The sequence below is a fragment of the Bacillus rossius genome, chromosome 1 (assembly GCF_032445375.1).
Source record: "Bacillus rossius redtenbacheri isolate Brsri chromosome 1, Brsri_v3, whole genome shotgun sequence".
In the NCBI taxonomy this organism is placed as follows: domain Eukaryota; kingdom Metazoa; phylum Arthropoda; class Insecta; order Phasmatodea; family Bacillidae; genus Bacillus; species Bacillus rossius.
The window spans coordinates 81,330,663-81,402,751 of record NC_086330.1 but is presented as its reverse complement, the minus strand read 5'-3'; the positions used below and the strand labels follow the sequence as shown (position 1 = coordinate 81,402,751).

Genomic DNA, 72,089 nt, shown 5'->3' with positions numbered 1-72,089 from the left:
AGTATAATGTTGACAATTTTTTTAATTATAATAATTTTTACAATTTTTTTTCTGAAAACACAAGCTAACGCATCAATTTTTGGTGACAGAATTTTTTGTAATGTATGTAAATTTCTTAATTATGTAGAACGTAATTAAAAAATTAAAATATATGTTTTAAACCGAATTGACGATTGTTTGCATTTCATGGATATGGACTGGTCGCAACACTAATTTAATGTTTCAAGTTAATAAACACTGTCAGGAAGCAAGCAAGGCAATACGAGAACATTATCTTTTGGTTGAATGTAGCGAAAGGGAAAAACAGTCACCTCTCTTGCCACGATCTTGTTCGCAGATAACGCAGGTATAAGTCCACACAATGACAACCCTCCCATTATTCCGCCCCCCTCGCTGAAACGCCCTCTCCCCCCTCCATCGCGGCGCTGGCGACAGGCTCAGGTATATCGCCCCGCCCAACCACTGGCTGTAGCACGTGGCCAGTGGCCCAACGCGCTAAACATTTTTACTAGGGAGGCCCCTTAAGTGTGCCCGGGTAGCCGTCAGTAGGGAGGGGAAGAGAAGCGTGTAACCTAGACGTGACCGCCCGCTCAACACGTGAGCGACCCTGTGACCGACAAAACAACCAGCTTTTGTCCCGACCACGTTCTAGCGCATCGCGGGCGCCCGATTGTCACGCGCCTTCTGATGGAATAACTGTTGCAGTTTCAACTATACCTAGGATAGACTCTTACTCGGGTAAACGCCACTTACTGCTCAGCTGATCATCAGCCAAAATGTTTTTTTTCTTCAATATAAGCCTAAAAGAATGTCTCAGTTATAAATTTTGATAGCATCAAGTGTAAACGTTGTAGAGTTTTGTCTCAAGATCAGAATTAAAGAGTAACTCAAACAGTTTTAGATAAGCGCATGCGCGAGTACTACTTTGTTGTTTTCCCGCTTGCAGCGCCACCTTCACAAAATGGTAACTCCTGTGCGTAAAGCGCTTTGTGTTCTGCAAATTTGTTAAGAGTGAATCAGTGATTTCAGGATGGAGCCACTCCACATTTGAATCTCTTTGTACGAGAGTGTTTGAACGTCGGAGCCTGGCCGTTGGATCGGTCGTAATGGTCGATACGACAGAGTTATATTTTCGCTAGCCTCCACGATCACCTGACATATTACCATGCATTTTTTTTTCTTTGGGGCTTTATAAAAAAAATCGTATCTACGTTCCTTCGTTTCTAAATGTCTTGCCAGATTTGAGATACCTACATAATTGAAGAGGCTATTGCTTCCATTACTTCGGACGTGTTAACCAAAGTATGAAGAACTGGACTTTAGATTGGATGGGTGCCGAACTAGGTTAATTTACCTTCAATTAGATGCACGATTTGTTGTAAATAGTCTAAATTAAATTGTTATAATGTACTATCGAATCTGGGACATTCTTTTATGGACATTCTGTAATATATACAAGTATAATATATAATGCGTAGGGAAACAGATCCGGAAATTATACCTTTAATTATTTGTGGTTTTATTTACTAACTAATGATTACACTATTTCTTAAATCACAAACTTTCTTAATGCCTGACCACAGATTGATCACATCTTCCGTACGTCCACTGTTCGCTCTCCCCGGTGGAGCTCGGCTTGACACTGTCTCTCCCTACTGCTCGTCTCTTACCGCGCACCTCTGTGCCGACACACTGCCTCGCACTGCTTGCACCGCTGCGCCGCGACACTGTCTCCTTGGTGAAGCCCGTCGCTCGTCTCCCGCTATCGCTCGCCAAGGGGTCGCTCACCCTCCTCCCCCACATTGTCCTCGCAGGTCATTTATATGATGGCCAGGTTCCGCCCTGGGAAGGCCTCGTAGACCTTCGAATCCCCGACTCGACACTCGAAGCTGCCGGACCATCAAAGAAGCAGGGAACATCCGGACTTAAGAGTCAGTAATACCCCTGGAGAAGAAGTTATGCGAGAGGTGATGTAACTTCCATAATAACAGGAAAACGAAGCTACCTGAAATTGTATAATTTTTTGTGTGTGTGCATGCATGCCCAATAAACGCTTCCATTTTGAAAAAAAAATATATTTTTTTAAATTGTGCTTTAAAAAAATTAATAAAGTTCCCTTAAATCGACAATTTTGAGTACAATAATTTTGCACTTCTGCAACTGGTAGATAAATTTTGCCAAACAAAGAGCAAAGTCAGTGAATTTTAAATAATGAATTACTTAACAGGAACTCTTAATTTTTTTTTGTTAAGTCGTAATGATGGAAGGAGAAAAGTTCAACACCACCACTAGTGTCATGCTGATGTTCGTGGGCTACTCTCCGTCCGCATTCCTGAGCGTTGGTCCGACAGGATGGTTGGGAGGGTGGGGGAAAGAGGAAGAGAGGGCACAGAGACAGGACAATAATAGCTGTCAGCTTTGCAGCAGAGGGAGGCTAGAGGTCTTTCCAGGTAGCAGCTTTGAATATTGAAAGGTAGCAGTAAAGGGCGGAATCATTGGTGTTAGATGTGCCAGTGTCTTGGTACACTTACAAGTTTTCAAGGTGTCGAACTAGCGTAAAGATACTTTCATCATAGTACGCAAAAATACCACTTGTAATAAAAAGCATCACCCCTTTAGTTTCAGATCAGCGTGCTGACCACTTGACTCCATGATGCGAAAGATTTTGTAAATTCTAATTACTAGGTGGAGTTATAAAGGAAATTTGGGAAAGGGGTGAATTTGGGGAGATGAGAATTATTAGATCATTAACAAATAATAATTAGCGGAGAAATGTACCACTTTTTATAATACAGTATCTGTACGCTTCATAATAAAAAATAATAAAAAACTAATTCCAATTTCATTTGCAATATTTTCCTCTTAAATGACTATTGGTACTTTTTTTTTACATGACTAAGTATTCTGAATTATTTATAAAATCATTAACAAATAATAATTAGCGGAGAAATGTACCACTTTTTCTAACAATAAAAATAATAAAAGATAAAAACTAATTCCAATTTCATTTGCAATATTTTCCTCTTAAATGACTATTAGTACTTTGGTTGGGAAAAGACTGCGCATCACGAGATGACAGAAGCTGCCAAGCTAGAAATACAAGAAGCCATCAAAAGAGGACATGTTGATGAAAATGGAATTTCACTGTTGACGGTGGTTGTTGACGGTAGTTGGCCCAAACGTTCATATCGCACTACCTACAACTCTCTTTCAGGAATGGTAAGATATATCAAATTACGTCTTTACATTCTCATTTCAGTATTTTAGTCTCGACTTCAGTGTATTTCAGACGACGCCGCTGATTGGCGTGTTTTCTGGGAGATTTTCGCATACATTTTTCCCCCTTCATTTTGGAGCTGCTTTATTAACACCTCATTTCACCTATATGGGTTTTCAAGCCTTAGATATCAAAACATACCCAAACATCTTCACTCTAGAGTATTATGACAAAACTATGAAGTTCTTATTGAACCTATGTATTAAAGTTATGATAAAACTATATGTAGTATGGTTGTTGCGGTACCAACTGTAGACATATTTTTCTGCAAAGTTCATTGTTGAAACTTTACATCTAATAAAAACATAATGTAAGTAATTGGATACCGGTGTGAAATGCACACTGAGAGAAAGGTTTCATTAAGCGTACTAAATATGCGTTTGTATATGATGAAATGAATACATACATTGTTGCTCTAATAAAATATTTAATTGAGCACTACAATTACCAAATCAATGCTGAGCACTGATATGCTCTTGCCTCAGACTACATGTTAAAATGTTTATTGTCTCGTATCAATGAAATATAATATGCAAATAATATGTTTTGTTTCAGTATTCTTATGCATTTGATATTTTTTATTTTAAAAATATATTCGTATTAAAGTTTCCGGCAATTCTTTCACATATATCTATAAATATTCACATAAGAGTTATATCATGCGTTTTATGATTTTCTTATGTACTTAACAGTCTACAAGTATACTTATGGTTTCATTTTTGAAGATACTTTGATTACCATTTGAGATAACATTATGTTTCATAAATCCTAATTATTATTAAGTACAGGGCATTCTGCTAAAAATAAACCTAACTATTTTTCTTCGTTTGATTATTCAGGCAGCTTTCGTGGGTTTTTACATCAAAAAAGTAATACTTATAGGTGTCAAAAATAATTATTGCTCATTCTGTCACCGTGCAGAGGTGCGCAGTGAAACACCAAAGGAACATACCTATTTCAAAAACTGGAATTCTGACCAGATCTCTAGTAGCATGGAGGCAGCAATTATCGCCGAGGGGTTCCTTTATAGTATGAACATGTACGGATGCATATATGCTAAAGTAATTGCAGATGGAGACTGTAGTATATACAAGTTGTCACACAAGTTGTGAGCGTCTAGTGAAACAAATGTATGGCTGTTCGCCCAATACACCTCCTATACAGCATGGGAAGGTTAACGAAGAACGTGCACTCAGGGAGGTAGAAAATGAAACCGGGCTGAAAATAAGTCAGAGTGGACTTTTTGTACATGCTGATATTCCGTTCCTAGGAGCCACACCCGACGGATAACTGGACAACAGTTCAGGAATAGTAGAAGTGAAGTGTCCGTATAGTATAATGTCTGCGCACCCTACCGATGCCATAATGGCGGGAAAATTTAAAGCTGTGAAATTTTTGGAAGGAAATTACAGTATGAACCAATAACATAACTATTACTATCAAGTTCAAAGACAACTTCAGATCACAAAAAAATATTATTGCATTTTTTTTCCATTTGGACTCCTCTCGGGTTGCAAACCATTCCCGTAGAACGTGATGACAATTTCTGGGAGAACGAAATGAAAGAAAAACTTTGTACATTTTACATGGAATGCCTTCTCCCCGAGATTGTTGATCCCCGCTTTCCACGCTCAATGCGAATTAGGAATCCCAAGAGTATCGAGGAAGCACAGAGAAATCGTTTGGCCAAAACTGCAAGAAAAAAATAATGAAATCAAATATCTTTGTAGAAGCCACGTGATTTTGTTTCATTGTATTTTAAATATGAAATTAGCTTACTTTTATTAAAATTAATAATAAATAAAATGTGCTCATCAAACACTACTGTATTCTGCATATCTTTTTAATGCATTAACTTATATGAACAACCACTTGTGTGTATAGCCACACAAACGCATTTCAGTTTTTTTTATGTCAGTTATTGTTAATATGCACTAGGAATAAATAATTATTATTCGTAGTTGTAGTATTGTTGCGGTTAACTGATGTAGAATAGCATTTATTTTCTCATTGTGTGTTATATGCTTGTAAAATTGTCATAGTTTAATACTTTTAATTTAAACTTTTGCCAAGTGCTGGAAGCAAAGCGACCAATTTATTTGTCTAATAAGATATTAATTACTAGCTGCAGTACCCGGCGTTGCCCGGGCTGAACACAGGGTGAAGGGGACATTTTTCGAAATCAGATGTAGTTAGTAATTGTCTTCTTAATTTGAATGTCAAGTGTGCAACATAATTTATATCACTTTCAGATCTCGACAGACGTTCTGCCAGTGTATAATTATTTACCTGTATATAATCTGTATGTAATCTAGACTCTATAAAGCACTATAGAAAAAAGCTGAAAAATAAGAGATTACTAATATTGAAAAGATTCCATTATCTAGCTAATGCTTGGCATGCATTGCAATGCCTCAATCAGTTTTGTTTCGTAATATGTTTGAAGTAGTTACACATATTCAAATCATCTATCCATCTCTCTAAACATATATTTATCTCTATCTACATCTTTATATATCTATGTATCTCTCTGTCGCTATTTATCTCTTTATATCTACATATATACATATATACCTCACACTATCTCTATCTCTTATATATATAAATCTCTATATAGCTCTATACATCTATATATCTCTTTATCTAACCCATTTCATTCTCTATACCTCACTCTATCTCAACTTATCTCTGTATCTCTCTATATAACTATATACATATATATATCACTCTATCTCTGTCTATCTTTTATATTTAAATAAATTGTGTCATGCGTGCGCACTTATACAACAAAAACAGACGAAGTGTTGTACAGGAATTAGCCTGTATATGAAGTGGTAATTGAAAAATCATAAAAAATTCAAAATATTTTCAAGGAAAAATATACGAAATCGCACACAACCGTTGCGTAGGGAGCCGACCGCGCGAGGGAGCCGCGCTGTGACATGGACTCCCCTCCCGCACCACAGTGACGCCTAGCTAGCCGAGCGGGGTGTGGGCTTGGCGCGGGAGCAGAGGCAGGCGGTGGAGGGAACGCGAGCGTCAAGAGAGACACGATGATGACGGACAGTTGCTAGTTACTGAATTATAAAGAGAGAAAAATTAAAATATGTTGCTTAAATAATGTGGTTAATAAATAACGTGGTAAAAAGTAGCCTATGTTCATCAGGGATAGAAAAATTAAAATATGTTGCTTAAATAATGTGGTTAATAAATAACGCGGTAAAAATTAACCTATGTTCATCAGGGATAATGTCGGCTTCTAATGGAAAAAGAATTTTTCAAATTGGTCCAGTAGTTCGGAGCCTATTCAATACAAACAAACAAACAAATCTTTCCTCTTTATAATATTAGTATAGATGTGGTTATGGTACTCAAAATTACCTCTTTTATATAAAATTTGCTATTTTCGTCTACGAGAACGTTCATTATGCTGAAAACTAACAGTACTCGTATTGGACATATTTTATTTGTGGTTTGTTTGTGACATTGCTTTTTATGACTCCTACATTTATAAGAATTTTTCCCGTTTATTTTGGTTGTGCCATACACATTTATTACTCCTAGTATCTAACTATTACAAAGGATATACGAATTTGCCAACTTTATTACAAGATGTGGTTATTCTAACCATGATATGTCTTTGTTTTACTGTGTACAGTTTAAATATTTGATCTATGAATCAACTATATTATGACTTCAAGATTTGTTTACTGTCAAAATAGGGTACCTATGTAATGTTTGGCAGATTTTTTTGGTAATTTATATGAAAATGGATGTGCTGATTTGTTTTTTTATTGTTAGGCTAAATTAATTTAAAGTGGTTATTACATTATTTAAAGTACTTTATATCAATACAGAAAATAAAAATTTTGCGAATGTGTTAACATGTTTTTATGTATAGGCTAATTAGATAGCCAATTCCTACCCTCTTTTTTTAATACGGTATTCTTATTCCGTACTCTTTATCCAAATAATTCTTTATAAAATAATTAATGATACAATTAAATGACGAAGGTGAACGTAAGAAAAGGCAGTCAATGATGTAAAGTTTATTGGCGTAAAGCTGGAAATAAATAAAATTTAACAAATGTTTTAAAGTAAGCTAATGAGGGCTAGAAGTTTTTAGAATTCTCCCAGAGATCCTTTAGGTTAGATAAGGTGCATAAGCTCATGGCATGAACTGGGTTAAAAGCTGGTTTTCAAAATCTCAAAGACCACTAACTATAATAAAGCATTGCTACTCTAAAAATCAATATAGTCTTACAATCTATCAAGGTTTTCTTTTATACACACTGCTTTATTATTGAAAAACACATACCTCAACGACGAAGTTATTCAGACGTTTATTAATAACAACACATACCACACTTAACTCAAAGAACGCTGATTAACATAGCGCCATGTAAGCTACAATGAAAATTAATAAAAATAAAATCAATATCATAAGAAAATAGCATTGCTTATAGAAAAAAAATTGTGTAGGTACATCACTAATTTTTAGAGTCACATATTATGGAATTTTTAAATAAATAAGCATAACATTCCATCATAAAATAAAAAAAGGACTAGCAATTTATGAAAATTTTGAGTTCTGTCAGTTTAGATTTGACGTTTAGCAAATCATAAAATAAGAGCAATTTTTATGAGTAGGCTTTACGTCGTCTCGTTGACGGTGAGGTGATTATAGATGGTTACGCACAACTCTAAACAAGAACAGGGTTTGGAGAAATAATCGGCCACGGCTTGTGCTAAGGAATCAACCCAACATTTGTCTAGAGTAATTTATGGAAACCATGGAAAACCTAAAGCAGGATGGCTAGACTGAGAATCGAACCCGAGTCTCCCTAAATGTGAGTCAAATGTGTTACCGTTGCGACATCTCTCTCGGTATATAAATCCCTTCATCAATGTCTCACGCTGTGTCCAGCCCCTGCCCCGAGCGCCCGGCAGGACGACAACTGTCATTCATAATGGCCACTCAAGTTTGTAGGGGCAGACAACCGGTTTGAGGATGGCTGGTCAAGGAAGAAGTGGAGAGAAAGAAACAGAAGAAGCAAGTCTGCAAACTAGGTCCCCACCACCCCCTACCCCCCCCCCCCCCCCCCCCCCCCCCCCCCGTCTAATTCCAGTCCCGCCACCCAGCCAGCCATACAGCCACGCTTCGGAGTTTACCTGGGTAGTGTTACTGACTCTTAATGGGAAATCGCTGGGGTAACGGGAAAAGGGGCAGCGGCCGCACTAATGGATAGTCACGCTCCCGGAGATGCAGAATAAAGGGAAGTATCGCCCCTAAGGATCACGCGGGTCAGCGCGCCTAACCGGCCTCGTCTCCAGCAGCCTCGCAAACATTCCCAAGCATTCTTGTGAAATATTTTAACAGTCTCTGAATTATAATATCTGTGTTTATCGTGAATATGGGAAATAATATGTTAAAATAAGATGTTGGTTTTATACATTCCACAGACTTGTTTTGTAATATTTTACACTGCTACACTTGTGTAGTAAGTAATTATTACAAAGTAAAGTGACCTCTCGCTTCATTGACTGGAAGAAACATGTGCAGTTATAACAATACAACAGCATTATTATTGACTGTGCTAACAACAGAAATAGCTCTCTTCATCTTTCACTGAACTGTAAATATTTCCTAGTAGTTTTATAAGGAATGCCACTGCAACCTAATGAGGCAATAATTTTTAAACAGCAATGAGATATAATGGTATGAAATGTATTTTTTTTTTTATGATTTAATTAATTATAATGAAGAAACTACAGTTGGAATAGCGAGTTATAGATGAACCTCGTGTTTGTAATAACACTGAAATAAGTGTTGTCAGGGTAACCCGAGCGCTAGCAGGACCGCCTGGTGGCCGCTTCTTCTGCAGGTGGATGTGCGCGGCCCCTGGAGGCAGACCGCCCCCGGGGGCGTTCCTGGGGGCGGCGGAGGGGCGGTGGCAGGGAAGCTGACATGCTGGCGGGCCCACCAGGAGTCTCAGGCCCCGCTGACCTGCTCCTCGGGTGAAACAAACTGATCCATCGTCTTGTGGCCGAAACTTCGAGTTGTGTGCGCCAAGATCAGTTCTCGGACCATTGGTCAGCAAAGTACACTTGAGGCACATGCCCTTTCCGTCCGTGGGCCAGTTATAAACAAGGAGAAGTGGTTACCAAATCACTTATAACTTTCCAGTGAGCACTCTTAAAAAAATGCTCGATTAAATAAAGGCAAGTTGAGACTAGCTTGGAGTGAAATGAAGCCACGAATTAACCTTGGCTTTAGCAATTAATTTGCAAGTTTTGTGTCATTTTATAGAGGAGGGAAAAGTTAAAGCCTCTTCTAAAACTGGCCGATTTTCACATATTAAACGGCCATTATATTTATATTGTCCTCGGTTCGTGCTGTGTTGTGAATAGGAAGTCACATTTTTTTTAGCACCTTTCAATTATAATTGAAGTATAAATTATTATTGGTTCAAAATTTTTTTTTCATTAACCTTTCCCCGAAAATTACAGTTTAGTATCAATATACGTTACAGTAAGTGCTTTTTTGTACGTAATTATTTTAAAAGAAAGCGTAACTTAATAATGACAGGCTAAGTAGATGTAAAACAATTTCACTTCTACGCTTATTTTTTGATATCAGTAACGAACTAGTTTCGTACTGCTAAGCGAGCCAAGTCACAAGTTTAGTGCGAGATTATGTTATAAAAATCATTGATGTTTAATGAGTGGTTAAGTAGAACGTTTACGCAAATCAAACATACACTTTGTGGACATTTCGACGTTCCTAACGCCCTACTAACCTGCTTCCGCCTTACTTAGCAACACGCTTTAAGGCCTCCGCCAGCCTTGGCACCCATACGGTGAGCTCGGTTTTGAAGAAATCCCTATTTCGTTTTTAAACTGTATTTTTTTGTGAGTAAAAATTGCTAACAAAACCTGTTCAGAATAATTTTTAGGCATCAAATAACCGGTAAAGATTCTTGAACGCTCTTAAAGAACTCACATTACACCTTTATCTTAATTTATCCGCCATATAATGTTACGGTCACCGCTTAGATCTCATAGTTGTCTATGCACGACAAGTCTGCCCACTAGTTCAGATCCTTGCTCTTACGTGCGATACCGCGCTAGAAGCACCAGCGAGCGTCGTACTTATCATCCCTCCTCGCTAACACACACACAAAAAAATTAATAATAACCTTTTACGAAACTTAAAATATTTTTATTTTTTGTTAGTGAGAAACGAATGTAAGCTAAATTAGGGATTAGTTTTCAAACCGCCAGCGAAGATCACGCAATAAAAAAAGGAGCTTATTATACCTAGTTGTATTTGCTAACGTCATTGAATCACTGTTGGAAACGCGAGTAGCGAGGTGAACAAATCTACAGATGCGGCCTTTCCCCCGTCACGGTCACTAGCAGTGCTGCTATGGCAGCTTCTTCGACGAGAAATGCCACTTACCCCCCCCCCCCCCCCCCCTTTCTCCTTATATCCTTATATTGCCAGTCATCGTTACGGCGTCGTTGAGACACATCCTGTGCGAGCCGCGAGCTGAGCTGACCGAAGCGAAACATCAGGTCTACCACTTCCTGTCCACAAGGGGAAGGGGGGGGGGGGAACTGCCATTTTATGCAGCTGACTAGTCTGGGAGGATTTGTTTATTTTTTTCGCGCAAAACAACGTTGAGGATTTCAGAAACCATTAAAAAAAAAAAAAACTTTTTTTACACTATCGGTAAGTTGACTAATTTATTTTCTCCCCTACATCGTTTCTTTCAGAAATAGAAATCTATTAATTTTTGGATTAATTTTCGTCGCCGGATGGAATTCAAAATTTTTTAGGTAGATATGCTTACTGCTCTTCACTGTTACTCTGTTAAAAAAAAGACGGTGTCGCCATTATGATACGTACTGCAGCAAACACACACTGACATTGGCAGATGTAACATTTTATGCAAAAATAAACACTGATTCATGTAGAACCAGACTAAATATTCGTGTATTAATAATTATGTAGTTGATTTTATAAGAATATTACGCTGCAGTAGTATGAATAAAAAAATACATCTGATATCGAACAGAGTGTATTTTCCTGTAAGTACAGATAGGCTACTATAGCTGATCTTGGAATTTTTCAAACACTGGTGTTTAGTGGGGGCTAGACAGATTGGCGGGTTCAATGACCACATGATCTAACTAGGCTTCTCATTAGCGCGTTATCCTCCCGGCAATCATCGTGCTAATCATAGATAAGCAGTCCAAAGAAAAGTGCGTCGAAATTTTAACTTTTCTCGAAACGAAACATCGGATTTTCGCGTACTTTAATTATGAGTTTCCCAACTTTGTTAACGGACAGACTAACAATATATATTTTTTAAAAAATACAGTTTTAATATTTGAATGCTAATCTGAAATAACTGATTATAGTGTGTTATTAAAGAAGAATTTAAAAAAAAAAAACATTTGAGCGATTCATTCAGTATTCGTCAGTGATGTGGAATATATAACCTCGGTAAAGAGCAATTTCTGGTGTTCTCCTGCTGCTGATAAACTTATAATAAGAAACTCTGACAAAAATTTAACGTACAATTCTTTAAAATACTGCCGAGCGTGATAAATATGTACGAAAATTGTGTTTTTTTTTTTTCACCTTTCTTGAGCGAATCACACGTAGTTTTCGCACCCGCTGCAAGAATTAGCTTGCCGAAGCAGCTGAGTTGACTATGGAATCATTTTATTAGCAGACAGAATTTTTAAAATATATATTGAAATGGCTCCGATTGAAAAGCGAAAAAGACTTGAAAAATTACTTAACCCCGTCTTTTGGACATAATTTTCGAAAGGAAATTTATAAAAATAATATCCATCTTGTTAAAAAAAACCATTAAACCGTTAATTTTATAAAGTTTCTATTTAACTTTGTAAACTTCAGTTCGCGCCATCCGCCACAGATGGCAGCACCGTGGTTACACATTCTCGTTCCATGCGACATCCGTTCCATTTTCACGAAATAACTCATACCAAATTTCGTATGACGAGATCTAAGATGTTACACATGAAAAACATTCAAATACTGAAGGGGGAAAAAAGCACCCGTTATAGCATGGCTATTGTATGCATAAACTCATTTTGTTTCCGTGACCTTATAAAAATGGGAACAGTTAAGGCGAGTCATGCTCTGTGCGCACCGAGGCATGCGATCCAGCAGTTTCGTCTCGGGTATTGATGGAGGGGGGGGGGGAGGGGGTCGTAGTCCCTGGACAAAGCTCCTGCAGCTCAGAGTTCCGGGGGACTTCTTGCGCCCGCTGGACCAGAGCCCCCCTTCCCACAACCGCCCTCGCCCTGCCCTGTTGGCGCGCTGTGTGACGAGGGGGAAAAAAATCTATTCGTGTACGGTCCTGCACATCCAGGCGAAGGAGAAACTTCACACTTCAATAGCGTCTTTACCAAAGCGTTCAGCTGGAGTTCCTGCGTAGTACAAAGTAACCTCTTTCTTTTTTGCAGAACACGTATTGAATGATTATCCACACTTCGTGGTAGCAGCTGAGCGAGGTGACGTGGTGAAATATTGCCGACACGCACGTAGCGTTTACATTGACCTCCAGAATAGATTCCGGGGTCTTCTCCACATTCGTTGGTTAGTCTCTGATTCGACACTTCTCTCCGTGAGTATGTCTCATTGGTCCACAGTACTCCTCATAAATTATGAGACAGTAGCAGAAGCAGCACGATGGTACCAGTATTTCAATCCCAGCCTGTCGTAAAATTAATCCGCGAGTTTTTCCGGTCCCTCCTAACGATTATTATTTTTATTTCGTTTTACTAAAAAAAAAAACGGGACGTTTTTACCGAAAATGATGCGATGCGAAAGGTATGGCGGATGAATGAAATTCGTGGAACAAACTAAGTATATGTACAGGATGAGTCTGAATTAAACCGACAAACTTCGACTCCAAGGTCATCGTGACAAATAAGTTGAAAACATTTTGGTCCGACTTATGGTCGAATTCAGACGCTGCAGCCAATTTATTTCATTGAAATCGATATGTAGGGGCATGCAGATTTCGTGAAAAGATTTCGAGACTAGCTGAAAGTTAAAACACTGTAGCATCATCTGTGTTTCGTGATTGGGTGAGTTTCTTTCAGGTACACGTATTTCGTAACAACACCAATCACGATAATCCAGCGCGGAAGCAAACGCGTCCTGAGTGGCTCGGTCAAATAAGGCAACGACTTCTCTCACAGACGGCCGCCAATCACAAGGCAGAAACCACAGCTGTGGGTATACCTTGTTGCAGTCTAATAAGTGTTCAGATCTTTTCGCGAAAAATGCATGCCCCTATCGATATGGGAAAGTTTTTCGTCACAAAAATAAATATGGAAAATAAAGGTTTTTCCTCCAATTATTTCAGTGAAATAATTTTGCCCCAGCAGCATTATTTGCTGTGCTGGGCGTAGAACTTCGCTCAATTATACAGGATTCAGACGCTCAGTGTTCTATCATAGATATTTTCTGTATTGTTTACAATGAATATTTTGTACAATTCCAACTTCAAAGACGTATACTAGCCTTGGGGAAGCATGTTAGACCGTAAGTCGTAGGCTACACAGGTTTCAAACTTATTTTGTCGGTCGAATTCAGGCACATTCTATATAACCTAAGTATTTTTTGTAGAAATAGCTGGTGTTTCTGCCGTTTTAATATTCGCATCCCGACCTTATTAGAAAAACGAACACCTCAGGAGACACGAAGGCTGGAAACGTGACTGGGCATCGAGGCTTGAAGACCGTGACGTAAGGCGTGTGTTGCTGACGCAGCGGGGATCAGCGGAAGTCCTATGTTCACCGGCCACAGAGCGGAACACTAACAGGTATTCCTCTTCCGCTCTTCCCTGGCGCTTGAAAAACATTCGAGACGAAAAAAATCCGAAAACTCATCAGTAGAGACCTGTAAAATTCGCGGATTCATTTCGCGATAGGATAGAGTCCAAATACTTTTGACATTATTTTGCTTCAGTGATTGGGCCACAGTTTATCTGAAGGGCTCTGGGCCAATGAAAAATCTTTAACAGAAGAATTAGCGAATCACGATTATTCCAGTCAACAGGTGTTACGAGTCGGTAACCAATCAGCAGATGTAATTTGCACGAGTGCATAGAGGATCATGGAGTCTGTCCTTTAGGGATTTGAAATCGCGAATTTTACAGGTCTCTACTCATCAGACTACAATAAAGTATGCTAGCACTAGTGGTTTCTTCCTCGTGATTGGCGGCCGTCTAAAGGGAAGCCATTGCCTTATTGGCGGCCATTCAGGACGCGTTTACGTCCGCACAAAATTGCTGTGATGCGTGTGCCGACAGCAGACACGATACCTGAGAGAAACCCAACCAATCACGAAATACAGGCGAAGCTGTACCGTGTTTTACCACACAGCTGGCCTCAAAATTTTTCGCAAAAAAAAAATTTACATCCCTTTACAAATTAGTTAAAGAACTGATTATTTTGTGAATGTAAAATGCAGTCCAATTGAGTCAAAACCGCTATACTTCCTTCGAATATAAGTTATAAATACAATAAATGCATAAATCGCGTTATTTTGTGGCACTATGCTACATTCCATCAAGCACTTGCACAAAATCAAACCATAGAGGTTGGAAAAATTCGCGGTGTCAATGACCTCTAGGATAGACTCAATTATTCTCTGCCCATGTATTCGGAAAAGTTACGCCTGCTCATTGGTTAATGACTCGTGAAACCTGTTAACTGGGATGCTTGTAATACGATACATGTTTCGTTGAGTGTTATTTATTGGTTCAGAGTCCTTCAGACAAACTGTGGTTCAATCAATGGATCAGCAAAAAGTTCAACATATTTGGATTCTAGCCTATCGCAAAATGAAACCGCGAATTTTTCTGGTCGCTATCAAACTAATGGCTTTATGTTTATAGGCTGCTGCTACATTCACCTTCATGTCCAAGTTGTATACCCTCCGAAGTTCCGAAAAAGTTGCAAAATACCAGTGAAGGCCTTATGTTATTTTTGGCGACGCAATTTGAGCTGTCACAACACCTGCAATTTAACTGAGTATGTCCCGTTCCAGGTTCCGTTATAGGTATAGAAGTTTTGAGTGGCCGAACTTCAACAAATTGAAAAAATATATATATTGTGCATACTGCTTTGCATAATTAGCTAGAAAAGTTTGATTTTGAATATTTTGTACAGTTTTAATAAAGAGACCCAAACGGAATAAATAAATGAAGATTTTCTTTTTAATGGCAATGCTGATGGCTACTGTGTGATATGGTTTTAATTATTTCAGAAAAACTAATTTTATTTTATTCAGCCTTTAAAAATCATAAAAATTGTGACAATTTTAAAAGTCTAGGTAAAATTATATAATTTTTTTTGAAACAACTAAAACCATGTCGTATAGTAGCAAGTGAAATTGATTTTAAAGCTAAAAAGTTTCAAATTTATAATCCACTGCACAAAAACATTTAAAATGCAAATTTGTCAGCTAATTACGAAAAAAGGTATGCTATATATATATATATATATATATATATATATATATAAATTTTCTGAAAGTTCAGACACTCAAAAAGTCGGCAAGTTAAACCGTGTAGAATGTAAATATAAAATAAAGACCTGGAATGGAACATACTCAAACTGTGCAAGAAGCCACGGCGCCTACGGTTACTACACTGCTAGAAATTACAGGAAATTTAATGGATCTTCAACGAAGTAGGCTATTTAACTCAAATAAATGAAGAGTTTTTCGTAATTTCAAATGACTGAATCTTCGTAGAAACTACGCCGTATTTCGATTTCCGAGTCGTACTCGTAAGTTCCGCTCTAAACAAAGTTGGATAAAAGAAGAGTGTTCTTTTTGTAGACTTAACCAGTTTTTTAATGCTGTTAGTATATCAAGAATATTATTTTGGATTCATGTTCAAAGTAAGTGAACTCAGCATCCGTAAATTTACGAAGATCTCCTAAATTTACGAAGATCCCTGGATAATTTGTTACCAGCATTATTCGAAAATCAAAGGTGAAAATTTTTAACAGTGCTTTGCAGCTACGAACTGTTCGCTTGGACCCGTAAAATGTTCTTGTAGAGCAAAGAGTCTTTCCTCGGTAGCTTGTCTGTGGGACTTTCACCGCTCGAGGAGAAAGTTGTGTCTACTGCAGTTGGAACAAGGCCATTGCAACTCTGCCGATGCTGCTTAAGCGCCCGCAGCACAGCCAACTTCCGAACAATATTTTTTTTCACCGGAATTTTCAAAACACTATATTGCCATATACTTAAATTAATTTTGTTACTATGAACATAACAAGTGATTTTGTGCAAAGCAATTTTGGGACTCGCTACATGTAGACCTGGAATACGCAAGAAATGTTCTGGAGCCAGTTCGGAATTGTCAAACGCGTGTACATCGTCATAGTTAGGTGTTCATTGGCTGGTACCACGGTTCCCTTTCTTTCGTGATCGCACATGAATTATGGACACGATTTTTATGGGTTTTAGTCCTTCAAGGCGTGTCAAACAACTAGTGTCACGGAAATTTCGCGGATTATTTTGTACGTAAGGTAGACTGCAAACATGCACGCCTCTGAATTTATTTGATGATTGGATGATAATTTCATATCGACACTCCCCTGTACGATGTAGGCCAGTCAACAACCAGCTAGCAGTAGAGTGGTCGAATAACGTAAACGCACGCCAAAGAAGGGCAATTTCTGGACCTCTGCAAATTGCAACGACCCGGGTAATTTAGTGTACAAATATAAGTGCATTCATAAGTGTGCTCAGTGCGTGTTTGCTTTCCCATTGGTTGATTTCTTAGCGAGAACAGTTTAATCCTTGTTAACTGACACTACCTGATTCTCTTACTTCTCTCCTAAGCTAGGCATGGTTGGCTCACGGTAGTAGAGGGGCGTTTCCCAATAACTGCTGTCCAATCATGAACACAGTGTGAGAGTGTGAAGGTTTGCCTTCTAATTTGTGATTAAATGACTGCACGAAATTTTCATATCCATTCATAGTCATAATTATGCATAGCCCCACCCTAGACTTAATTGTTCTATACATGATCAAGTCAAATTTGTGAGCTCATTGAGCGATATCGAGGTTAGCAGCAGGCATTTCACCATCTGGACTGTGTTGAACATGATTTGATCAACACCTTTTTTCCTGGTTTATTACTGGCTCGTGGTCGCGTAAGAGGGGAGGGGGAGGGTGGCAAAAAAAACGGTCAATCATCGAAGAGAATCACATACGAATATTTTTCAAGTACACTTTGCTGCCGAATGCATCTACTCACTCTTACCGCCTCTATAGTATATATTACTATTACTTTTCAGTTTAACTAATATGGTGCAAAAATTGATTGAGCAAAAAAAACGGCTTCACTTACCTACCATTAGGGGCAGGCATTTTACGCGGAAAAAAATATTGACGCCCACGCCCCGGTTTCTTCCTTGTGATTGGCAGCCGTCTGCAAGAGAAGCCAATGACTTATTCGACCAGGCCATTTCGGACACGTTTTGCTTCCGCACTGAAGTGGCTGTAATTCGTGTAACAACAGTAAACATGCACCTTAAATACACTCAAACAATCAATAAACACAGAAAATGCTACAGTGTTTCAACTTTCAGCTAGTATCGAAATCTTTTCGCGAAAATAAAATGCCCCTACTTATCGCGTAATCATGCAGACATGTCCCCCCCCCCCCCCCCCCCCCCCGGTGTCAAACATTTAGATTGCAGTACAGAGAAAATGGCGTCTACTGTTGCCAGATTGATACTACCCGGGTTGTTAACATTAAAATCTTAGTTTGTATATCATCATTAAATATATAATAAACTTTATTATTTTTAAATGTAATTTTTGTTGAATTTTTTTAGACAGTAAATTAGTGTTTATTGACAGTATTGTCAAAGTTGTCATTATGAAAGAACAAATAATAACTTAATACTAACCACCAATTATTATTTAAAATAACATTCAGTTACTATTAATAACAAGACATTCCTTTAAATGTTTTGGGCTATGCTGAAATCGAGCCCAATTTTTAATTTAAAAAAATATATTGTTGACAAACGATTGAAACCGAGGTGTCGTTCAGTTACGTTTCCTCATAGGAAAAAAAAATTAAAATTATAGAAAATGCTTTTGATGAATTAAAACAAGAAAATATAATTTTAAAATGTTATTCTCAAATTATCTTTTTTAAAGAAATAGAAATTTTCAGATACAATTACATTACAATGTATGTATGTGTTATACTTCTGTGCTCTATGGCGTATATCTATATACTAAAAAAATTCGCAAGTTCAATGACTTTCAGGATAGACTCCCCAGTCTTTCACCACATTCGAGATGGTGACTGTCAGACAGCTTCACTGGTTAGTCTCTGATTCGACGCTTCTGTGGGCGAGGATTTCTCATTGGTCCACAGTACTCCGCATAAACTGTTAGCCAACAGCAACAGCAGATGCAGCAACGATGATATCATTATTTCAATTACAGCATATCGCGAAAAGCATCAGCGAATATTTCCGGTCACTACGTATATCTGTAACAAAGCACAGCGCTGATGTTGGAAATTGTGCATTGAAAAGAGAGAGTGCGCGCATGCAAACTAAGGATGAGATACGCTGTAGTCATGATCATAAACGATGCCACAGTGTTTGCAGATCTTTTTGGCAAGAATGTACTCCTGTTAACGGTTCTTGCAGGAGGAGCGCAGTTGCGCGGGAAGACGGGCTCCAGAGGGCATGCGCTGTTCGCTGTCCCGGCGTCCAACCACGTGCCACCTGCGGTTAGCGTGGCTTCACACAATCAACCCGCCTGCCTTGCGCGGGGCTCCGAGAGGAACTCGCCAATTTCCCTCACGCCTTTTTTAATGAACTAAGCCCCTCTGTCTCTCTCCTTTATTTTTTTATGTGCCCTGGTCTTCTCGTCGAACGTATGTATAGTCCCATCCTGAGTGTAGTGTACACTATTGTCTTCTTCATACAATCACAGTATATTATAAATAGTGGTGATAGTGATGATTAGTGAACGGAAAAATTTGCGGTTTCATTTCGCGATGGGCTAGCATGTCCCCAAAATTGTAATAGCTTCAACTGTAAGCGTTTGTACAGCTTTGGACTGATACCATCGTGCCGCGTCTGCCTTTGGTTCACAGTTTATGCGGAGTACGGTGGACCAATGAGAAATCCTCGCCCGCAGAAGCGGTCAGAACCCACGTCAGATATGGCTGTGGCATCTGCTTTAGACGGCTGCCATTCACCAGATAAACTATCACCATCGCAGTCTAACGAGCGATCAGATTTGTTTGCGATGAAGACCTGGCCCTAACTATCAACATAGTAATGTTCTAATAGCGGGAAACCAGTTACGGCTTCTTTTAAGGCCCTTTTACACAGTCATATATTTTTCTCCAACTATATTTGACAATATAGAATAGAGTCAGAGGGAAAGTACTGGACAGAAAATGACTTTCAACTTTCTCGTTTCTCCGTCAAAACTATTTGGACAGATAATCTCAAATACGTTTTAAATCAAGTCACGCTAACAAAGTTTATTTTTGGTCTGAGCTATCTTAAACTTTTCAGTTATAACCTTATTTTGAATTTTAATAGCGCATCACAGTGCTGCTGGATGGAATTTTTGAACTTTTTATGCTATTTGTGCATTTTTAAATTTAACTCACTCTAATATTAGCAACACAAAAAAAAATAACATTCAGTTTTTTCTTAAAGTTATAAGAAAAATAATATCTTTCTTACATAAAATAGTTTTCGCAAACGACATTCATATTATCATTATTTTAGTTTTTTCACTTTTAACCTCTTTAATCGCCCACATGTTCGCCATTTTAAAGATTCGTTGTGACGGAAACATGTCATTTCCGTTTTCCATGGGCACGATTTTGATTGAGTAATAGCATCCAACATGTCCTATATATAAAATATTTTACGGAAACTCAAGTCATCCATCTTGTTAAACAAACATGGCTGCCCTCCAAATTTATTTGACACAACCATATTGGAAGGTGTTGGAAGCAAAAGTTGACAGTGTGTCATCTCATGATCTTTCGGTAGGGACCTGAAAAAAAATTAGCGGTTTTAATGACCTTCAGGATAGACTACACAGTCCTCCGTACATTCGGGCAAATAACGCCAGTTCAGGGGCTGCTGACTTGTGAGTCGCCTTAACTTTTTTGTTTTGAGGGTTAAAATTGGTTTAGAGTCGTCCAGATGCACAGTGGGCCAATAGCAAAATAAGCTTACAGGTATGTGTATTTGAATTTTAGCCTATCACCGAATGAATCTGCGAATTTTCCCGGTATCTTCCTTCAGGTAAGCAGCCAGTGAACAGGTGGCGTCTGCCCGGGTATAAAGAGGAATGTGTAGTCTATCCTGAAGGTCACTGAACCTGCAGTACAGAACGTACAGAAATGTCACAGTGGTCGATAGGCCAGGCTCTAGCCAGGGCGATTCTGGTTAGATTCCCTGCGGAGTCAAACCTGGGTTTTTCGCGAGTGGGAAAGCGTGGCGGACGTCGCCGTGGCCTGTGCGTTTTGCTCGGGGCATTCCCGTTCTGTGCCAAAACACCAAGTCGCTCCGGCGACGCTCCATTCTCATCGCGTCACGCCTCATCGTCTGAAATGCCCCGATGTTGACGCGTTCAATGAATGAATAATAAAAATGAAGATAAAATATGAAATATGTACAAATAAATATATGTAACATTTATAAAACATATAAATGTATATAAATTTATATACTAATCAATAATTAGAGACCGGAAAAATTCGCGAGTTCATTTCGCGATAGGCTAAAATACAAATAGTTATACCTAGAGACCCGGAAAATTCGCGGGTTCATTTCGTGTTATGCTAAAATTCAAATAATTATACCTTAGTGCTGCTTCTGTCATTGGTTCTCTGTTAATCTGGAGGACTGAGGGCCAATTAGAGACCCTCACTCATAGAAGTGTCGAATCACAGGCCACCCAGTCGAGACGACTCACAAGTCAGCAGCCAATGAACAGTTGGCATTTGCCCGAGTGTGTAGAGGATAGTGGAGTCTATCCTGGAGGTCAATGAACCCGCAAATTTTCCGGGTCTCTAGTTATACCTCCATGCAGCCTCTGTTATTGGCTCACAACTCACCTAGATGACTCTGGGCCAATGAGAAACACTCAACCAAAGCTATATCGAATCACATGCTGCTACGTTGGGACGTCTCACAAGACAGCAGCCAATGAGTGGGTCACATTTGACCGAGTGTAAGTAGAACTATGGAGTTCATCCTACAGGCCATTGACCTGCAAATTTTTCCGGTCCCTATCAATAATAAATAAATAATAAAAAATAATAAATATAAATAAAATATATATAAATTAATAAATATGAAGACAACTTAACAATATTTCTTCCAGCCAAAGGCGGAGGAAAAATATTATAACTTTCTGCAAAAAGTTTTGGCGCCAAAATCATCTCTAGATAAATCACCTTCACTTCTGACCCCAACTCACACTGAATTAAATGAAGTTTTGTCTAACTTTTTTTTGGGTTGGGGGGGGGGGGGGGGGTGAACACAAGCTAAGACATTGTGTCTCCGCCGCTGTGCGCGTTGATGACATAACGGAACGCGAACCAGTGCCCTGTGGGGTCAGCCTCCTTTGGCCACAGAGTAAGTAAATTACTAGTACAGGGTGGACACTCAGTGCTATTAAATCTTCGCTATTTTTCTTCGTAATTGTGCTACAAGATCAAAAATTTGACAACAAAATTAATGTGGTTTCTTTACGCTCTTAATTTATAATAAACGGGTCGCAATCAATAAATTATATGTATTTTTCGTGAACTATATATTTAATGATATATGTACTTCTATATATGGGTACACTTACTAGTCAAAATGTGTATAAACTCTGTACGAGGAAACTAGTGATGTTTTTCGTTACATGTTGGAGTAACAGCCGTGAAATTTTTTTATAGATCTTGGTTTGATTTTATTTTGCTGATATCACGATGGCAAGTGAGGAAGAACACATCATTGTTTTTAAGTCTTCTGATCTTGTAGCATAACACATAGCATATACTTAATAAATTCACGCATATTTCACAAAAATTCCTAACACTGAATGAGAATCTTTGTAGCTAGCACGCCTATCGCTTAACCACGCCAAGTTGTCTTCTTCGTTTTGCCAAGATTTAACATCTTAAACACATGTAAAAAAAATAATGTTGCTCTTTTTTTAATATATTGACGATTTCAAGGATTCATTATTTGAAAATAAATAAAATACTTAATGCATTTACCCTTTCAGTCACACTTTTTCAGTTCCTAATACTTACCTAATTTAAATTTTTTATTACAATTTCCCTATTTTTTATTTTTTTATTTTTTTTGTGTGGTTATAATCTTTTTTTACGCTCAAGTTATAATATTAATGTTTAAATATTTTATAATATTTAATAAAAATAACATAAAATTTATTTCATAGTCATAACTTTACATGTCTGCTATAATGTAGGTACACCTTAACCCACACCATTCTAGGTTTGATAAGCTCCATGTATCATTGAGATATAAAATGTCCACTTCAATGGACGAACAAACTGAAAATGGTTAAATATCAGTAAATTACTAAAGCTTGAAAAGAGGTTTTGTTCGCCTTTCCAAAGTTATATTCGGCACCGAGCCACGTAGAAGTAGCGCATGGTTCGACAACTCGCCGCTCCACGCGCTGCTGCGACATCCTGTTACTCGACGCGGCGCGGCGCGGTGCCCTGGAATGCGCATTACCCAATAACCCGCGAAGCCTTGTTGTGGCCAGGGCGCTTCCCCCTCCAGCCAGAAGCCTCGTTCTCCCGACTGTCAACTGTCTGCGAATACGTCCGTCGTGAGACGCTGCCTCGTAGGTGCTCCGCACGGCTGAATGAACCACCTCCTCCACCATCGCTTACACTGTGAATGGAACAGAAGTACTCATGTGAAGTTCACAGCTATTCGTACAGTTACATCAAAACAACTGTAGCACTACAAAATAGTGTCCGCAGTAAAACTGGGTTCGGATTCTTGCCCGGACATTTATGCTTCGTTTTGTCCCACTAAACTTCACTACTTTCTAGTGTTAACTGCGCACATTATTGAGCATGATATAACAAAAATTATGTCAATTCATTATTCATCATCTTTTCCATGGTTTAAAATTAATTATGCTTGAATGAAACATCAATTAAAATATAACATTATGCACCAATTTTCGTTAGAAATACTCAGTATTATTACACAAAACGTATTTTATATATACAAAAAATAACTATAGTTGTAAGTGTAAAAATTTACAATATCTTTATTGTAGTATTGCAAATTTATTTCTCGGCAACTGGTTTCCAAAGGAATCTTTTGTAAAAGTTTACAAAAAGAAGTTTTTCTGTAAATAAAAAAAATATGTAATAATGTTTTTTAGCACCTAAAACACACGTGTCAATTTTGTATGGAAGACTAACACGTGTGCGAACCGGCGTTAAATATAGACTTCTTGCAAACACATTTCCTGCCCCTTCTGTGTAATGAAAGAGGCAAGTCGTGCTGGATGTGGGAGGAAATGCATTTACTGTAGCCCACTGCAAGGATTACAACAATCCTTCAGAATAAAGCTCCCTGTAACCTCATGTAGCTATGTTGCTGTTATTTCCTTATTCTGTCTTCATTGGTGTGTTTTTTTTTTCATTTAAGTCCTTGAAGGGGCCTCCACCCCGGGCGCGAGCCTGAAGCGCAAAGCGCAGCTTGTCTTGCAGCAGCTCTTGCCTTCTCCGGCTCTCCTGGCCAGATCGCTTCCGCCGCGGCAGGTGTGATGCACAGCCCGGAGGAGGCTGCTCGCCCTAGCAACCACTCATCTCCGGAGCTATCCCGCGGCAGTGTTGCCAGCCACAGCACACCCAGTCTGGGTACACTCGCCCCTGCAATCGGCTACTTTCGGGTACGAGAAGTTCTCAGTTCGGGTGTCATTCAGGTACACACACAAATAAAAAGCACGGGAAAAAATTACTGCTGTCTTCTTTAATACAAATATCATATAAACTGATATGTTAAATATCATAATAGCGTTACAACATAAAGTTTTATAGTTTAAATGCAATAATGGCTGTACTGCTAAGCATCGTGTGTATGATTTTAAAATGCGTCGTTTGGGGGGAGAGGGGATAGTGTAAGCGTTCAATACTACTATTCCAGAAACGTGTGTAGAATATTTTTTTCAGGTTAAAGGTTGGTGTAAAATTATTTTAAATATTGTCTGTAATATAAATATAGTGTGTTAATAGTTGAGCCGAGACTGTTTTCAGTGAAAGATATCCCTGATCCTTGTCACCACCCTACTATTTACATGACACTACCTGCAACTTGAAATTGTGGTTCTCCAGAGATATTTAGGAATATGGCGTAGCGAAAGCTGTTTTCAAAAAGGCAGGGATGTTTAATGTCAGTTACGGCCAGGGCAAAGACTGTTTTCCACCCTAATGTGTTTTCATTCCAAGTGAATATCGTTCAATATTTTTAAATATTAATTATTTATTCTTCCTTAATTCGGTTACATTTGTATACCCGAGCGGTTCATCTCGGGTACTGGGTAGAGACACAGTAATTTGGGTACATGTACCTGAATTCGGGTACGTCTGGCAACACTGGCTCGGAGTGGAATGCGCCACAGTAGATCACTACAGCACACATCTGTGCGACTGAAGATACCGGACGGCAGGAAACCATTTGGAAACACCCATTAGCCATTCGGCGATGTGGATGGTTCGTAAGCATTGGTTTTTTTATTTAATTTATTTTCCTCTTTTTTTTACACTTTGACAAATATTCACTAAATTAAACACGAAATTTACCACTTGCAAAAGCTAGCTGATTTTGAGTGCATCTAGTAATTTAATCTAAGCTACAGTTTCATAGCTAAAATCGACGCTGATCTGCTGAAAATAGCAGAAATCCACACGGGAATTAATGCAGAATCACACCATCTTCCTGGCGTCAGATTACTCTCTTTTTTCCATATATTCAAATTTAGCATTGTCGGCATTCACCAACCAATCCAACCATCGACGCTAGGCATATTTGTCCCAATCGGCCAATCAGAATGCAATTGTACACGAAATTTCGAACACAATGGAGCGTTGTTTATGTGATGAGTAGAGACCTGTAAAATTCGCGGATTCATTTCGCGATAGGATAGAGTCCAAATACTTTTGACATTATTTTGCTTCAGTGATTGGGCCACAGTTTATCTGAAGGACTCTGGGCCAATGAAAAATCTTAAACAGAAGAATTAGCGAATCACGATCATTCCAGTCAACAGGTGTTACGAGTCGGTAACCAATCAGCAGATGTAATTTGCACGAGTGCATAGAGGATCATGGAGTCTATCCTTTAGGGATTTGAAATCGCGAATTTTACAGGTCTCTAGTGATGAGTCATCATGGCAACGTCTGAATGCAAAATAAACCATAGCTATAGGCCGGAAAAATTCAATGACCTCCAGGATAGACTCCAATATCCTTTACACACTAGGGCAGGGGTTCCCAAAGTGTGCGCCGCGGCGCCCTGGTGCGCCGTAGAAAGTTAAGAAGGGCGCCGTGAAGCGATTCTCTTTACCATTCTCCGAAACCTCAACTTAAGTGTTCGCGGGTTCAAAGTAAACAATTTAATTTCTAGCGCTCGGGTAGTGCTTCGCTTACTTGCGCACTCGCCGATACTTATCTACTACTCGCCCGAGACAACTGTATTCCCGGTAACAATGTGAACTACCCAAGGTCAGACGGACCCCTCCCTCCGCAACACTGTCCCCTCCATTCCCTTCTTAAGGTACCCTTATCTAACAATACTATCAGTCGAAGAATCCATGACAGCTGAGGATATAAATCGCCAATTAATAGAAAAAATGAAAGGCAAGGAATTTGGTCTGCAACTTGACGAGGCTACTGACAGTAATAATGATGCACATCTGATTTGTTACGTACGCTTTGTGGCTGACAATAGTATTGTCGAAGAACTCTTATTCTGCAAAAACATTACCGAAAGTGCAAAAGCTCATGACTTGTTTAAAATTCTTGATAAGTTTATTACAGAAAAGTGTTTGAATTGGGGAAAATGTATGTACAGATGGTGCTCGATCAATGTCTGGCAAGTACGGAGGATTACGAGCGTTTATTTGTAAAAAAGCCTCGCATGCTGTGTGAACCCATTGCATCATCCATAGAGAAGCACTTGTGTCAAAGTAGATGAGTTCTGAATTAAACCAAGTATTAGAACATGTCATTGACACTGCAAACTACATTAAAACTAGACCACCAAAAGCCAGACTTTTCAAAAACTATGCAATGATATGGGAGCTGAACATACGGCGCTGATATATAACTGCAATTCACGATGGCTTTCCCGTGGAAATGTCTTAATTCGTGTGTTCGAATTACATGAAGAAATTCACAGTTTTTTACAACAAGAGCATCATGCAAACTCCAGATACTTTGCTGAACCATATTTTTTTTTCTAAAACTAGCATATTTGTGCGATATATTTGAAAAACTTAACAAACTGAATCTGTCTTTGTAAGGCAACAACATGAACATTCTGAAACTACTGGAGAAGAACGCTGCGTTTAAGAAAAAACTGCAGTTTTGGATTTAAAAATGTATGAAAATCGTCGACAAGATTTTTTCCCGCAGTTGTATGAATATGCGACATCAAATGAGCTGGTTGTCTCGCAAGACCTGATGACCCTTTTCACAGAACACCTTTCGAAGCTCATTGAATGGTTTTAAAATACTTTGCCGAAGACGATGTCAATAAATATGCGTGGATCCAAGACCCATTCTATGCACAAGCTCCGCCAGAATTTACATCGGAAGAAGAAGAAAGTCTCATTGAACTCTCTTGCGATACAGCAGCCTTAGAACTAGATTCACATGTTCCGATTTGGTGGAGTTTCGGATATCGGTTCAAAATGAATATCTCACTTTAGCTTCAAAAGCTATAAGAATTTTCATTCCTTTTGCAACATCTTATTTGTGCGAAGCTGGATTTTCAGCTGTAGCTGTAATCAAGAGCAAATATCGCTCAAAGATCAATGTGAAGCAAGAAATGCGAGTAGCAGTGTCAAACCTTATTCCATGTTTTGAAAAAATGTGTGAAGATCACCAAGCTCACCCATCACATTGACTAGCTAGGTAGCTATTGTATTTTATTTTTGTTGTTCTTAAGTCTCTCTTGAATGTTTTTGTGTTAATTTTATATTCTTATAAATATAAATATACAGTTCAGATTCATAATGTGGATATTTTAATTTTTGTGCTTATCTATCTCATTAATATCATTGTACCTATCTATTTCTACGAGCCAAATAGGTTAGGGCGCCGAGACAAAATAATAAACATGTATGTGCGCCGCGGACTGAAAAAGATTGGGAAACCCTGCACTAGGGCAAATGTCAACTGTTCAGTGGCTGCTGACTTGTGAGTCGTCTCGACTGGGTGGCCTGTAATTCGACACTTCTAAGAGTGAGAGTATCTAATTGGCCATCAATCCTCCACATTAACAGTGAACCAATGGCAGAAGCAGCACTATTGTATAATTATTTGAATTTTAGCATAACACGTAATGAACCCGCGAATTTTTCAGGTCTCTAACCATTTACATGTATTGTAATACTTATAGTATTACAAACTATTTCTGGGCAACTAGTTTCCAAAGAAATCTTTATTAAAATTAAGAAAAAAATTTTCTGTGTATGAGAAGCCCGGTGGTTTTGAGTCCTGCCTGTTCTTGATCCTGGCATCCACACGTAACTTAGATACACACAACTTAGAACAATTACAGCATAGAAAAAAAAATTCACATAACTTAGAACTGTCATAAATTAAAACGATTATAACTAAGAAACGTGTAACATAGAATCCCATAAAGCCGAAACACACGACTTAGAAACTTCGTAAATTAGAAAATTATAACTTATAACTGTCATAACTTAGAAACACGTAGCTTAAAACACACAACGCCGAAACACGTTACTTAGAAACACGCTACTTCGAACATTCTATCTTGTGTGTTTCTGAATTTTGTTTTTTTCATAGTCATGTGTTTGTTGGTTATGACAGCAGTCCCTAGTCGAGCAGGCCACAGGGTGTTGGCGAATGTCGCAACTCGCGGACGGCGTGTGTCTGCGCAGCGGTGCGCTCCCACGCTGAGGTAATCAGCGCCTTCTTGCGCACACTTCCTGTAGGCGTGGTCGCGCTTCCCCTGGCGACGGTCTGCGTGGCCTCAGGCGGAACGCAGGTACGCGAAACGCCGTTAGGACGAGCAGAATTAAGAGATAACGAAATTACAGTACGTCCATAAAAGACAGTCCCAGTCATAAAACGTAATAGTATCAACTGTAAGCGTTGCAGAGCGTTAATTAAATATCACAACTAAAGAATAACTGAAACAGTTTTAGATAAGCGCATGCGCGAATACTGCTATGTTGTTTTCTCGCTTGCAGCGCGAAATACTGGCTCTTTCTACTATAAGTAGAGGGTGAACCTGTAAACTTTATTTGGCATCAGGATGGAATCCCTCCACAACTGTAATCTCTTTACACGAGAGTGGTTAAACTTCGGCGTCTCTGACTGTTGGATTGGTTGTAATGGTTGAGACGACAGTGCTCAATTTCGCTGGCCTCCACGTTACACTGAAATAATACCATGCTTTTTTTTTTTTCCTTTTGGGCTTTATAAAATGTCGTGTCTGCGTTCAGCCGCTACCTAATAATTTTCCATAGATGAGACTGAATTGAAGAGGCTATTGCTTCCATTATTCCAGAAGTGTTAACCAAAGTATGGGAAAAATTGAACTTTTAGGTTGGATATGTGACGTATTACTAAAGGCGTAGTACATGAATGTGGGTCCTGCGGCAGGAGGAGTGTGGATTGTGGATAGGGTCAGTGACCGACCGACTTCTGACGTCACGGTGGCTATCTTGAACGACGACCATGACCTTTGACCTTGACCCCGGCGGCCATCTTGAACTATATATATATATATAGAACATTTCAATGTTTTTTCAAGACTTCTCTTGGTGTACTCCGTGTGCTCCTGATTATTTCTGAGAAAGCAATCTGCATGAAATTTGTTTCATAATGTAACAATTGATTGTATTCACAAGATCGAAGACTGTGATGAATTACCTGAAGCTCACAAGATCAAAAACTGTGACGAAGAACTGAGACTGAAACAATGGAAACGACGTGTTGTAATAAATTACGGTGATCAAGCCTGGGATGTTCACTGAGACTATGAAGATAGTGACTTTGAGGCCGGTGTTGAAACGGAACACTTCAGAGATCTTAAAAAATATTAATAATAAACATGCATGGAAGATTACAGAGGAAGAAGAGGTTGATTACACGTCGACATGTTAAGACTGCTGCTGGCTTAGCTTAGTGCAGAAACTATTCGCATCTCAACATAGTAACCACCATACTCAAAGAACTAAGGGTAGCTGGCTATAGTAATGACTTGTTTTACCTGCATGCGTATAAAATTGAAAAAATAAATTATATTTGTAATTAAAAAAAGAAAATATTTTATTTCTTGAAGTATGATTTATAATTGAGACCGAGTACTCGTAATACAACCTCAAATTAAAGATTTAAAAATTGGCATTAAGGAATATAAAAATGGAGAGTGATAATGAGGTAATTCCATCAATCGGGGCAATGGCGCACCTGGAGCATTAAAGAATTGGAGCACTCGGAGCAACTGGAGTATCGCAGCACTTGGAGCCTTTGGAGCATTAGAGCACATGGAAAACTTGGAGCGTTGGGGCATTTGGAGGTTTGAAGCATTTGGAGAACTAGGATAATGGCAGTATTTGGAGCTTTGGAGCACTTGGAGCTGTTGGAGCAGTAGGAGTACTTGGAGAAATTAGAGCATAGAAACACTTGGAGAAATTGGAGCATTGGAGCAACTGAACACGTTCGTCATTTTCGTTGATTCTGGATCATTAGCTCTGTAGTCAGGTCATGATTGGACTCGTGGATCGTAATCGTCTTTTCTATACGTTTGACGTCTTACATGACTTGTTTGAAATGAATGCTATGTATCGAAAATAATGCATCTTGGCTACCGACTTTATGTATCTAACCACCAACTGCACGTGGTTGGCCATCGACTGAATGTGCCTGGCCACCAACTGGTCGTGTTAGCCTGACCAAGCGGTTGGTTGGGTCTGGTCAATTAACTTTACACGCCTTGTTGCTAACGGGACATGCAGGTATAACTGCTCTGAAAACATACGCAAAGGACTCAATTTGTCTTCTAAGAAATCTGTAGGAACTGAGGAACGCTTATAATTTCTTTATTTTTGTTTGTACTTGTAGAATTAACATAATAATATATTTATTTGTAATATGGATTTTTCTCTAACCAATCTTGTTTTTGTAAATTTATGAGTTATTTAATTAAGTTAAATTATTGTATCCGTCAAGGATCAAACCGAGGACGGAATTCGATAACATATATTTTTTTAATACCGTAAGTGGTTTATTTGATGAATTTGGGAATTTTTCTTTATCTCCAACATATTAATTACAGAATTTCAAAATGGCTTTCTATGTCATAATTAGCTAACTGGAGGCTGATAGATGACAAATTAAACCCCTTTTATGTTTTTGACAATGTTTAATTAAATAAGCTTTTTTTTTTACCTAGAATAAACATATTTGGATCGTCCAGGAATCTAACCAATGACAGGAATTGATCATATGAATCAGTAAATTAATGAGTTTTTTATGATTATTTTCTAATTTTTCTTTAATTTCTAACTAAAATATTACAGATTTTCAAGATGGCTGACAAGATTAATGATGCCACTCTAGCGGGTAAAAATTAAACTAATGTGGCGACAGTGCCCTCTAGCAGACGGCGTGTGTACTATGTGACACTAGCGCTCCTTGAGTAGCATATTGCAAACAAGATGACGGTGGCGCCCTCTAGCAGATGATGTGTGTTAACTAGCACTCCGGGTATCTAATATAGAAAATAAAGATGGCAGCAGCACCCTCTAGTGGGTGATTCTATTATTCCTTCAAATTAAAAAAATATATAAGTTCGAATATGTTCTTTTTATATACGTTATTTTATTCTCCGTTTGGTAAACGTCTCGATGGCCGTGAGGTCAAAGGCATATGTTTTCCAACCCAGAGTTTCGAGCTGTCATGGTTCGAATCACCGCAGTTCTAATTAATTTTGTATAAAAAATTAATATATTGATAAGGACCACAACAACATTGTCAGTTAATGTAGCGACGACCTTACGAGCACGAGATAGTGCGATGCTAATGCTCTCTAGGAATAAGCAGCAAAAACAAAGATGTCGGTATCCAATATGGCGGAATCCAGCAGAGCAGTAAATACCGAGATGATGGCAACGACGTCATCCAAGATGGTGGACACGATGACAGAATCTAAAAAAATGTGATGTCAGTTTCAAGATGGCGACTGAGGCATTAGAATTCAAGATGGCCGTAACGAAAATTGCAACTTTCTATAATCCAAGATGGCGACCGACACTCAAAATGCGACGATGATGTCATACACAACCAATATGATGGGCGTAACGAAAAGTGCAACATTATAGAATCCAAGATGTTGACTGTAATGGTAAGTCAACTATGACGTCATACACGTCCAAGATAGCTGGCGTAACGAAAACTGCAACGTATTTAGAATCCAATATGGTGGAAAACAAAATGGCCGATCCAAAATGGCCACCAGGATCAAGTTCAAGGTTATCCAAGGTGAAAGTCAAAGTCATACAAGATGGCCGCCGTAACCTCATGATGGTCGGTCATTGATTCCATCAACACATTACACTCCTACTCCTGTCGCAGGACCGGCATTCCTATAATACTTAAAGGTGCACATATTTGTAAAATAAACTTGGTTAGTGTACCTTCAATTCGATGTACGATTTGTTGTAAATAGTCTATATTAAACTGTTATAATATTCCATTGAAATTGGGACATTCTTTTATGGACATTCTGTATTCACTCTGTGGTGGGTGTCTGATCCAAAGTTGAGGTTACTTTCGTTATCAACGAGTTAGCAAACAAACCGTAGCTATTTAAGTCTAATGCTAGAATTTTTTTACTAGTTTCAACGTAACCAGCTATGGAGAGTCGTAAAAAATGCCATTGAAGATGTTAATTACGAATCAGCAAGAAATTAGCAAGAAATTTCATAATAACAAAATGTTTTCCTATCTAGATGCACACAAGAAATATTGCCTAATATATACACAGTGATACAAGTGAGTAAATTAAAACTAGCTGATACTGTTTAAAATTGCATACGGGTTTTGTAAAATCACACATTTTTTTAATATCCTCCTACATTTGGTATAGAGGTAATTTTAATCGTGTAAATGTACCAAAGCAGTAAGGTTTATTTTTTCGAATTCGCACGACAAGATATGTAAAAATACACTATTTACACGATATTTTTTACACTGAAGTAAAGGCGGTTGCGGAGTCGTTTACACTTTGTGACTTGAATTATTCAGGTGGCCGCCTGCTGGGCCGTCAAACGGTGTTTAGACCGGGTGTTAACAGGCCATTTACAAACCGATAAAGATGTATCATAGATATCTGTCTGATTATGAATAGCATTTAAGAGTCATTGCACTTGTCTACTTTAGTTTTTTTCCATTTTTTCCGTCATTAACGTGTATTTTTTAAAGCATTTACTTTGCCTTATAGAATATAATTTAATATTATTGAACAAACACAAATTTCACAAGACAACTAAATATTCAAAACTTAGCTGCGTACACATTTACAAATCATTAAAATAGTTAACAAAAACAATCGAAAAACAATTATTTAATACGTTCTGGTGACTACTTTATAAATCAGTAGATTCGGACATCGTATATCGCAATTGAAGGCTGATGGGGACTTTTTCTTGCGACAATGTAACTTCATTCAAATTAGGACAATGACACGGACTGTCCACAGATTCTGACTGTTGTAGATGGGCCTTAAATGGTATAGGGAAGTGAAGAGCCTTTATCTATAATATTACAGCAAAAAAATGGTCACCACTTAAAGTCCCGACGAGAAGACTGCACGCCAGTTCGGTGCCTGGTGCGTAGAGGCGAAGAGGTGTGTGATGAGAGAGCCGAAGTCTGACACGTCATGGAAAAATCAACATTCTACCTGGAAACAGAGGCTGCAGGTAATGCTTCAAGATGCTGCCAAGAGACACAAGGAGATTTTCGCTCTGACACGTCATGGAAGAATCCACACTCTACCTGAATACAGAGGCTACATGTAATGTTTCATGAGAAGTAACGCTGGCAAGAGGCGCAAGGAGATCTTCGCTCTGACGTGTCATGGAAGAATCAACACACTACCTGGAAACAGGGGCTGCAGGTAATGCTTGAAGAGAAGTAACGCCGCCTCGCTAATGACCACAGAGGGAGCCGAACGCTTTGTTTGACCGAATCTTGCTCCGAGAGGACGCAGCCACTCTGCCCGGCAACTCAGAAACCCGCTCGGAGTAATTGCCCATAATTGTGTTGCTTGGACCGAGATTTATGGTTTGGTTTACCACAATGCACTGGGTCATCAATCTTCATTATTCAGACCCTCGGTTCCTTGCGCCCACAGAGTGTTTTTCGAGTAATTACACGAAATAATTTCAGCTTGAAACAGATTGGTTTTTGAGTTTTTTATTTACAGTTATCGAAATTAATTTGTAAGAACTGCATCTTGGTCATTGTTCATCACGCGCTAACGTGTTTTGACACCGAGAATGCTGCTTGATAAAACGTACAGTATATAGACTTTTCATAAAACAAAAACCATTTCAAGTGTTCATGTTTCCCTTACCTTTGATAACGTGGTATTTCAATTGTGTCAGGTTGGTCTTATAGATAGACCGAGATTACGAGTTTCGATCCCCGACAATGACGCATATTTTTTTTATTATGATAAATCAATGGAGAATTGTTTTTCCTCGTAAAGCAAATGAATATCGTGAGTCTTATTTAATATAGCGGTAAACTCGGACTTGATTCGCCACATCCATTCACACGCTGACTGTAAATTAAACAGCAGGCGATTACTGGCGAGCGCATACCCATTCACTCTAACCTACAAAAAGACCGATGATCGATAAGTCTCCATTAAAAAAAGCAAGTGTGGGGACGTTTTAAGAAAAAAATTTGAATTTGATTTCAAAAATGTTTATGAGTCTGGCCAGATATGTGTAATCACAAACCTCGGTAACGAACAAGTTCATGTGTTCTAGTGCTGCAAATACTTATAATACGAAACTCGGACCTCGGACACGAATTTAACGTATAAATCTTTCAAATAACGCCGAGCGTAATAAATAAACGAAAGTTGGGTTTTCATCTACATTTCTGGGTGCGAATCACACTTATATTCTCCATCCGCCGCTATAATTCGCTGCCGAAGCAGCAACGTTGACTAGAGAATCATTTGATTTGCAGGGCGAAATGTTAAAATTTATAATGATAAAATTGAAAAAGATTCGAAAATATAACAAACCTTGGCTTTGGACTTGATTTTCGAGAAGGAATTTCATTTAAAAAACTGCCCATCTTTTAAAATTCATTAAACATTCAATACTATAAACTTTCCTTTTGTCTTCGAGAGCTTCGTTTTGCACCGTTCGCCATAGATGGCAGCACGTGGTTACACATTTCCGTTCCACGCGACTTCCGTTCCATTCAGGATAACCAAGATGTTGCACATCAAAAATTTTCAACACACTTGCAGAATTATTTTCCACTTTCCTGAACTATTGCCTCAAAATATATGTAAATAAACTTTGATTTAGATCTGAATAATTGGAAATGCCTGTAACCAGCGAATTATTAAATTCAGAATGACTTATTTAAAATGAAAGTGAAGGTTTTTGATCTGTCCCTTCCCCCCTCCCTTTCCGAGTTTTTCTCTTCCCCAATGACTGATCTGAAAGAGATGAAACCGGGCGTCACCTACCAATTCCGGATTTGAATGAAAGTAATGTTTCTAAAATGGGACTTAATACAAATTGTAATGCTAGCCAAGCGTGAAAACAAAATGTATCTGCTGTGATAGACCGTGACGCAATAAGTAAGGCAGAAAGTGCCCGACCTTTATCAAACTGTATACGAAGTGTAGCATGTATCTGGCTACAAAATTTGTGACAAAACACCATATGCGATGCTTTTATCTATGGTTATCTAAAAACTACACTTCTGTTAATTATAGACGTCTATTAAAGATCGCAGGCTTTCGCGGCTTCTGGGTTGTAGCCACGTCTAAGGCAAAGCTATCAAAGACGTTTCGTGTGACGTTGTAATCACCATCATCAGAGAGCAGTTAGTAGGTAACTGCACGTTGTTGGTATTTGAAAACTAATTAAGAAACAGAGACCGCCAACGAACGCAGTCAGGAAAGGAGGACGGGGTTATAGAACCTATTTGTCCACTGTTTGTTTCAAAATTATTTCCTTTTGCAGGTCATGTGATAGATGCCTATCTCCCCCTTCCCCCTCTCCCTTCTAGGACGTTACTAGACTAGTTTCCACCCGGGGCAAGAACTCATCTAGGCGCCCCCATTCTTTTTTAAACCAACCAATGCAAGACATTTCACCAACACCTCATATAACCACTAAAGATTAATTCCACAATTACAAATAGGTAATATGATTTTTAATACATCGCACGTTAACTTCGAAGTAGGATTCAACGTATTTTATGTCTTAAAAAAATTGCATTGTTTGGTGTTGAAAATTTTATTTCGTCTAGGCGAAAATACAAGTTTTCAAATATTAGTCGATGTGCATGTATCTGTAGGTACGTATCTTTCAATACAAATAATTAAGTTCATCTGACCTCCAACTTTTTTCTTGTGCTCTAAAACTACGATATTCAAGTAAACAACAGTAATTAAAATCATTCCGCCAGTTTAGCGGCCCCCCAAAATGCGACGCCACGCCGGGACACGAGCCCCCGTCCGCCCCTCCCCCACCCGGGTCTAGTTAACGTCCCTGCCACCAGTTGAATAAGCCCTTGCGCAGGTCTGCCGTCGGCCCGCGTCGCTAGGTGAGCTGTGACGTGCCGTGAGGCGCCGCGCCGGCCGGAAGCAGCTCGTTGGCGACCGTGCGGCCGCCGACTTCCGCTCCAGCTCCGGCGAGCCCCCCGCGGGCCCGAGGCTGGGTCGAAGCACCGCAGACCCGGCGCACGGCGCACAGTGGGAGATTTGCCCGAAAACGTGGTCAAAATGCAAATCTCGAACTTAAAATCCCGACCAAACTGGCGATGTGGTAGTAATGTTAGATCATCCCTGCATTGGAAACCGGATATGGCAATAAGAAATTCCCACATCCTGAGGTTTCACGGCAGCTGACAAGTGAGGGTCGAGTGCGTTGGGCGGACCTAACTATGTTGAAGATAATTCCATGATGTACTAAAGTGAATGTCGCAACCGTAAAAATTGAAATCTTTGAGTTCTGAAAAATGGATGCAATTCCTGGAGATATGGCGTCTATATCGCTGCCTTATGCTGTTATATATAAAGCTGTAATGTTTTTTTGTTTTATTTTCTAAAGCTACTTTGTCAACATAATGAAAATTTAGTTTTATCATATTACATCGAGGCTTTTAGTTGGGTATGCCACATTATGCACCTTTCTTTCGAAATAGAGCGTTTAGTTTATTGTTTTAGTAATACGAATTTACAATAACTAGCTGCTAATATGTGCTACCCTTTGTGTACGATATTTTTTCCTTCATCGCTGCACTGGTGGTGACTCCCTGAGGCTATGGCGGGTCTAAGCCGACCCATCATTGTCGAAAATGTGCATAGCCCGTCTAATACCAGATGCCTTTTTTATTATTCCTTAATAAGCTTCACTAATTGTCAGTTCATTCTTGACATCGTCATTGATGTCTGTTAAAGTCTGGAGAAGTTTACTAGTGCTGGTCTAGCCTTTCAGAAATCTTTGATGAAAACCACATGTAGTGTTGGTATAGTGCGATTTTTTATTGATACAGAATTTTTTACTGCTGGTAAGAAACAAATCTAAAGTCCTTCAAAGTTGTCCACTAAGAAGGACAATTGTTTTAGATTTTCCAGCTGTAAAATAACCATATAATGATGGGTGGGTACACACAAACCCATAAGGAATTTATTAAGTTTATGTCTTGTGTTGTTTTACAATTCAATGATTGTTATCTAATGAGATGAAGAAACTTCCTAAATTAGTTCACGAGACTGTATGGAATGATGGGATGGAATAAATGGCAACAATTGAGAAATTTGAGCGAAGTTTAACAGCCTAGGTCTTCAGTGCCAGTGACTGTGATTTGGGGTAGAATCGAAGCATGAATGGAATACAACAGTGAAATGGGAAGCACTCCGAGAAAACTAGCTCTTCTAGGGCCAAGTCAGTTACATTTCCCCCCTTAAGAAATTTGGGATCGACCATAACCAAGAATGCATCCCGCGAATAAGACATTATTCCTAAGGGTCTACTGTTGCGAACGCAAATGAGCACCGAACAAAGAACTTGTAAACGAATTCACCAAAAACAACACAAATAATGAACAATTTTTGACATTTTAATTATGGTAGAATTTTGTTGACTATTTCTTTGGTATTGTCTTTTTTCACTATAACGGAATGACATAAAAATATCAGTGCATTTTATTACACTATTTTAATTATATTCAACAAAATGGTATTAATAATTTGTGAATATTATCTTTTTAATATTACAAATTGTTTTTAATCTATGTTACTCTATTCATACAGAAAATAATCCAAGAAAGGACTCCATTACTGCAAACCAATTTCCCTCTTTCCCCGATCTGAACTTTTTTAAGTGCCATTGCATTGCAGTCATGCAAAGTTTTCATTTTAGGATCAGAAGAAGAAGAACTGGCATATACTAGGAGGGAGCTATTCTTGATGCTGAAGGGCTTCTTAACTACAGATACAAGAACTAGTCTGGAACACCTACAGAAAGTGTTGTCCGAGAAACGGGGTTGCATTATAACAATACCTGCGAGTGAAAGGCCTGCTTTGTCCACGTTTTTTTCTAAGCTAAACACTAAATGGAAAGAATCTTCAAGAAACATTGACTATTTTCTGAATAAAAATCAAGCATGGCTCAGCAAGAACATTTGTATTCCGGTAAGTAATCTCAGTTCTGGAGAGTCGGCAAAGAAACGTGGATACCCTTCCGTGGAATTTTGTTCAAGTAGTGAACGAACGAAACGAAGGAGAACAGAGCAACTACGTACAAATAAAGACATGTCGATGCTGTCTTATGCCACTCAGATGAGCCTTCATTCGTCTGGTAATATAGATGCTGCCAACATAGTAAAAGAAATAACCACAACTACCCCAACAAGAGCTTCGAAATATCGGAATCGTTATATAGTATGCAAGTCGAGAAGACAATATCTGCAGATGAGGCTTTGTCTACAATGGTTGAAGCTAAATTGAGTAGGCATTCATACAGTGCAATTAGATCAACAGCGCGAAAACACAACTGCAAATTGTATCCCAGTTATGAAGCAGTAAGGGAAGCGAAATCGAGGTGTTGTGTACCGCGTACGAGTATCACAGTTACTGAGAAAAGTGCAGAAGTGAAGTTTCAAAGTCTGTTAGATCACACCTGTCAACGTATTTTACTAGTCCAAGAAGAAGTGATACAAAGTTTACATCCCGACGATGTGCGTGCATTAAGTTTAATTTGTAAATGGGAATGTGATGGGAGCTCGGGACACAGTGAGTACAAGCAAAGATTCAACAACGATTCTGATTCGGATGCAAATGTGTTCTTAACGTCTTTTGTACCATTGCAACTTGTTTCTTCTGAACTGAAATCTTGGGACGAAATTGTTATATGGAAGAATCCGAGGCCTTCATCTCCCAGGTTTTGTAGGCCAATCAGACTGCAGTTTCTCCATGAAAACACTGAATGCATTGTAAGAGAAAAAAACTATATCGAGCAGCAAATTGAATCACTTGTTCCACTGACTGTAACAATAAATCGGAATGAGATATCTGTTACATACAAAATATTATTTACCATGATGAGCAATTTTCAATAAAATTACAAACATTTCATATGCATATTATAGACTACAAATTATATGTATTTTTTGTTATTTTAGCCTCTTTAAGATGAACGGCCATTAACTAATTGATTTTAACATTAAATTCGTAATCAGCGACCTCGAAAACCCCTATAATGAAGTTTGTATGACATAACATTGGTTTTTGTATTTTTGACCACGTTTTCGGGAAAATCTCCCACTGTGCGGCGGTCCGACCGCGATGGCGATGGGAAGCCCACAACTCACGTAGTTTCGGTTCCCCGCAAGAATTTCCGAAGATTTCCGAAGTTTTGCGTTTTGGTATTAACGCCACTTCAGCCGCTAAATAATAAGTTTCCAATGAAAACAAGCATGTTGTGACTGACCTAACCTAACCTAACCCTTCGATTTTTTTTTAATTTCAATTTTTGATAGAAGTCCGAAGATGCACGAACGTGGTAGGGAACCGAAACTACGTGAGTTGTAGGCTTCCCCGATGGGGATACGCCACGTCGCGGTGTTGTCCGATCAGATTACTGCGTGGATTCATCCGGTATCGAAAGGTAGTTACACAGGGGGAAAAAATCTGTACTGTTACAAAAGATTCCTTAGCAAAACAGTTGCCAAGATATAGTTTGTAATAATACGAGATTGATATTGTAGATTTGTTTTTTTTTCTCCATATAATACTGAGTATTTCTTACGAAATTTGGCGCATACTTTTATTATAATTGATGTTTTATTCAAGCACGATTTTTTGAACCACGTTAAAGATAATCGAATATTCAACAGTTTGACTATTTTGTGTTACCGTTCTTATTAATATGAGAATTTAATACTGGAGAGCTATACAAGGAACGGTTTAAACAAATAATTTTAACCACTGGAAATACTGGGACAACACAAACCATAAATGCCCGGGTAAAAACCCGAACCCAGTATTTCTGCGAACACTGTTTTGGAGTGATACAGTTTTCACGTAATTGTACAAATTTACAAACATCTGTAAGTTAGCATGAGTATTTCTGTTCCATTTAAAGTAGTAATGCAGTGTAGACTTGAAGCACGCATATATCATATTCACGTTGATGATTGTCTACAGTGTTCTTGACGTCCCTGAGTCAGTTATAAATAGACACCCGGAAATCTTGTGGATTCATTTACTCACACCTGCCTTCCTATTGGTTGATATCTTACTGCGGAACCCCTTCTTATTTTGGGTGGGTCCACGTGATTCGGTAACTTTTCAGCCAGCTGGTAGATACTTAACTGGCTCACAATCTTTGAGTGTGGTGACTAAACAATTGTGACCCAATCATCAAAGCAATGCAAAGGTATTATAAATGTTTGCAGTTACCTTGATACCATAATAATCCGTTTAATGTCCGGTTCTCCAATAATAAACAAGTTTAATAAGTAGGGGAAGGCATTTTTCACGGCAAAATCTAAACTGCAACAAGGTATATCCGCACCAGCGGTTTCTTCCTTTTGATTGGCGGCCGTCTGCCTTATTGTCCGAGCCACTCAGGACGCGTTTGCTTCCTCGCTGAATTACTGTGATCTGAGAACACTCGAAATGTACCTGAAAGAAACTCACCCAATCACGAACCACAGACGATGCTACAGAGCATCCTTTCGCGGAATATGCATACCCCTAAGAATAAGTTAATACCCAATCACATGCAATCCAATGAACATTCTACAAATGCTTGAGGCAAGTTAGGTCTAGTGCAGAGAAATGAATTCGCGAAGTAATCTTGCCTCTGCTGATCAAGCAAGTGGTCTGATCTGTGATAATACAAGCTGCGGAATTGTCTGCATGAGCACTTAATGACTCATTTTCCAACAGATTCATTGAAAACGTGTGTCATGGCGGACAGGGTCAAAAACGGGTTGGGATGGGGAGGGGATATAGGTTACTCCCCCCACCCATGATATGGATATTTATGCAAAATGTCAGCAAAACATTCTGCAAACTCTTAATGTGTTGTGTGCAAAAATGGAAAATTAAACATTATGATCTATTTATTAATGATATAATAAGCTTAACTTACAAAAACAAAATGTATGTTTAATGGATTTTATTCATTGAAATGAGCACCTAAAAATGTTGAGGAAAAATTAATAACTCACTATTTAAATTTTAATTACATGCCGTAGCATAAATAACACCCTAAAAGTAGGCTGTTGAAAACTATGACACAAAATATGTACAAGTGACTTCTTAAAACAAGAAATATACACTTGGTGAACATTTATCTGCAAATACTTTGTTAGACAGCTAGTTATAACATTTATTGTTAACAAAATCAAAATAATTTATATTATGCTGATGTTTTGTACACTAAGTATGCCAAAATAGTATCATCAATAAAACTAAAAGATGTCCACAAAAAGTTTCAACTTTATTACGTACCTCCTTCAACACAAAATATTACACAAATCATATATATAATATTCTTATAAATTTTTTCAAAAACATTTCAATGTACAAGTGGTTTCAGTAATACCATTAAAATTTTGTGACTGTCATAAACTGCAAGTCAAAAATCACAAATAACTACTCACTTTTTTTTAGAATATGGACTATTATTCAGTCTTCAAGGATAATGGTGCATAAAAATTCTCATTTAATTTTTAGAACATAATGGGAAAAATTGCTTATAATACTGATTACAATTTGGCACCAGTTTAAAGTTAACGAATTTTCATTTCATAGATCATACATATCTGCATATATTTTTAAAATCATGAAGGCTGAAATAAAGTAATCTTACAGTTTACCTATGAGACACTTGACACTTCAGGCAAGAATATAAATAAGACCTCAATAACTTATAAACCAAAAATTGTTATGCATGTAAATTACATTAAAACAAGTCATACAAGTTAAAAAAATATATAACAGCTGCATGGAATAACTAATACATATTTTTTATATATTTTTATTTATTTGGAAATTGTAGGTATTTGAACAAATAAATTTCATTGAAGGAATTTTCAGGGCACAAAGAGAATTTGTTGTCTTCATAAATTGAAGTATGATAAAAAAAACTTTTCAGTGGAATATTGAAACAAGTACCTATTAGAGGAGCACCATGATGATTGTGCAAAAAGCTTCAAGTAATATGTGGGATGTTTATTTTCATGTGAAATCTTGGTAATGTGTATTTTAGGAAGATACTTTGGGTTGTTGCAATGACACCTATTTCTTATTTCTCATTTCTCATTGACAAGAGAAGTTGGCAGTGCATCACACTTCCATTTGTAATCAGTACAGCAAAACATTGATGATTTTATCAAAGTGTACAGAAAAGATCACTCCAGTAGCCTCAAAATATTTGGCTGAAAATCAAAATGTTTAAAAAATAATTTAAAAAGTTTGAAATTGATTAATTCTAAAAAATTTAAAGGACAAGGTAGCCTGAAATCATGAACTTATGCATCATAAAAATTATGACAAATCTGTAATTACAAATAATTCAAAACTCAAATCTTTACAGATTTCCTTTTTATCCACCAGAAAGTATATAAAGTAACTCATGCTTGAATTAAAGTGGTTTCAAAGTAAATCTATGGTTTTGATAGAACAAACATATTCAAAACATCCAGCAATGGAACAAAAAAAAGCATACATATAACTGTAGGTTTCATCCTTGCACCAAGTGCATTTTTGACTAACATAATGCACTTTGGATGAACAAAAAATGTGAATCTGTTTTGGCTTTTGTTTAGGCTTGTTAAATTCCATGGCAGCTGACATGGGAATATATAACCATGAAATTTGCTAAATGTTTCTTTATACAAAAACACTTATTGATATAAACTACTATTTACAATAACTGATATGATGAAATTACACAGAGGACAGAACACATCTCTAAAATTATGCAGAATGCTTATGTACTTTACTAGTAGCATAATGTTATCAATGTAAGATTATTTTTTTAAAAAATTCTGTTTTAATACTTAACACTTGTAATCAAAGTAAAGGACATGAAAAAACCGAAATACATTTCCAGCTTCAAAATCCCTACTTTCAAATCATATTTTTTTGCAATTTATTTATTACAGATTATAAGATTAGACTATGTAAGGCACATCCTAAGATAATATTCAATCCGCTTAAGTTTGGACCAAATATTGAGCAGTCTTTTCACCACACAATGTTATTTTTTAAATTTACATTTAGAATAAACCACACAGAAAAAATAACTGCACTTATGAATCATATGATCATCATTCTCAAATAAATATTGTAGTGCCTTGATTCAGCAAAGTGTAGTGTTTTGAGACTAATATACATGCTAGGAGAACAGTTGCTACTAATCATTTCAAGTTTTAAACCAACTGAATTTTCCACCACTTTTGAAAGGTTTTTCAGAAAAATGTAAATATTTTATAAAAAACCAAAGTATTAAAAAATGGCTTATTATAAAATGATACGACTTTGCAAGACAAGCTAATGGCGGCTCATGAGACAATAGGCCAATTTGGCAAGGAACTGGATTAACATATGCATATTTTTGCTAAGATTTCTTTGTTTACCTAACACTATAACTATTGTCTTGTTTCTTGAAATAAGTTTAGCCCTGTACCTAAAGTTGCAGATAAATACAATACAAAAAACTACTGAGTGTGATTAAATACATATACCTAAATACAAATTTGTAGTCTGATTGCTGTGTTTAAACAAGGTTAGTAGGAACAAGGCATTCGTCCAATTTTCTTCCAGTTACCACACTAAGAAAATAATTATCAGTTTTTTAATACAATAATAACAACCATACTTGCATAAATAGTCATTACTGATGTAAAGAAATATCTTGGTAACAAACAAAAAAAGGTCTTGTGACAAAAAGTCAGAGTAAAAACAAATTACACTTCTTTTTTTATTAAATACTTATTCGTGGTTTTGAAGTTAAGGCAAAAATTATTTTGTTTTCAGCTGAAAAATCTCTCGGACAACAATCTACTGGAATACATGTTAAGAGCGAACAATACTGATATGGTGAACTCCACCAACCAGCTATTGAAAAAAAAAAAAAAAATATTCTGTTCAACCTTAAATTAAAACATTAAATGTTCAATATTTTTTTTAAGTATTAAATTTGCCATGGTAACGTAGAAAAGTCTCAATATAAAAACATTTTACTAACCATTATGTTTTTTAGAAATGTCAAATAACTTTGTTGGAATCACATTAGAATATTCACTGCATATATTACTGCTAAGGAAGACAACACAATATTGCCTGTATTCGACATACAACTACACTGCCACTCTGAATGGAACTGATCTAAACTTATAAAACTGGATTCACAATGTCCAGAGAACAAAGAAAAAACACAAGGGAACAGATACCTGTGTAAAATTTTAAACCGTAGCTCTTGCGAGAAATTTTGTTAATTGAATGGATATTGAATGGAAGACAATATGTAAGAATTATTTATTGTTATAAATATAAGTAACTAACAAGAAAGTAGCATCCGAAAGGTTACCATAATTATTATACTGGGCATTCTGGTATCTTTGTGTTACTCCGTTCCTTGGTTATTGTCAATCTGTTTTAAGTGCAGTCACAGTATAAAAGTAACAAACTAACAAGCAGCCTCAACGCATGTGTATATCACTCCTAAATATCACATTTTAATTCTAGTATTTACCTATTCATACACTTGATTACTTAGGGTTGACGATAGAGCATGCACATTCCTTCCTTTAAAAAATTTGAAATGGACTCTCATTGTCAGCACATAATGTGCTCACAAGAGAAACGACAAAAAAAAATTGCCCCAGCTGAAAAAACCCGCAGTGAATGGAATGTAGCATTCATTTCTTTTGTGCCCTTCTCTCATTAGCTTGAGAATCATTATGTTTTTTAAATAAAGAATCTCCTGAAGGCACCCTTCTACCTGGAGACGTCCGAACACTCCTGAGGCGCACAGAAGCTAGGAGACGAATAGGCTCACACAGGCACGCGAACCAAGTGCCCCATCGACCTTATGCGCGCAAGGCACTGAACTGGTGTGCAGTCTTTTGTTTCAAAGGCGGGGCGTCCCACACAAAGTGGAGCCCGGTTGTCCAGTCGGCAGGTCGATGGGCTTCCTTCTTTATTGCAGACGGTAAACGTCTATGGAAGTTTTTTTACCTTAACTACCTGAAGTCTCGCTTTATTTTCGCAGAAAACACAACAGTAGTTTCTTGTTCAGGTTTGACGGTCCTCTCCAGCTCAGATTATTATTTATTGCTTCTTAAATTAGTTAAGTTTACGTGTTTAATTTTGTCTCGTTGGTAGAGACTCGCCAAATTCGCATTATTTGAAGGCCCTCTAAAACGGACACCACTGTACATTCAAATGACATTTTCATTGGCTCATTGTTAGGCCAGACACTTTTCGCGAAAAAAAAATTGAGCGCCAATTAGATTGAAATAAGGTATGCCTGCACGAGCGGTTTCTTCCTTAATTGGCGGCCACTGCAAATAAAGACATTGCCTTATTTGGCCGGGCCATCCAGGACGCGATTGCATCCGCACTGAATTACTGTTATTGGTGTGCTGACAGTAGACATGTACTTGAAAAAAAACTCGACCAATCACGAAAAACAGGCGATGCTACAGTGTTTTAACTCTCAGCTAGTCTCGAAAACGTTTCGCGAAAAATACAAGCCCTTAATCATTTGTCTTCGACGCACTCTGAAATACAGAAAGCCAACAAAAAAATAACGCAATTCCATATGACCCAACCATATGCATCCCGGACAGAAGGAAAAATATGGCAGCACCAAATGAACGTAATATATTGCTTTGAATATGGAGCAAATCACGTTTAACATTCTTGTTTCACAGTTAGATTTTGCAAGCGAAACCGGGCCCTCCTTTTTGATACAGGGGGGGGGGGGGAAGAATCTCCACCCATGTCGGTAACCGTAATCAAAAGTAATGCACTGTATTTCATACCGTGTGACTCACAACAGATGTAATGCATGCACGTCACTCAGTCCGTAGATGCCACAATCCTTTAAGTCATACATTATAATGTATGCCATAATGAGGTTTAAAATGGTACATGTTACGAAATTTACGGCAGGATACGAAAATATCCTAGCTGGAGGGGATCCCACCACCTTAGATACAGAGACACCATCTTAGATTCAGCAATTTTCAAGTCAGTTCTCTTTACTGAGGCATCGCATTTTGTTCAACTGAAATGCTTGAAGTTGCCAGTACTAGGCTTCAACGAGCATTTTTTCGCCTTTTCTGGAATAATTGGGTTCAGTATTTAACTAATTTTCAAGAAGTACTAAAAATGTGATATAGTTTTTAAAAAGTCACTCTTTTAACGGTTGTGGTCCCAACCTAACTTAAACGGAGGTAAAATTTAAATAATAGGCAATAAAAAGACTTGTCGCTAAGGTGCCTGTGCCTAATTACGCCCATCTAGAGTTTGAGATTTAATTTCACTCAGATGATTTAAGAGACACACCCGAGACTAGTCATCAGCGGTCTAGAACAAAATGGCGGCTTGTGAACCATACTGAAGGAAAGTAACATAACCGAAAACTGCTGAATCCAAGAGGGTATCTCTTAAGTTCTTTGCTGTTATACGCGTGAGGGAGAAGGGCGCCTCCGAAGAAGTCCAGTTTCACCGCGACGGGCTACAGTTGTGCCACGAACCGCCCGCGAGAATCTTCAGGGGCTGTTGCTGGCGGCAGTCTCGATTTTCTTGGCCAGCTCGGACACGAGCTCGCGGTAGATGATGGCGTCCAGGTTGCGGCCGAGCATGTACAGCACCCACCAGTCGCCGATGTCCGTCTTGCGCGACAAGGACTCGGCTATCTCCCGAGGTACCATCCTGTTCCTCGCGTGCAGCAGCCTCGGGCGCACCCCCGGCAGACACAGGATGATCGCCCGGTAGACCACCAACCCCGACAGCAGCACCGCCAGGATGATGAACCAGAACCAGATGAAGATGTACGTCTTCTCGTTGACGATGTTGAGCGGCAGCACGCAGAGCGAGTCGTGCTTCTGGATGGTGCCCGAGGCTCCGAACTTGTGGAAGGTGCACTTGGTGACGCGCGGGAAGACGTACACCATGGGGTCGACGCGCTCCTCCTGGGCCTGCTCCGAGAAGGCCATCACGCGCAGGCCGTAACTGAAGAACTCGCCGTCGAAGAAGTGGTTCATGAAGTACAGCTGCCCGATGATGTTCACCAGGCACAGCGCCTCGCACATGAAGTAGCGGATTGCGTACATGTTGTGTCTCTGCGGACAGAAAACAAGTCACGTTAACCACACTTTGTTCCTGGTCAACCAACTATTGTTAGACTCTCAGGTTACTGATAGTGAAGCAGCTAACTTCAACGTGCGCCCAAAACGCCGACAAAACCCACAAGACTACTGACAACGGCCTGCCACACAATGAATCAGCCAAAAGTGTCAACCATATTCTTAAATGTTCCCAGGTATTCAACTGGAAGGCCACCCATTGGTAACTGGTGAAGCTTGGTGTTTGTCCTGGTGGCGCCAGTGTTTCAGCTACCAGCTTCCACCCATCCTGGTGAGGAGTTTATCTGTGTTGGTGAGGCGAGATATTTGCGTCGCTCGCTGGTGCTTCAAGCGCGGTCTCATCGTCGTGCATAGGACAACTATGAGATTTGAGTGGCAACCATAACATTGTATGGAGGAGAAATGAAGATAAAGGTGTAATGCAAGTCCACTGAGTGAGACCATATATTTTTACTAAGAAGCTTCAGCCTTTGGGCAGTGTCTAGAAAATGGGCTATAAGGTAAGAGGGGCAAATAAGGCCCACTTACAAAATTATTGCTTGTGATTATTTTAATATTGGATATTTAAAAAAAATATTATTATAAAAAACGTTCGCAGATTATATTTCTACATGAGGGTTGTACAAAATTGACTATAACATAGATAATGGAAATTATGTAAAAAGAAATGTAGATAAGTGTAACTGGGCCAAATTACCTGTAACAGCATATAATAAGGCCCGCATGTATAACATCAGAATGAAAACTTATAAAGTGCAGAAATATTTGTAAATAGTTATATTGGTTTGACAAACAAAATGTTAACATGAGGATAAAAATAATAAATCTGGAATACTCAAATAAAACTCATAGCGGACAAAATGTGTATCTATGTGCGCATTATTGAATTTAATCTGATCTTAACATCTAAATTGGGAGTAAAGGATACTGAACTTAAGAAAAAACCCTAAAAAATTAACCATCGACACCATAAGCTTAAACCATAATACAAACTGAGAAATAAAGACAACATGTAACACAGTTATGGTAAGTTAACAACACAAGCTAACATCAATAAATTCCATAAGTTACTCATTACAATCAAAACAAATGAAATCATCATCATCAATTGTGAGCCCAACACAGTCCTCGTGGACCCAAGTATTGCAGGAACGGCATGCTCGCATGTCTGCAATAAAATCTTCTTGGCAGACACCACACAGCCATTGCTCTTGGGCAGTCCCTTCATCAGCATCAGCATTTGAAGTGGACGGTTGAGCCATGGTTGTAGAATCATTTTGCTGCAACGATTGGGTGGAATGTTTTTCAAAAAGGTTTCTTTTCAATGTTAGAGCTTTGTAGTTGACAGCCTTTTTTCGTGGGACTTTGCTACGTTTAGGTTTTATGTTAGGTGTACCCATAAGTTCTTGAAATGGTGACTTGCTAAGCTTTTCCAATCTTTGAGAAAGAGGCATGTCATCGTCTGATGCATCTTGGTGTGATACAAGACTGGGCGCAAAAGCTTCATCAGGTATCGCAGAACTGTTAAATGGCCAAATGCCTGTTGCTTTAAAACCACTGGCAATGTTTGTTAGTGTCATACATTTACTCCAAACAGGAGTGAATACATGAGAAAAAGTCTCCTTAGTAAGCTTCCTATTTGGCTCCTCGGGATCTTCTTCCCAAAACAAAAGGAGCTGCTGGTCCCAGTAGTGTTCAAAAGACCGGAACACTGCCTTATCCAAAGGCTGAAGCTCGTGAGTCGTGTTGGACGGCAAGCAAAACAGAGTAATATCATGTTCTTCAGCTTTATCGACAATTGAAATGTCAAGGTGACATTTTGCTCCATCAAGAATGAGCAGTGTAGGGCCGGGAGGTTTGAATTTACTAAAATGTTCTAACCATTTAACAAACACTTGGGTTGTCATACTGCCTTTTCCTGTCATTTCCACAGCTGAGCCAGGCGGCAATCCATACCTAAAACTTTGTTTGTACCTTACACCCTTCAACAAAATCATTGGCGGTATCACTTGGCCTAAAGCACTCACACATGCTACAACAGTAACGTTTTCCGCATGTTCTTGAGCTACAAGATGCACTCGCTTTGCTCCTTTTTGTGCCAATACTGACTGTTGATGATGTAACGTAAGTCTAACCCCTTTCTCGTCCATGTTAAAAATGTTTTGCGGCTGACTTTTTAATTCCAGAGTATCAATAGTGTCGGCAAGCTTAGTGAAATAATCGCCAACAATCACACGATTCAGTTTCTGTGCTCTAGCTGGATTTAATGATTGAGCTTTTCTGTTTGCAAGACGTGGATGACGGCGCATGAATGAACGGTACCATTCCCTACCTGCTAGCTGCTCCTCTTTGTTGAATGGGTGTGGAATACCGTGCTTTTCAACAAATTTGTAAACACACCTGCGTAGAATTACCGGTGTGAGTGGGAATCCAATTTCACAGAAGCGTATTATTCTGTTCTCTAGGTCACATTCTTGATCAATTGTTAGAATGCATCGTTTCCCCAGCTTACGCTCAGATGACCCTGATTTTATGTGATTCCTCAGGGTTCTGCGTGGTATACCCAACTTATTTTCCACATACCTTTGCGATTTCCCCTGTGATAGTAACCTCAGAGCTTCTTGCATCGTAGATTGGTCCCACTTTGCTCTCAGTCCTCTGCATTTCTTGCCCATTGTTCAATAATCTGGAACAACAATTTTATTTTTGTTATATCAAACAATAAGTGTTGGTTATAAGTTATTTTCTATGCATGTTGTAGATAGAAAAATGTGTGGCCACTAACAAGAAACGAATTTCCTTGCGGCTAGTGATTAAGTATTTATTTGAAATTCATTTTTAAAATAAAAATCGAAGCATGGCAGCAGTAACTGTCATATTTTCTTTAAATTCTAGATTTTTAAATATTAAAATTAATATATCTGGACAGAGATTAACATGTTTTGTTGAAATTATATTTTATTAAAAAGATTTCTTTAAAATTTACACTAATCACATTCATTAAAACTTTACTTAACAATAGTCAAAAGTTATTTTAGAATTGAAATTCATGTACGTGAAGTGTAACATTTTTTAAAACCAATGGCAGGTAATAAGGCCCACCTCGAATAACACTGGGCTTTATTTCCTGTTAGCAGGTCATTTTTGTTTTATTCAACACAAAAAAGAGGAATAGTCTTAACCTAAATTTTAATGCATGATTGCATTGTTAATAAAGTACACTAATACACTCTATCTTACCTTAACTTATTATTAATATTTTGATTAAAATGTAGAGCTTCTTTTCTGTAGAAATGTTATAAAATAAAGCAAACACTCACCTCCCGTTTCTTTGACGTGATGTATACTGAACACAACGAAGACTACGAAGTTGATGAGTTTGTCGTTAGATAGCACTACTAGTAGCTTCATGACGGCACTCTCAGCGTGCAAGATTTTTGGCGGGATATATTTTAAAAAACAACTGGGCCTTATTTCCTGGTGGGCCTTATAACCGCAACATACCTTATATTAAATTTTAACACAATACCATCCTTGTCTTTGATTTATGCCACAACTATACTAAACAGATATTCTCTAAGTGTGATATAATGGGTGTAAAAGGTCGCGCAAGTGATGATAATTACGAAGACTTGCTACCTTTTTTTACATCCATGATATTACACTAAGTGAATATCTGTTAAATGTATTTGTGGCAGAAACACATATACAGGGGGGTTTATCAACTTGAAATTTTATAAATAACCCTTACATAAAAAGTTATGATTATAAATAGAAAAAAATCAACATGCGCATGAGACCTAGCCTTGAAGAAGAAAATGTTCCAACTATAACCGATAAAAAATATTTATAGCATAAAAACTGTTCAAATTAATACGGCGTGTTTCAGTTTCAGCGAGAAGCAGGCTGACTGACGGAGCAGCCACACAGTCCCAGTATGGTGTTGGCAGGGGGTATGGTGGAGGGTGTGACGGGGGCAGTGTGGTCTGGGCACGGACTGGCTCCGGGTCAGCAGACAGGCGACAGAGCGAAGCGTCTGCGCGCCTTATAGGGCCTAAGGCCCTCCAGTTCTCGGCGACGCCAGACACGCCCCGCAGAAGCGTAATCGCAAAGAAAGGAAAACAAAGAGTTGCAGCTCAATGTTATAACTAACGCTCTTTATTTTCTACGTAAATCCGGGTATACTGTGCGTTATTTATAGGCAAACTAACAACCTAAACGTCGCGTCGTTAACTTTACAAAAGTAAATGTTGGCAACATTATTTTTTGTAGACGCTAGTTATTGGAATATTAACCATATAACATTTAAGATTATTTATTTTTCAATATGTTAAAATGCTTTATCTTTTGTTTAAAAAATTAAAAACAGCACAGCCACAAAGTATAACCTCAGTTTTAACCGCAAAAAATACACACGTGCACACGTATGCTAACCTTACCTTTGAAATTGAACTAACACTTATGGTGTGGAAACAACATTCTAAAATAAATAACGTGCAAATATATTTCATTTAAAGAAATGCACGCTGCTTCAACCTGCTGTAAAACGGAAGGGCGGAGTGACGAGGCGGCAAAAAGACGAAGCGGCGCGGACTACGTGGGAACCAAACAAACGCCATATTGGCTTTAGCAACTTTTTTTATGCAATAACAGTATTTCATCGTTTGATATTGAATATTTTTCCTTCGTGAAGGCAGATATCACTGCCACGCGTGAGATTGTAGCCTCGCCGCTTGCTCGTAGGTCGTTCCGAGTCTCAATGAAAGCTACTCCGGATACAGGAATTTATTTCGGGAGGGAATATGAAATATATATATAATTAAAAAAACATACGTCTTCAACAAGAGGTTTAGACAGTACATTACAATACATTTGTATTTTGTGAATCTAGGTGTTGTAACAGCTCACCTTGCATTAGACAAAATAACATATTTCCTACACCAATATCTCACTTTTTTTTTTCATAGCTACAAAGTGAGGTGATATATACGCCTATAACTCCCTCCTCCCTTGCAACAACCGCTGAAACTGCTACACTGCATTTCCATCATACCTGAGTTCCAGGAAAAAAAAATCCATTTCAAGACTATATTGAAGCAAAAATTAACAATTTCAGAATGATCTACATCAGAATGAGATTTTTTATAGCTCAGTTTTCAGCATTCGTCTGAAATTCCTCGTTTCGAAAGCTTCAGGATCGTATATCTATTATGGCACACTTAACGTTCTACTTCCATGACGAATGTAACAACATGATCGTTAGCAGGCATGAGTACATCGCGAGTTCATTCAGTAGCAGAGCACTACGGGACTTACAAAGGCTACAACACTGTGACTGTTGACAGCATAATTAGATGTAGTCACCTCAGAAGATGAATTCAATACTTAAAACCAGAGAACACACTAGGCCGCTAATTAAACTCTAACATGCTGTTCTTTAAAGACACAACATTTTGAAAATCAGGTGGCAGAAAATTGTTTCAGCCGTCTATTTATTTAAATCTCTCCCCGTAAAAATGGCCGTCTTGGTGCAGAGCACCGGGTGTTGACGCGCCTTTCACAAACAGCTCAAAACTTATTGAAAGCGTCCGATTAATAATAACATTTAAGAGACACTTGTCTGTAAAAGTTTAGTTTTATAGTTTCGTCTTTAACGTGTATTTTTTTTAGACTGAAAAAGGCTAAAACGGATGTTTTCACGGACGTTTTTAGGTATGAAATATTCATCGGAAGCATTGTAAGTGGTATATGGAAGTGCTGGGAGACTTTATCTTCAATATGCCAGTATAAAAATACAGGGCCACCGCTTGAAGTCTCATTGAGGCGCGTTACCGCCGGCAAAACTGCAAACCAATTCGGTTCCTGGCGCGTAGAGGTTAAGAGGCGTGTTATGTGCAAGCCAGTGTCGCCCTCAGAGCCACCGCGCTTTTGGAGCTCGTGCGCCCGGTCAACCTTAAAAACCTTCGTTTTAAAAATACAACCTACCAAATCCTTTTAAAAGAAATTGAAAAATGTGTGAAAAATGCATTGCCTTCTCCTTGTAGAACCAACAGCACCTTCACACTACATTCCTTAAGGGAACATTTGACCGATCGATCTCGAACCTTTGTGTTCATATCTGCAGCATGTTATAACTCGCTCTGAACTGCTTAAAAAACTAAGGACGTTATTCCAAAATGTTCGGGTAAGGTAGCGAATGAGCACTGCCTTGTTGGGACAAAACCGTAACTTAACTCGCGGAACGTGTCCAAATCGAATCCCACTATGGGAACAGATCGGCCACCATTTTAATAAATGGTGCCCTGCGCGAGGCTAGAAACGGTTCCAACGCCATCTAGCGGACGTTTCGCATCCACCGATATATACTATTACGGCAAAAATACTAGAGATAGCAGCACCATCGCACAAAAATATGAAGCCTTTATAATTCTCAAGTACTTTTTAAGTTGCGATTATTTCTTGTTATAACGATTAAAATGTTCAAAATGTATTCCAGGATAGTTTCGCTACCATAAAGATTCATTTGGCACACCAACACGCTTGGTACGTCCCCCAATGTTTGTTTTTTTCCCACTAGTTAATAAAAACTTGTTTAATGGCTGACGCATCGCAGGTGTGGTGTGACAGGGTGTGTGGGAAACGCAAAGACACGTTGGAGTCTAGTTTACGTAACGACGGACTGTCGGCGCGCGGTGGACCACGATGGACGCTACGTGGCTTGTGGAAGAACTTGGAGGCTGAATAGTGTGCAATCAACCAGCTCCCTTGGGAGAATAGAGCGTGAAAGTTCGGACTCGAGAGTTCCCAGCGCCGCAGAATCTTTGTTCTCTCCTTCAAGTCAAGTTTCCTTTCGCCTAGGCCACAGTATGTTTCACGCTTGGATTGCAGTAAAGAGAAAAATGGCGAACACTGTTGCCAGACTGATACTACACGGGTTGTTAAATTTAAAAGTCTTGTCTTGCATACCATCGTTAATCATGAGAAGTTTTAATGTATTTTTTTAATCACACTAATTCTTGATTTTTCTAAGACTATAAAATAGTGTCTACTGACAGTACTATTACAGCTGTAACCATTCTGACAGAAAAAATAACTAAATGCTAAACACCAATTATTATTTCACAAGAGAAACTACATATATGTAATAGTCACTATTAGTAACGAGGCATTCTATGAAAGTATGTGCAATGCTGAAAAGAGCCCAAAATTTTAAAATTTAATTATATAAACCACATGTTACCAAAGCGGTTGAAACCAAAATAGCGTAGCTATTTCAATCTCATCTTCTTAGACATTAAAAAAAATGGAAATTATCAGATCATGCTCTTGATGAAATACATGATGAAATAAATGTATTTCCACAATTCGCATTCTAAATTGTACCTAACAAAATACCATTTTTCCTATACATTATCCAAATTTTCCTTTCATTACAAAGTTGTATCTGAAACTTCTGCTCTCTATGGTGTGCATCTGGCAACAGAGCACACCAAAACCAGGACAGCGCTATTGGCAGGAAAATGCATTGGGAATAGAAAGTAAGTGTCCATTTAACTGCACGCCCTAATCTAAGGATGAGATGTGATAAAGGTAGGGATAGGAAAAATTCGCGGGTTCAATGACATGCAGGATGAACTCCATAGTTCTACGTACACTCGGTCAAATTCCACCCACCCATTGGCTGCCGTCTTGTGAGAGGTCCCAACGTAGCAGCCTGTGATTCGATAAAGCTTTGGTCGGGCGTTTCTAATTGGCCCGGAGTCATCCAGGTGAGTTGTGAGCAAATAGAAGAGGCAGCACTGAGGTGTAACTATTTGTATTTTAGCCTGTCGCGAATTGAACTTGCGAATTTTTCCTATCCCTAGATAAAGGAATAGACGGAGACACAGAAGCGAATCCACCCCACCACTCTGTGGGGCGAACTCAAAAGGCAGACACCACGACGGACCGCCATTATCCACTGAGTGTCTGACCCCACACTTGCCAGACGGTACACCGACCAGCAGGAAACCTCACACAGCTAGTAGTGGACAACCAGCACAGGAAAAAAAAAGTTTTGAGACAAACATTTTTTTTTTGTATGGCGATTCAAATGTTTAATTCCCGTAACAAAATATTTGGTTGGCTATACCAAAATATATGGGTAGCAAAATATATTTTGTACCCCTTACAAAATTAAATATAGTGTGTCCATAACAGAATGTCCCAGTTTCAATGGTATATTATAACTTTTTTTTAGACCATTTACAACAAATCATACATAAAACTGAATGTAAACTAATATAGTTTTTCTTACAAATGATCCAAATGTTCAATATGTGCACCTTAAATTATGACTTGATGAAAGCTTTTGGACATACGCCATTGCTAGAGACCTGCAAAATTCGCGGATTCATTCGGTGATAGGCTAGAATTCAAACACATATACCTCTTAGATTATTTTGCTATTGGCTTACTGTTCATCTGGACGAATCTCAACCAGTTATAAATAGAGACCTGCAAAATTCGCGGATTCATTGACCTCTAGGATAGACTCCACAGTCCTTTAAATACTCGCGGAAATGACACCTGTTCATTGGCTACTGACGCGTGAGACGTCTCAACTAGGCTGTCCGTAATTCGGCACTTTCTTGGTTTAGTGTTTCCCATTGGCTCACAGTTCCCCGGATAAAATGTGGGCCAATCGCAGAAGCGGTACGAAGGTATAGTTGTTTTGATGCTAGCCTAACGCGAAATGAATCCGCGAATTTTGCATGTCTCTAGCCATTGCTAAGCACTTTTTCTGTCTTTTAGGTATTTTTTTAGTTTTCTTCTACAGAAAAATTGCTTAGCAATGGCGTATGTCCAAAAGCTTACATCAAGTCATGCACTCCCATTGCACAAATCTTTCAAAGATAATACCTTAAGTTATACAGCACACATTATTCCCACACTGTAGTTAACACGTCAGGAGTAATGGAAGTAACAGCCTCTTCAGTTCCGTTTCTGAACTATGGAAAAAAAAATTAGGTAACGGCGGAACGATATTTTAGAAAGCTTTAAAGGGAAAAATATCGCATGGCGTAATGTCATGTGAACGTGGAGGCCGGCGAAAAAGAGCTCTGTCGTCTCGACCATTACGACCAATCCAACGGTCAGAGAATTCCGACGTTCAACAACTCTCGTACAAACGAAACGCACGTTGAACTGAAATTACTGATTCACTCTTAGCAAATTGCAGAACACAAGACGCTTTAAGTTCATGAATCACCATTCAGCAAGCGAGAAAACAACAAAGCAATACTTGCACATGCGCTTATCTAAAAATGTTTGAGTTACTCTTTAATTGTGACCTCGAACCAACACTCTACAACGCTTACAGTTGATACCATTAAAATTTATAACTGGGAATTTCTTTTCTGGACATACAATATAAAGTTAAGTTGACAATACCATTTTGTAGGTTCAACCAAATCATTCCTATCAAAAAAATATTTGCTTGAATCAACCGCATGTAATCATCTGGCCGTATACAAACAAACCGACCTTTCTTCGGTGCACATGCACATATCCGTTTCCGGGCGCTCTTGCAACCAACAACCGAACAGGAAGCTTCCGTAAAAAGGTTGCCACGCAACTTCGGTCCGGACAATGTAAGAAATGAATGCAAATTTACGTATTTTTTTCATCCAACAGTGCGCCTCAGATAAACGAAGTGTTTTTCGTTGTTCCATAAGTGACTGGATCTTCGTTGAAACATCCCGTCTTCCGAGTTCTATGTTCCGTTTACAACAGGATACATGCACACGGGAGAAATATAAGTTTTTTTTTTCTGTAGACTTGAGATTTAAAGGCTCTGTTGATATTCTAAGATTATTATTGTGAGTTCGTGTTAAAATTAAGTGAAGTCAGTAGCCTGGAATTCACGAAGATATCTCTAAATTTACAAACATCCCTGGATAACTTCGTAACCAATCCTACGTAAATTTACGGTGAAAATTTTCAACAGATTACATTCTCATACTTTTCCAGTAATTCAAATGCTCCAAGAATTTATCGAATTAAAAAAAAAGGTTCACAGTCTAAACTTACGAGTACTCGGGACAGCTGGTCATACAGAAGTGGAGACCCGCATAGTTCGCGCTGTTTCCTGGAGCTAGGTTAGAATGTACACAGCTGGAAAAAAAACTGTTAATCTAATAGTATTATCTTTTTTTTTAATTTTCATGGAAAAATAAACAAAAATTTTGAAATCTAGTAACTAACCCCATGCTTTTGTTTTGTTAAGGTTTTGTTTTACATCATTACTTCACATCTTACTGACCAATACTTACCAAAATCATCGTCAGTTTTTAACAGATTAATTAAATGTTTTAGAGGGGTTTCAATATTTCAATTTCATATAGTGCAATTTTATAACTTACAAGTAATGCCTGGTTGTTAGCGCTAAACAATCCTAATAATTTTCAGTGCACTGAACCGTTTCGCGAAATACCACCAAAACCCAAATACCATCAACTTTTTTTAATTTTTTTTGTAAAGTAGTTCGCGCGCCTTCCAGTTTTGATGGCATGTCTCAGGGTATCAGTAAGCAGAGTTAATGACCGTATTTAGTAAACGGCAGCGCAGGCGAATCGCGTAGTAACTTTCTCCACCGCAGGTCAACAGCTTGAAACTCTACCATACACAATGGATGATGGTCGTATGAACAAACATGATACAGGGCACTCTAGAGTGATAAGTTCTCCAAACGTAATTTAAATGTATTATACGTTTACAATAGCAAACGCATGGCTCGTATAAACAGACGGAGACGTGATGCGGAATGCTAGTAGATTTACAATTCTACACATGTAATCTAAAAGCATAAGTCTCAAATGTTCAATAAAAAAAATGATAGATGTGTAATATCCATTCGGTGGGTCCTGTAATGTAACAGAAAGAATGGGTTGTTATGTTAGGTAATTTGTCACAAGGAAAGCATGCATAAAGTGAGCTAGTCTTTCAGTACTTGCCAGAAATGTGTAACATCTAACCTCGGTAACGAGAAATTTCATGTTGTTTTTTTTTTCATGTCGCAAATACGTAAACTTTTAATACGAAACTCAGACACAAAATTTAACGTAGAATTCTTTAAAATAATGCCGAGCATAAAAAAATATACGCAAATTGTGTTTTCAACTACATTTATGACCGCTTATCACACGTAGTTTCCGCACTCATCGCTAGAATTCACTGCTACATCGACTATAGAATAATTCGATTTGCAGACCGAATAGTTAACTATATAATGAAACGGATTCGATAAAAACTAAAAATACTTGAAAAATACTAAATTCCTGCTTTGGGCGTGATTTTCGAAAATGAATTTCATAAAAATACAACCCATTATGTTAAAACTCATCAAACAGTTATAACTATAAAGTTTCCCCTAAGGCTTTGTGAACTTTGGTTAACTGTTAGTAAACCAGTCACACTGGGATTGTGAAGACTAATCTAAAGAGTCGAGATGCCTACTTGTTTGGTGTAATCATCTTTGATTGGTGTTAACTGAGACGTTTTGATCTTAGACCCTTGAAAAAATGCTCGGTCTCCCGAGTTACACGATGAGTTTTCCTCTCGCCGCCTCGAACTACTAGGGCAGACTGTCGCGGGAATTCTCGGGCACATGAAGGAAGTTTTACCATAACAAAGTTTACGTTTGGAGTAGGTTACTAGAGAAAAAGTGGGATGGCAGTCATAAACGTGTCAGGTAACTTTAATTTTTTTCTGGTTGTAGACTAACATCAAGACACGACGAGAATATTTGCCAAAAAAGATTTTTTACAATAAGTTGTGAGTCTTGTTTCAACGTCCACCGTCTCAGCCATGAAGGCAACTTTTTTGTCAGAATCAACGTGGTTCAGCCGACATAGAAATATCGGCTTTATTAATTCAACCCTGCTGCTTTGTAAAAAGTGTTGACACTCGGCTATACAGCGTCTCACGCATAGTATGCAGTACAGAGTAAATAATGTACAAATTCCTCCTGAGTTTCAACCAAACACAAGTAGGCCTGCATCGTCCTCAATTTATGGGTTTACAAGGAACAAAACTATTGTCTCTTACGTACCCAAAAAAGGAAAATCCGTAATTCTAAAATTGTCGATGCATCATTCATCGGTAACTGATGTAACAACCGTAAAACCAGGGATCATATGTTTCTATAACATGACTAAAAGGGGCGTTGACACACTGGATCATAAATGTTCTGTTTACTCAGCAAGTCGCGGAACAAAGCGATGGCCAATGGCAATTTTCTATACTCTAGTGAATATTGCATCAAATAACTCTTATACATTACATCAGAGTTTCAGAAAGAATCCACTAGTATGGATGAGCTCGGAACAAGCTAATTTAGTCACATGTGCGAAGAAGATATGAAGCACCTTCTACGCAGAGAGAACTGAAATTGGTAATGGGAAAATTGCTTGGCGTGGACGATAGTACATCAACGAAAGCTCCTCTGACAAAAACGCAGACGATGCAGTCTCTGCCCTACAGGAATAGACAGGAAGACACCACAAACATGTAATCAATGCAATAGACCAGTTTGCCTCTAGTGTTCCGCACCATTGTGCAACGAGTGTATAAAATAGTGCCAACAGAATGCATGGCAGAAATTTTGTGCAATAGTTTGTAACAAAACTTCTAATATTAACTTTAACTACATTGTTTTACCATTTCATTACTGTAGCTATGTTAGAAATATTGTTATTTTGAATATGTTATTATACAAATATTTTAAGTAAATGAAAAATTTTGTAATAGAACCAAATACTTAGACTTTATTAGTGTATTATGCATGTATTATAGACTATTAGCAATTTCGACAGAATAATTACTTATACATGTATATAAATGCATATGTATTAACACATTCTGCTAAATAAAAAATTATTTTATAGGTCCCACAGACCCTAGGGTCAGTATCAATGCCAAAAAAAAATAAGGCACAGTGTTTAAGAGTTAATTATAGAACGTTCTGCAACCACCGCAAAAGTCGACGCCATCTTAAAATAATTTCATGGTGATAATTTGTGGTAACGATTTAATTTTAGATTCATTTTTGTCTTGCGTGTTGTTTCCACGATTATTTCAATGAATTCAGTTCACGACAGCAAACTGTTTCCAGTCCTTTCTGTTTGATCTTAGGGACCCGCCTAGGCAGGGGTGAATCTGGTTCATCAATGAGGCAGGATGATAAGTTCTACGCTCGCTGGTGCTTCTAACACGATATCGCCTCTAAGCGCAAGGCTGTGGACTGGCGCGCATAGGACAACTATGAAATGTGAGAGGTAACCGTAACATTATATGGCGGAGAAATGAAGGTAAAGGCGCAATGCAAGGCCCGCAAGTGCTGTCAAAAATCTGTACTGGGCGTTTCATGTTTAAAAAGTATTCTGAAATCACGTGTGCCCTGGTAAGCAACTGCAATAAAAAAAAAGATCAGACCCAATTTCAAGGGGCGTATATACCACAGACTTGTGAAATATTTTACACCCTCCGGTATGGTCTAAAAGCCGACCTCCGTAGAGTAGTCAGATGCACATTGGCTTACGGTGCGAGGGGTTCTGGGTTCGAGTTCCGGGTAAGGCATGGGTGTAAATTTGTAAGCGCTTAAATTAGTCACCGATTTGTCAAAGTCAATAAAATACTGTCACACTAAACTGTCTAACTAGAAGAAATAATAAGTAAATAAAGGGGATGGTTGGCTTGATGGTGATGAAAAATCACCAGCCAGCCAAACATTTTAATTTATACAAAAAAAAAGTTGGTATGATACCTGGCTCTCACCCAGGAGGCTCGGGTTCGATTCCCGGCTCCGGAACTTGTTACAGGACTGTCCAAGCACCCAACCCCTGCATGATAAGACTCTCCTCTACACTGTCCAACTCTTCTTCCCGAACCATCCCGCTAAATCAACCAGCTTGCTTACTGCATAATTTTTGCACCCGTAATGAGCCCAGGGTTTTCCCCGTTTCTAAGCAGGTTTTACCTGGGCCCAACTTATCTGGTTTTAGGTCTAGAGTTGAGAGTGAGGGAAGTTAGTCGTGGCGCCAATCGCTGTCATGGCTGGCCACTCCCCTCCCAGCACATATGATGCATGGCTTAAACCCTGCATGATTAGAGCGTATAGGCAATTAACGGGTTTTTTTTCGTGCAGAACGTGCAGCCGAGGCATGGAGTGCGGAGCCGCTACCGGCGCTGCTTGTAGGCGGAAGGCTCAAGAGAGCAGCAGATAGCTGTGTGCGCAGGGATCAGCTACGACAGCGGCGGCGATAACACCGCAATCACGCCCGAGAGCATGCGCCGGCGCACGGCAGGCTGGCCAACCACCGCCATCGTCTCCCACCCGTGTTGCCGTCTCACTGGTTTTACCAACAAACACGGTTGCAACGCGAAACTTTCATTAGTTCCGAAAATTACGCTGGTTTTTGACAGCTGCCGCGCGGAAGCCACGTGGCGATGTTCACACGTGGCAGGAGAGTGCTAAGTATGCCTGAATGATCAGTTACGTATATCTTGTAACAAATTTGATGGTTCTCGACGTTATTATAAATGGTCCACGTACATGGTCCGTATCATCTTGTGCAATCAAAAATTAAGGAGTTTCTAAGGATCCCTTTACTACCATATAGAAGTAAAAAAAAATTGTAATATCAGAAAATACCTCCCTAAAATTAAATTAAATAGTTAATGCACAAAAATAATTTAGATGGTTAGTTCAATTCTTACAGATAAGCCCATATTGTCCAGTATGGTCTCTGGAACACGTAAGCATAGTGTCTATCTGAAATATTCAACCCTAACATTTCATTTGATCATTAATTACATTTACTTCATAAGTTCAAAGTAAGACAGTAAAATTCAGATTTTAAGTTTAAAGGTGTGATCCTAATTATGAAAAACAAATTTAAAGCTTTTACACATAAAATTTAATCACGTGGCCCGAAATTCGCAAAATGTACTGCGAACTCGCTGATTGCTGCCAAGTAGGAAACAAAAGAACATTAAGATACGTACTCGCATTTATCCATTATTTGCATGTAATCAGTCTTTATTAAGGAGTTTTTAAAGGTTATAGGTAAATTTTAAGAATTTTTAAGGGCTCTTGTTCAATTAAAATTAAATTAAATATATTTTTTAATGATATTAGGGAGGTGTACGAACCCTGACGTATCCTTCTGCCTTTGAGGTTCTGCTGTGTGGTTGTCGGTGATAGCAAACAAACATCACATGTAGCTTTGCAAGTGACCGTTGGGAAATGGGTACCCCTGATGATACTTTCTTAGAACTGTTAGTTTTGAAGATGTTACATGACACAGACCATAGTCTTAATATGATTTTTTGAACATACTTCATTGCAGTTTTGCACTTTCGTCATGGAAAAAAATTCAAGAATGCAAACAAAGAAATAAAAATTTTAAAAATGTTATTGTTTCATGACTAAACTCCGTCCACGGAAGTCTTGTGCTTCCGATATTTTAAGTTAGAATGTGTTCGCCTGTGCTGTCATCGTTGTTTTGTCCATAATACCTATTAAGTTTAATCGTTAGGTCCATCTGTTCGACATCAGCTGATTTAGGCTTGTTATCTGTGGGTTTATGATTTTAATTTTAATTTCTTATCTTGTATTCTAGAATTTTTTTCAATGACAAACAGTGCAAAACTGCAATGGTTCATGCTATAAAAAATTGTATTAGATCAAAATTTCCTATTGCATGAATCATTTAAGAAACAGACTATAGTGTTGTCTGGTTATGGTGACTGGTTTCTAAGACCTAAACATAGTTGAAACCAAGATTGCGTATTTTGGCTTATACCTTTCCCCCCGTAAAATTAAGTCACAATGCCACGACGAACACGACACGACAAACCCGAAGAACCGCATCACAGCATTACAGCACGACAGTTTTAATATCTTTGGGTCACAATACCACGACATTAACACGACAAACTCTATTATGCCTGTCGGCAAAAATTTTCCAAGCCAATTCTGTTTGTAAAATGCAGTATAGATTGCGATCTCACCCCATGATTTTTTTTTGCTGATTTCTGTAGTACCCAATGTCATGCAAAATACCACTAGCCTGAACTTTATTAATTAGTCACTGACTCTGTAACACCAAAGATATATTTATACCTTGGAGACAGGCTTATCATGTTAGCCTATTCCATATAGATGTCTAAAAAATAAAAAATAAGTGTAACAATAGTGTTACATTTGAAATTCAGCTACGAAAGTGGAAACCTGCTTTAGTTGGTAAATTAAAGTGTTTGTTATATTCATATTCCACCTTATTTATTAGTTTTTTCGCTGAACTCGTCCATTCTTAAATTAAAACCAAGTACAAAAATCACACTGAACATAAACACAATGATATCCGTTTAAATAAACAGCTGAAGGCACGCTACAAACGTGAAAAAGTGCCCACGCGTAAAACGAAATTTCGTTTTTCATCATAACGATTTACCAAGTACGTAAAAAAAATTTTGAAGTTTAGTTTTGTAAGGTTTCCGTTTGGCTTTCCGTGGTGCGGCACGACACGACAGAATTGGGAATATAACCTACATCTTGCGGGCCGTCGGAGCGGGTATTGTGTTGACGTCACGGCGACCTTGTATTCCATTGGCTGCTGAGTGTGTCGGGCCCGCCATAGAAAGGAACAGTGGGTGCTCGCCTCCGGGGTAAGGAGAGAGCACGCAGATTCACAGCGCAGCTCCGCAGCGCACCGGAAGCATGTGGGTGTCACCGGAACTGCGCCGACACGGGGCTGGGAACAGTCTGTGCGCGGTAGATGTGTATTGACACTCTCACCACGGAATGTTGGAACCAACACTGCAATGGGCCTATAAAGACCTAGCAGTGTGTTGATCGAAAGATGGAGAGGTGAAAACAACATTGTGGCATCGTTGATATTTTTTTAATAAAATATTTATAAACGTTCCGTAACTTATTTTCAATTCAAATGTTTGATTTTTTTCACATAAGATCCAATGTTATAGAATCAATTTAAGGACCTTGCTTTCACATAATCAAATACCAACTAGTTTGTAATATTTATTCATGAGATGTGTTTACTTTCCAGGTGGTACAGATGCTATGTTATACACTGTTGGGCAATAAGAAATTATGGAGATATTTAAAAACTCATTTACTTTATCACCTTCATCACTATCAAAGGGTAGAAAGCTATTTGTAATATCACAAAATTCCTCTGTAAAATAACCATGTTAAATACTAGTTGATGTTAAAAAATATAATATTGTTTGTTAGTCCAATTCTTAGTTACGCCACTATTGTCCGCAATTAATAATTCTGGAACTATCTAACCCAAACATGTTGTCCGAAATTTTTAGCCCTAACATTTAATCTGATCAATAGTTACATTTATTTAAGATGTTAAAAAAAGACAGTAAAACACACCTTTTAAGTATGAAGGTGAGATACACAATCTAAAAACGAATTTAAAAGGTTTTTATATACAAAATCTTAACATGTGGCCCAAAATTCGCCAAACGTACTACTCATGCGCAAAGCGTTGTTTGTTGGCAAGTCGGAAGAAAATAACATTTAAACACCCGCATTTATCCATTACTTGCACGCTATCAGTTTTAACATAGGAGTTTTGAAGGATTCTCAGTGAAATTTAAGGACTTTTGAGGGAGCTTATTCAATTAAAGACAAATTAAGATGTCATTAAGGCGTACGAACCCTGTCCACGAATGGTTGTCTCGGCGGAGAACCAAGCCATCCAAGTAATTCTGTACCGAGGAAATAACAGCATGAACACCTTGCTCTACTTTAGTGACCAGGCTCATAGATACACGTATGACGCGTAGATACTCCTATATCAGATGTTTACAAATTACCTGGTGAATTAATTTCACGACTTTTTCAAGACCTTTTAATGCCATTTTCTTACGACGTGTTTTACATCACATGGAAAGTTTTATGCATAATAGGCATAATTAAAATTAATATGAAATAGGCTATATCAATTATCTGCAGAAACGTGCAGAATTTATATGTTAGAAAACTAAAACCCTTTTCAGAGATAATAATTTCAACGTGAATAAAGTGAACAGACTCCAACACAGGAGAGGCCTTAAAAAACACACGTAAATAAAATGCTGCTGAAAAATAATAGTTTCGTGACGTTCAGCACCGTTATTATTTATACCGAAACTTTGCCTTGATTTTCATGACCAATCCTTTAGTTACGTTACTCTTGTGTGACTTTCGTGACATGTCCACACCATGTCTGTGAAATGTAAAGGGAAAAAATAACGGGGCGTACACTACCTACTCCTTACCACTCTAGGGTGTCTACACAAATATAAGGAACAAATTGCCCTGACTTCGCCATGACCAAAATTGCCAATTTCCCTGACAATTTTTTTAAAATTATTCACCTATGACATTTCCCTCTTAATTGACTACTAATGACTAATATATATAACTTTTCCTGGTTTTAAGGTTAATTCCCTGACTTTCTCGGACCAATTTCAACTTCCCTGACATTTCTATGACAAAAATTACAAATTTTCCAGACGATTTTTTTTTTTAATTATTTACTCATGTCATTTCCGTTTTATTGACTATCACTAATGATTATTAATGAATTTTTCCCTGTTTTTAAATGAATTCCCTGATTTCCCCTGACCAATTTCAACTTCCTAGGCTTTTTCATAACCAAATTCTCCAGGAGATTTTTTAAAATTATTTTCCTACGACATTTCCCCTTTAATTGACTATCACTGAGAAGTATCCATGACTTCTCCGTGACCTTCATGGATGTGGAGACCCCGACTCTGCAGTCCTGCTAGTGCGCTCCAGCGAGCACGCGGAAGGAGGAGTAGGGGCGATGACGCGGCTGCAACAGCCTCACTGGTTACGTCAGCAACTCTTGTAGAGCGCCGCACACGGCCTTGCCTCGGCTCGGAGTGACCTTTACTCCCGCCGCGGAGGGCGACCCTGGCGCCGCGCGCGCGCCTCGTGGATGTTCTTAAATTATATATAGTCAATTAAGGGGGGGAATAGTAATGGATAAACAATTTTTAAAAATTATTCAGGGCTAATCGAAATTTTTTGTCAGGGAAAAGTCAGGGAAGTTGAAATTGGCCAGGGGAAGTCAGGGAATTAACATTATTACTATTTATTACAGTTGTGACATGCACACCAACACCTCATAAAGAGGGTACTAGAGTGTGCGCGGGATACTAGGGTGTGCACGGGGGTACTAGGGTGTGCACTCGTAAAAGTATCCAGGGGCAGGGCCATGCGGAGAAACCAATTGCAGAGGGAAAAATAATGTACTTAATTATATTTTTTTCAAACCCCACCATAAAAAAATAATTTCTAAATACATACTAAACGTTACCGAGTAAACCTTTTTTGAAAAAAAAAATTATAAATTATGAAGTTTCATATGGATTTTATCAGCAATATACCTAACTGACGTCCTATCAGGATAAACACAGGTAAGAGAACATAATTTGGAACTCCCAACCCCTTTTCCCCCTCGTAAACAATGGCGCCTTCCACCGTGATTGTGGAGGGGGGAGGACAGAAAAAATATAGGCTCTACTTAAGAAAATACTGAAAAATTTACTTGAAGTTTGTTTGTATTTCAACAGTTAGATAAAAACTATTTAATATATATATATATATATCAGAAGTGAAAACAATCTCCGTCCTTATGAAGGAGGTTAATTATGAAAAAAAGCAATTTTCCACCTTTTTTTCCCAACATTTTCCGTTTTGAGATGAAAACGCCCTTGGTCGGGCCTTTGACTGCCACTTGGCATGTCACAGACTTTCGGCGTTGCAGAATATCTGAACATATCAGGTGTGAATAATGATAATGATAACCCTCAAAATAACTTAATACCTATTCAAAGTGATGTGTACATTATATATGGTTACATAAAAATATTGTTCTCACCAATTCCCTTCCTCCACTTAGTTGACGCAACATATCACATTGAATGTTAGTTATCTCCGTTTGTGCGTCCGTCATCGAACGGCATATTTGCCACTGGAACTGTCGATTACGTCGAGTCACAGCAAAAGAAGCTGTCACGTTTTTGAGGTTATGAAATCTCAACTGCATTTTTTATGACAGTTTCAAAGAAGGGGGAGTTCGATATTCTATTACAATTATATTAAAATATGATCTGTGATTAAATTAAATTTGCATATAAATTTTAAAAAAAAACGCGTTGTCTGTTGGATCACTGTAAACAAACATACACACGTGTCTTTGTATCACTCCGCCCGCCCTAATCCGAACACTTGTGATACCAACCATTGAAACAAAACTTCCAGTCAGAAACTCTTAATATTTTACGTCTACACATACCATGTTAAGGACCTAAGTTACCTGTAACAAGTGAAATTACTAGTGCTTTACAACCGAACATAAAACATTCACAATAATATCAATAAAAGTTATTAAAAAAGTAAATCGTGCTTTATGACTATGAATTAAGGTCTTTCCTATACACTAAATTGTTTTTAATAAAAGTAAGTATAAATAGGATTTAAGTAATATATGACATATTTTATCAAATTAGTACTAGACTATATAAAATTACGCTTAGCACATAAACTAAACACTGAATGTTGTTTATTGTGTTCCCATTATTTTGATTATAGGCCTATAGCTAATTGCTATAGTAAAATTATTGGTTTAATGCCCAGTTTATGTCAGTTTTACAGTGCAATTAAATACGTATGTATCAATTGTATCAAACACGTCGGAAAAATTACGTAATAAAATACGCTTGAGATGCTAATCGCATATCAAATACGTATTTAATATAAATTTATTAGTTACATATAGCACATACTATATCGAATGACTAAAAATTTACTTTTCCTGGAGTTTCTTTACTTAAAAAAAGTTTGCATCTAACTACATCAGTGTTAAGGAAACCATTTTATATAGAACTGCGCTACAAGGTATGTTTTATTTTTCTCTTTGTAACTCTTTGTTTGGAATATTATAAGCTGATGTTTTTGATGAAACACAACAGATAAATTATACACTTGAAAAATATTGTATTAATTACAAAGTTGTATATAAAACGTTTTTGCTCAGGCAACAGAGCACACTGAAACGACAGAGCTAGTAAGAGAAATCGTGCATTGGAAAGCGAGAGTAATGGCCCATTTAAATACACACTGCAATCTAAGCATGATACGTGCTATAGTCTATCTTCCATCTAAGCTAGGGTTGTGGGTTCGAGATCATCTTGAGCAAGATGTTTGTTGCAATATTACTGAGACACGGTAGTTAATATGTAAGCCGTCGTTTACTGCTTACAATCCCGTTAATACCCTTTTTAATATTACTTTCAAAAACAAATTAGTATCCAAAAACTTATAACAGTATAACTTCAAAAAAACAATAAAGTCTTATGTGGAATCTTAATGTACACTAGGCTGGGTCTTCGTGGATACCATGAACCACATGCTTACCAATTTGAATCTCTCAAGTATTAATAGTCATGCAACATGACTAATATTATTTGTGAGGACGACTCATTCAAATTTAATTCGTCAGCTACTCTGCCTCGCCGGCAATGAGCAGTATGTTGAGTACCAACTGTTCCAGTGCTTAGCATGCCAGTCACAAAGACGGCAAACAAGAGCACATGGCAATGAAGTAGACTACTGGAAGATTCGTTGACGAAACTGTGACCCCATTTCGTAAATTATGTTTCATACCCTCTTGAGCAATCAAAATTAAGGAGTTTAAGAACCCCTTTACTTCATCGCCTTAATTCACAATCAGAAGTAGAAAACCATTTGCGATATCAAAAAAGGTACCTACCTCAAGAAAATAACAATGTTAATAGTTATGCAAAAACAATCTAGTTGGTTAAATCCAATTCTTACATATATAAGCCCCTACTGTCCAGAATTATATCTGGAACACATTTGACCCAAGTAGTGTATATCTGGATTTTATACTCCTACCGTTTATTATGATCACTAATTAAATTCAAGGTAAGACCATAAAACATATTTTTTTGGTTTAAAGGTGAGATAGAAACTATGAAAAAAAATTCTAATAGTTCGTATGTATAACATATAATCACGTGGCCCGAAATTCGCCAATTGTACTGGACATGCACAAAGTGGTGTTTGCGGCCAAGTGTAAAAAAAAGAACATTAAAATATCTGCATTCAGCCATTACTTGAACGCTATCAATCTTTATTAAGTTGTTATTAAGGATTCTTAGTGAAATGTAAGAACTTCTAAGGGCCCTTAATCAATTTAAGATAAATTAAGGACTTTTTAAGGATATTAAGAAATTATATTTCGTGCTTATCTGTTACGATCAATCTAAATTTACTGACGAGTAATAAAATATAACAGTATCTAACCACACAAACATGTTATGTAGGGTGAAACAAGTGACTGCAACTCTATTCGAAGATTACGAACTACCCAGTTGGAAAATAAATTGAATTTTGATAACATTCTTGAAGAAAAGATTATGAAATTTCCTTTCAGAAAAGGGAAGGTAGGTATTTACATTTTTCATACTCTAAAAACTGTTAGTTAAATGGAGTTAGCATGAACAGTATTTAAAATGCGTACATCAAAAACAGAGAAGGGGGGGGGGGGGGAGGGAGAGCCAAACAGAAATTCCCCCCCCCCCTCCAAACAATCACACCATTCCCGTCTTCAATCCAGGGGTCATGTGACCATCCTGACCCAGTGTTATCGGCACCCATGTGTCTACTACTATGAAGTACGTAGTCGTGGAAACAAAACAACAACAGCTCACCTTCAAGTGTCGCAACAGGTAGTCCATGAGCACCTTCTTCTTCTTGATCTTCTCCTCCTCCTTGCAGAGGCCCACGTTCAGCCCCATGACGATGGTGGACATGAGGCCGCCCTCGAACGAGTCCCAGAGCCACTTGGGGGTGTAGCACAGCACCGCTTGGAAGAACAGCGCGAAGCACACCCACTGGTAGTAGGTGTAGTACTTCTTGGCGTCCTCGTCTCCGAAGTCGTTGGCGACGCCCGGGTGCGCCACCTCGCGCCCCACCTGCCGCAGGAAGGCGTCGGGCATCGTGAAGGTCGACGTGATCCAGCAGTAGGTGTTGATCACGTGGCTGGGCAGGTCCTTGCCCACGATGCACTGGATGGGGTTGCCGACGAACTGGTTGGCGGTGATGATTATGGAGCACGTGAGCAGGAGCACCGTCGTGAACAGGTTGTGCAGACGGAACACGGCGTTGTCCGTCACTATGTCCTGCCACTTCAGGTAGTCCTTGAGTCCTCCCAGCAGCTTGATCATGGCTGCGGGGGTGGTTCACACGAGGGTTAGGAACCGCTACGCCGTTTCACACGCCGCTCGCATGCGTGGCTCTTCCCTCTCTTTTTTTTTTCTTTCGTGCCTTCCTTCCTTCCAAGATGGCGGCCGGCAGGTTTCAAAACAAAAACAACCGCCGGGCTCAAGTTGTGTTCGCGCGCGCTTTAAACCTCTCCCTCGTGGCTATGCGCGCCTGGTCTGCGTCTTCACCGTCGTCATGCCGCAATCTTTTCGACGGTTTTTCCGGATAAACCGGAGTCTCTGGAAGTTCTTTATCGACTCGCCTCGATGACTTTAAATTAGCGGTGTATTTAAGACTACCACGTCGTCACCACCCCCGCTGTCGCGAGCGGGTTTTCAGCCACATTAAAAAATTTTAAAAAATAATGCCCGCGGAAGGGCGTAAAGAGAGACACACTGGACGCACGCCGTGCCGACGCTTGCCCCCTGAGTCCGCACTCGCTCTCGGTACGCCTTTGCCTTCGTCTCTCTCTCGCCGCGCTAGCGGGCTAGGGCCACCTCCCCTCTCCTTGTCGGTCCGTGGAGTGTTTCCCCTCCCTTCCCCTCCGGCAGCTGTACAACCCGGAACACGTGGCTGGCGGGTCCCCTCTCCCCCGCGGTGGGGGGTGCGCTCCCCTCCAGCCCGGCGCACCGGCTACCCTCGCACAGGGGCCCCTGTTTATTCCTTGCTCGGCGCCGGCGCGGTGGTCGTTGCGCGCAGTCGAGTGGGGCAAGTTCACTCACCTTCCAAGAGACCATCGAGAGCACCAGGAGGGCGCTGTGGCCGGCGTGTCTGACCTCTAGGTCTTGCCTGCCCTAATGGCCAACTATATAACTCATCCTTAGATTGCAATGTACTTTCTAATGTGCATTTACTCTCCCTTTCCAATGCACAATATCTGTTATTAGCGTTGTCCTTCTTTCAGTGTGCTCTGTTGCAAAGAGCGCTACGTTTTTGACACAAGTTTTTAAATAAAAAA

General features: G+C 38.6%; 1 protein-coding gene across 1 annotated transcript; it reads right to left on the bottom strand.

Moving 5' to 3' along the window:
* Positions 1–41,848: 41,848 nt before the first annotated feature.
* LOC134538498 (innexin inx1-like) lies at positions 41,849–71,650 on the bottom strand. Its single transcript, XM_063379876.1, has 2 exons — positions 70,579–71,650; positions 41,849–47,727 (listed from the first exon to the last, which is right to left on the bottom strand). The coding sequence occupies exons 1-2, from the start codon at positions 71,092–71,094 to the stop codon at positions 47,155–47,157; spliced, it is 1,089 nt and encodes a 362-aa protein (XP_063235946.1). The 5' UTR covers positions 71,095–71,650; the 3' UTR covers positions 41,849–47,154.
* Between the last annotated feature and the right edge of the window lie 439 nt (positions 71,651–72,089).

Coding starts and splice junctions, on each gene's coding strand:
- LOC134538498 (XM_063379876.1), bottom strand. CDS start 71,094: ATGATCAAGCTGCTGGGAGGACTCAAGGACTACCTGAAGTGGCAGGAC. Junction 47,728..70,578: donor ACCTGTTGCGACACTTGAAG/GTGAGCTGTTGT, acceptor TTCTGTCCGCAG/AGACACAACATGTACGCAAT.